The 72,089-nt window shown below is 39.7% G+C and overlaps 2 protein-coding genes and 1 long non-coding RNA gene across 5 annotated transcripts; all 3 read right to left on the bottom strand.

Annotated features, from left to right (window-relative positions):
• Nucleotides 1-1,701: 1,701 nt before the first annotated feature.
• On the bottom strand, nucleotides 1,702-3,058 carry LOC140235043 (beta-1 adrenergic receptor-like). Its single transcript, XM_072315081.1, has one exon. It carries the CDS (start codon nucleotides 2,947-2,949, stop codon nucleotides 1,702-1,704), a length of 1,248 nt encoding a protein of 415 aa, XP_072171182.1. The 5' UTR covers nucleotides 2,950-3,058.
• Nucleotides 3,059-23,791: 20,733 nt separating this feature from the next.
• On the bottom strand, nucleotides 23,792-71,680 carry LOC140235148 (uncharacterized). Of its 3 annotated transcripts, none has more exons than XR_011901675.1 (4): nucleotides 71,559-71,680; nucleotides 31,285-31,547; nucleotides 30,576-30,716; nucleotides 23,792-24,834 (listed from the first exon to the last, which is right to left on the bottom strand). It is a non-coding gene; the product is annotated as an uncharacterized lncRNA (long non-coding RNA). The 3 variants fall into 3 exon arrangements; XR_011901677.1 differs by lacking the exon at nucleotides 71,559-71,680 and adding an exon at nucleotides 70,147-70,339; XR_011901676.1 differs by lacking the exon at nucleotides 71,559-71,680 and adding an exon at nucleotides 58,616-58,747.
• On the bottom strand, nucleotides 28,537-29,598 carry LOC140234878 (monocarboxylate transporter 7-like). Its single transcript, XM_072314924.1, has one exon. It carries the CDS (start codon nucleotides 29,596-29,598, stop codon nucleotides 28,537-28,539), a length of 1,062 nt encoding a protein of 353 aa, XP_072171025.1.
• Nucleotides 71,681-72,089: the final 409 nt, after the last annotated feature.

Raw genomic sequence — 72,089 nt, 5'->3', positions numbered from 1 at the left:
TATGTCGGTAACGAGTCAAGGGAATGTGTACATTTTTCAAAAGATGAAATTTTGTGAAATTCTCTTTATATTTTCCTATATTGTTGTACGCAAGTGACATCATACACTGCAGTAGTCTTCTCATCCAGCGGTGACTGCACAAAAACTTCAAAAATTCATAACTTTTGAACGGATTGTCCGATTTTCCACAAACTTTCAATGATGTGTTCTATTAATATTGCTATATTCTCTCAATCCTTATGTTAATGAAGGTGAACTTGTCCTTTAAGCGAAACTCCCTAACATGACTACCTGTATAAACCCAGACAGGGACGTGAAGAAGACCAGAAATAATGGTTACTATTTATACGTTCGCCAGTGCCTGGATATGCGTTCCCTATAAGGTGGGCCTCTCTCAAACGAAGATAAAATGGGGCTACTCCACGTATTATGGGTGAAGAAACTGTATTAAAGAATAGCCCTATGTGTGTCATCACGACGCACGTTGTGCCCATACAGATAAATAATCCCATGACAATGGACCCTCGTAATTTGGTCTGGAGATATAGCCCGGATGATTGTCCTAAACTTATTGTCGAGAGGAAAGAGGCGTTCTATCGAAGTCACAACTGAGCAAGCTCGCAACCTGCTTGAATTGACTGATTAAAACTTTAGTGTGAGGAGTACTGCGGAAAATCTCCCCGATAGCGTAACCTGAGCAGTATGAGAAACAGATGATTGTACTTTGTCTCACAAGAGTATCGAGTCAATGATAACATTCTAGAATAACATGACAGCACACTGAGAGCTTTGAGGACGTCTGTAGTTTTATTGTATTCATTAGGTGATTAAACTTTTTGGCTAGTATGTGTACATTAGCTTGCAGGGCTCACATTTTGAAGCTATGTAATTGAGGTTCAACACTCGAATATAAGTATAGTGCTATACATCGTGAGGACATTGAAAAGGTGATAGCACGGTGCAGTCAGTGTCGTTTTGTACTCATCTTCGACTGGATAGAATCACCCAACTTTCTTGATTTTTGTGTCATTAACTGAAATATTACAAACATCTTAGGGAATTGCACTAAGTAAAACTCCCATTATAAATGGAAGACTATCAATACAGCTATAGCTTAAATGATATGTTGCCAAGACAACGAGTACGTTGGTGATCAGTTGGCCGATGAGTAATATGTCCCAAAGACACTGAGTACGCCAAACGGGAACAGTTTTTTCCAAGCATCCCTAATTTAGTGAATGACTTCTCGTTCCTATTTACGCCCTTATATCACCGAACCCACTCTGTCACATCGAGCTTTGCAGGTTAATGAATCGGACAAGCATCGCCTGTTTTAAAGATATTTGCTCAAATTCGTATTTGCATTCTAAAGAAACATGGCGCCACAGCTCTGCTAAATGTTCATCGCAAATGAAAATCTAGCAACGCAGCAATCATAATATGGGAAGCTGACAATATTCGAGCTGTTTTTTGATCGAAGTTGTTGAAGGGGAAAGACATCAAAATACGAGTTACAATAATAACAATAACAGTCTATATATTATATTCCATAGTGCCTATCAGTAAGTATTAACAGATAATTTGTGTTAAATAATACTACAGTGCGCAGTGACAGTACACTGACAGTCAAGTAAAAGCACCAAGGTCCCGCCTGTCATAAATTAGTACTCTGTATCATGTAAATGCAGGTGCTACCTGCATTTACAACTGTTCTGGCACCTTTTCACAATATTCTGAGATGTCGGACACTGTCTGGCCGCTGTTCGCACTTTCTCTGGAGAGGCGACGCGGCCGGTGTAATCTGGCATCCAGTTGCCGGGCATTGCAGGTACGCGCCGGAGAGGGTGACACAGTAGCACCCATGGACAGCTCGGATTCCACCTGTGCCCTGACACAAACTTTGCAGAAAGCGGGAAGGACGAAACGGAGCGTTCTCTTGAAGGCGTCACGGAAGTGTTTGTTGGTGATGCCGTAGATGAAAGGGTTGCAGGCCGAGTTCAACATGGCAAACCACGTGGATACAACGTAGACGTCATCGGGAAGAAGGTTATCCACTTTAAATCCTATGAATAGCATAGTAACACTGTGCGGTAACCAACACAACAGGAATGTTCCTATAACAATGAGCAACGTCGTCGCAGCTTTTGTGTCTTTTCGCAGTTGTTTGGCGCGGCTTGTAAGTGCCGCCATTTTCGAACGTTGCGCAATATTTACACCCGAGCCATTGCCTTGTCCGTTTAGCGCATCTGTGCTTGCAGTCAAGCGATTTTCTTTCAGCTGGGCGTTGATTTGCTTACGATGTGCAGAAGCTATTCGAAATATGTTCGCATAGCAGTAAGTCATAACAATTATCGGCAGGACAATATTAACCACTACTACAGCTAGCGTGTAGGAGACGGGAGTCGACCAATCTGCAGTGCACATATATTCAGTTGAAATGAAAATATATCGGGACCACCCGATAACTGGACATATGCTGAAAAGCGTCGATTGAACCCAAATCCATGTCAGAATGGCAGCTATCCTTCGTTTTGACATTCGATCCGAGTAGCGGAACGGGGACACGATACAGAAAAAGCGATCCACGGATATTGCGCCAAGTGTGTTGATACTCACAGTACATACTATCGTCGTGAATGCTCCGATGACGTTGCAAGCAACGTTTCCGAATATCCATCTTCCATGAGCACAACTGGCCAAGATTGTGGGCATACAGATCATCGCGTTAAGGAGGTCTGCAATGGCAAGATTGGCGATGAAAGCCGCCGTTTTGCTGTGCAGGCTCTTCTCTCTCCAGATTGCAACAAGCACCAGTGAGTTTCCACAGACACTAGTTAAAATGATTGCTGCCATAGAGACAGTACCACAAATAATCTCAACCAGCGATCTGTCTTCAACGAGATTGTCTGTAGTGAAATTCTCTGCCGAATAAACCTGCGAATAGCTCATAGTTATGGTGCGAGACGTACACAGCAGCTGCGCGTAAATTGATTCCGGAAGTGAGCCAAAGTTTTTACTCACTATGGAGTTATACCGTTGGGGAACACGTCTGCGCTTGGTTTCTCTTTAGTGTCATAGATTTCCAGCAACCCACACGATGTTGATTGAGTCATTTGGGTGAGTGGCTCGCCACAATGATGCACCGACCAAGTTCAGAGATCGTTTGGAATGGCACCAACAAATCGTGACGCCTGGCTAACGAACGCGCAGTGAGATCGCACACGCACGCAACTTGGTTGATTACTGAAATGGAAAGAGGCCGGCTACCTCATCAAGATTGCGTCGTCCATCCCACCTAATAATTGTAGACGCTACATCTAGCGGGTCACCCTGTCACAAAATAATTTGTCGATTTAACAAGCAGCTATGTGGTCAATGTGTTCGTGGCGCAATCCTTTTCGGATTAATCTTCCCCCAAGCTTATTTGGTTCTATATTTCTGGAGCAATTATAGCACGTCTCATGGGGCGTACTGGCTGGTTCATGTTTCTTCCGACTTCATTACAAAAGCAATAAGCGTTACTCAGCAAGCATGATGAATAAATCTTCTCAAGTAGGCCACTCTCAGAAGCAGGACTGCTATTGCTTGCAAACACTATCCGGGATAGTTCGGACGGGTCAGATCAGGCGAGAAGATCATGAGATGAGCTCCGATTAATTAAGTCCGCGGTGTAACTTCCTCCCAGCAGCACATGGACCCTTTCGAGGGGCAAAGTCATTAAGTCTCAATTAGATCCTGTTGGATATTTCATCGAAAGACAAAAACGAAATATATGTACACATTTATCCTACAAGTGTATGAGCCCATCATACCGAATACACATTAACGCTCCCATGTCTCGCACATCTTCGTGTGCTGTCCGATGAAAAGTGACTTATTGAAGGACAGAGGAATCCACAAGTCGTATCATAATACCAGTCGTGTTCTCAGAAAGGCTCTGAAGTAAAGGATGACGTTTTAAGGCATTCCTTTGATTCATTCAGGCGCGAAAATATATTGAGGTGGGTTGCTGACTTACCCTCTCGTCACACGTGATGTTGCCATGCGCTGTCGTCTGGGACTGAAAAGAATATAACCCGTCCTCGCTCTCTGCGTGCGCTCGACTTGGTTATCGATTACCAGAGTGGCGACGCAGAAAGTGCTCAGTACCGCGGTTAGCTGGTCGTAGAGCTGCATATCACGGTATTTCTACCATTCCATTTCGCGAGCGATTAATGCAAGCTCTGTCAATCTCCCATAAGTGATTTGGTGACAAATTGGTGGGTATCACGGGAAAAAAAAATCACCTTCCCAAGTTGCAAGCGCTTGAACCGTGCTAATGGCATTCACACATCATTATGACCCCCATTATTACCCATCGGTAGCCAAAACATCATGGTGCTTGGTGCTACTTTTAGCGCCATAATGGTGGTAGGGCAAAACATGTAAGTCTCTCTCGATCGCGGCTAAAGGATTTGACAGGAACGCAAGAGTAGATGTATTAGCTCCTTTCTGGCACTAAACTTCCTTTGCTTTGAGCATTCAATATTGTCCCTAAACAAATGATTGGCCGGTATATGCAAGAAATTAAAATTCCTGCTCTACATCTCTCTCTCCCCTTTTTTGTTTGTTTGTTTCTTTATTTCTTTCTGCCTTTGATCTCTCTCCCTCTTTATTTTGAAATCAGTACATAGCGTTTTGAGATGTAACGGAAAGAAGTCGCCTTTGGGTTATTGATATCCCACTCTACTCCAGAAAAACATTTTGGCTCTGTAGCGGCAATATTGCTAATGCGATTTCAGGAAGTTTGGATAGCACAGTTGATATAAATTTCAATTCAATACTCTGTTCTTCAAAAACGTATCATAGTGAAGGCAAGGTCCGGTTCAAATGCGCATGTATAAGTGAGTAATTACATCAACCGCTTTTCCTTTACTGAAACAAAATACACACACATGCACAAACACACACACACACACACACACACACACACACACATATATATATATATATATAAATTAGTAACACAATTCTTTCTGTTCTCGGTAAGTATTGCAAAGACATAAGAATCATACAGACAAACAAACATTCGACATACATGTAATCGATTACAACCGAAAATAGTTTTCAGCTCTTTCAAACGACGTATAATAGTATGCATTTATCCCATTTACGAACACGTCTATTTATACATAAATCGAGCCAGCGGGATACCGTGCTAATTGGTCAGCAAGATTTATAAATGATAAACCGCCAAGATATCAAAAATGTCTGCAAACAGTCAAAGCTGGTGAGACGTGCATAAATCAAACACACACCAAAATGATCCATTACGAACTGTTTTGTAGGTTCTGTTAATTGCATAGACAGAGTGTAAATGGAATTATCACCGCGCGTTATTGAGCCACGAAATAATCTGAATATATGGCTTTGGCGTTAGGACGCCCTTAGCGTTATTAACGACTTGACTTCAGTCAGTTATGGTTCATGAATCTAAATGTATTGATTGGCAGTGATTTGATGGAAAGGTACCCATATGCATCTGACGCTATAGAACTGATGATGGGGGGGGGGGGGTGGGAGAGGGTAATGTCACTTCTGACGTGTAGGACGGCAAGCCGATTAACAACTCGTTCAACTATAAAACTTCTGCTACCAAGCTTCACTGCAGAAGTTTTTATTTTTCACAATGCACTCTGTAACAAAAGATCTGGTGACGCACTAACGAAACTGCGTCAGTCAAAAAGTGATTGTACTTGTGTATAGGATACCCGGGTATATTTTCCATTAGTTGTGCTCTGTGATGTAATAGGACTGTAATTAATCGTCCACGCCACATAATCATCCTTCCAGATGAAGACTACCTCACCATTCTGATTGGTTACGTGATTTTCCTCAGTGCAATATCCTGCGACAGCAGCCAGTTGTCTTGCCCGTACCTTGCAGACAACGATGATGTTCCCCATTGATACGTCTTATTTTTATCGCAAACCATGTCCAATAGATATCATTTTAGATGCAAATTTTATTTTATGCTGTTTACTCACATCCCATCATGTTCTTGTGCCAATGTAGGTGCAGGATAAAATCTTATATTATCAGGTTTGTTTCAATGACTATTCCAGAAGTTTTTCATATTTTTTTTTCAGTCATATCCCTTTTGATAATATAGTTTTTGCGGTAATCGATCTTCTTTCAAATATTTTAGTGTTTTCTTTTTGCTTCACGTCCATGTTATTAAAGAATCTATACCTAAAAAGTACAATTCGATATGCTGTTTGTCGAGTTCAAGATAGCTATAGTGAATTGAAGCTAGGGCGGAATCAAACCAACGGAATTATGGCAAAGTTTTATTGGATATGAAATGTTGAATGATTCACATGCATTTGCTGAACTCGAAATACTAGTCGCAGTCATATTAGAATAAAACTAGATAAGATGATTATTTTACGAATCTCTTCTTGGTTTCACATAATTATTACAAACGTCATGATTTTTGTGACTGTATATTTCGAAGGTTCGTGAGTATATAAGCACCTTTTTTATTTTCATTTTCGGATTAACGAACCTTCGGAATACCGAATCTTTTATTTTTTAATTATTTGATAAACATTTGGAATATCGAATTTTATTTCATTTTCGGAGCAACGAACCTTTGGAGTAACTCCACAAACGTCTAGGTATACAGAATTTGTGTGTTTCGGAATAAGGAACTTTCTTTCATATTCTGATTAACAAAGCCTTCGGAATAACGAACATCACTAGATTTTTGCATTAACGTGCCATGTCAACATGTTGCAAATAAAATCACACATACACTATAACATTATTTTGATAAAGGGGATTAAACTTTCGTATCAAGTCTAGATGTCATCTATTGTATCCGAAGAAAACAATAGTTTTTGATTCGCAATCTCATTTGCATAATGTATGTGATTGCGAGACCACTTTTTTTCTTAAAAAAACTTGGGAAACTTCTACCACTCTGTTTTGTCTTACCCTGACACTGCCTGATATGAATTAAAGTGGGCAGGTTATCATTATTCTACCCCACGAAGTACAAATTATGTTATGAAAACAACCAAACAAACATACACATCACACTTGTGACATGTTTAGATAGAATTCAAAACCACTTATATACCTTTGCTTATTTACATGTAGGCCTTATATATATGCGTGTGTCTCACATTGAAATGTTTTCTTGTCAGTATTTTGTCGCTATTTTACCATTCTGCACAACCTTGTGGCATCAAAGGAACCGACTTCTATTTGACAGGGAAATAAGTTCTTTAGAGAGGTTCCCTCTGTGATAAAATACTCATCCCTTTCGCAAAGGGTTGATTGCAGACTCCGAGCTATACCGTGCCATTGTTGTTCAGTCTTAATTCCGTGGAATGCTTTACAGTATAACTCTCTTTGACCATTCTGTATACCCACTGCCTGTGACGATTCCAATACACGTTTGTTTGTTTCCTCTCTCAGTCTCTCTCTCCTCCCTCCTCCCCCTATGTTTCTCTGATGAGCTGAGACGAATTTAGTTGCATCGCTTTCGAGCGCAATTGAATGGTTCAATTCTTCGAGGTTGTAATCTACGCATTTTCAGCATCAGTATAACATCAACCTTAGAATTATGCAGCACTTTAATACTGTAATCTGCGTCCTTTGTAACGCAAAGGTCGTTGCTGTGGTGATGTTACCATCACTGAATATTTAAATGCCGATACTATTAGGCCTACTACTACCACCACCACCACCACTACTATACTTCTACAACTGCTGCTGCTGCTGCTGCTGCTAATACTACTACTACTACTACTACTACTGCTGCTGCTGCTGCTACTTCCACTACTGCTACTACTACTACTACTACTACTATTCTATCACTGACCACCACTAATTCGACAGCACGTATTAGCTTCAGCCTATATGCCATTTCGGGTTCCATAAACGAAGTTGCACCTCCAAACCTGTCTATCTTGCATGGCTGTCCTCAGTCCATGCTATCAAGGCCTGTGTCTTTCTCCAGTACATGGATGAAAGTGGCTCAACTTCTTCCTCTTACAATGGCGATAGAACATTAATTCAACATGTCATATCCGCAAGAAATGTTTAAAACTGAAGGACCATTAACGCACATGGTATCCGCATTTCTATCTTGTTTTATTTTTTCTGTGAATGGCGAGACATGTGATGTTGTTATGTTTTTGGTGTGGTTTTTTTTTTTTTCAGTTTCAGTTTCGGTCTGTTTTTGCCGGAGTGGCGTGAACGTGACTAGCTATTACTGAAGTCTATCTCCGACATGCATTTGAGCCAAAACAACACGAGAAACAGAAAAATGGTGATTACAACTTCATTAATTAATTATTCGCTGTTCTATGTATTTTTTGAGGGTCCCAAATCATGCAAGCAATATGCTTTTTAGTGGGACCATCCATTTCCATTCCCATCCTTAATATGCTTGTAGTATATGCATATGTATATAAATTATATTAAAAAAAAATACAATTGTGTTTTCTTCATTGTTTACTCATTTTCACATGTATTTTGTCAATTTACGTTTTTGCAATTATTGCAAATATTTTCTGCTTATACATTGTATATGATTTCTCTGTTTATTTCATTTCATGAAAATAAATTTGAAATTTTGAGCCCAATTAATAGGAATGTCGAAAGCAAAAGAAAAAAAAAACAGTTGGAAGCTTGTCTTCTGAATCACCATGGTAACATCAGTTTTGGTACGCTGGGTTTCAACTGTCGCGCGATCTGCTACGCACGCACTGCAATGGTAAACATGATGATGACAATTGTTGCAATAGCATGCTACTCTTATTATCAACGTGTAAGCCGTCATCGTTATAAATAATCTCTTCTCTACAGGAGTATAAACGTAGCGAGGTGACTGTTATACCCAGGGGCTGTGGAGCCGGGAAATGTGCAAGCGCCGGGAAAATGTGCAAATTTCATCAACGGGAAATGTGCGATCACGTCGTTCTCCCGGGCCCAAAACAAAACAAAAAAAAAAATACTGTAGTAGAATGGTTGTAGGAGTTGAATGATTATGTTGCTACTATTTTTTTTTGTTCAGATCAGAATCATCCAAGGTATCATAATTTCTGTTCTCAATATGATAATCTGAGCTCTCATACACACACTTACTGTATCGCACTTGCTTGATATGATGATGAACACCAGCTACACTGCGGTCAAAAGTGTCAGTGTCAGTGTCAGTGTCATTGTTCTATCTGACTCTCCATTGAGCATGATAAATCCTGGGTCTAGGTCTGGCCCTGCATCGAGCATGGAGAAACCGGATCTATAGGTTTCCATTCTGAAAGTACACATTATGTAGGTTAACTCAGTGGTAAGAATTTCCCCGTGATGGAAAATGTACAATAGTTAAAAGGGAATGGTTATACCCAGCAAAAAACAAAAGACACAGCGTTTTAGCGAAAGCGTCACTACAAGTTTAATTAAGTTCATTCTTTATTTCTGCATGCATTCAATCATCAATACGGTCTAACAAAAATAAACAATTTGTCGGCATAACCATATGAATTGTGTTATGCATCCATAAACACGATTGTAGGTTGTACAGCCGTGATATAGGTAACATGATGAGGAAAGATATAAAATGTCATATTGAAGGTATAGGATTACACTATAGCAAATGAAACACTCCGAATACAGTTTTAGACGCTACGACCACACAAAAATGATGGCGAGTCACTTTGACGGTTTTTCAATTAGCTTCTCTAAAGTCATTGCCCCGAGAAATTACCTCCGAGAAGACAGTCTCAGTAAAAGGAATCCGGCATTTGGTTCCACCTACACTGAGTGTGGTGTTTGAATCCACTCCGTAGTGTCCCTTAATTGGTATCGTCATTTCGGAGAAAAGTCAATGTCTTGTAATCAATGAATTATCCTTCGTAGAGGAGGTTGATTGAGGCTTGTCGACAACGATTGTGAATGACGAATAAAAAAGAGAAGAAGCCCATCCAAATAACTCACATTGTAGGTCAAGGAGAAGGACCGGGGCATGATATACTTACATCGTTTGTGTAATTCACTTCTCTGTGATCAATCTATACAGTGCTGCATACATTACGTTTACCGCGATGAGTAATTCCGTCATCTGATGGGAGTCCGGTAATGTAAGGAATACTGCACTGAGATGCTTTGGTCATTTGGGCAATCTGATGACTGCCATGACCATTCTTTGACCTGTTTTATTGCCCAGATCGAGGCCGAAAGCCTACCGCCGTCACAGATCCCATCCGATGTACGTCTCCTAGCTGTCCAATATATCAAGCATTATATAAAATTATATGCAGATTTGATAAGGTAACAATAAAATAAGCCTTACAAACCTTACACTACTAGTGTCCTCCGTAAGAATCCTTCCTAAATGTTTCTTTTTCTTTGACCTGAAATCAAACTTATATTCTTCTCATCAATTTTATTGTTTCAATGACCTATATAGCAGTAAAGATAAAAGAAAAGAAATGCTTTACTATGTTTTTGCGAGCATTGACCAGTTGTAGACCGTTTTATATATAATTAATTTGTATTTCCGCTCATTTGAATACTTTTTTTTAAAAATCAAAATCACACATGATTTCATTCAGTTCCGTTGCCAAATCGCTCGTTAGATACTGTTGTGTTCATTCAAATCCGTTTCTGGGTCTCCAGTTTTCACGCATGCGTGTCATCAATTTTCGCACGCTTGCCAAAAAATTTGTCATCCGAATTTCCGGTAATTCTGTCTTTGGATCAATTCTGTCTTGGAGATATTCAAATTAAGGAGATGTGTATTCAAATTCGTACAAGCGGGATATAACAGTTTCGAAAATACTTCCGTTTTTTTTTTTTTTTTTTTAAATCAGCGATATTTATTGCATGTTTTGTTGTTTACACCCTTCATCCTTACCTCTGGACCTGTTTGCCAAATACGGCAACCATGCATGCACTTTTACATACAACTTCATGCAGTTAGATTTTCAAATCGTCAGTGGTTCATTGTGTATATAACTGTGATACTTCATGACTAAAATTGAGGACATAACAGAGATAAGAAAAAATTGAGGATAGATGTTTATCTATAAAGCAAATGTACTCATAAACCAAATTACAACACAAGTTCTGAACACACGTGAACAATTCACATGTCTGTGTGAACAGTATGGACATAGCATATTATACATACTCCGTGCATATAGACAAGGGCGCCGGAAGCGGGGGGGGGGGGGGGGGCAGGGGTGGCACTTACCCCCCCCCCCCCAACAAAATGTTGGGGGGGGGGGGGCAAAACGAGTTTTTGCCCCCCCCCCCAAAGTGCCCCCTGTAACAAATAATTAATCACTGATTTAAAGACCAAAATGAACAACAAAGGCATATTTCTTGTCTAAATGTTGTAATTTCATAACTGAAAATGCAAAAATCATAATACACTAACAACATACATTATTGTATCTATACACTAATAGTAACTTATGAGTAAATTTAGTGTATAGATGGTAGCCTCGTGTCCTCGAGTGTGCCCGCTGAAACATACCTTTAGTAAACCTTACATTTTTCATTTTCTTCCTTGCTTTCTAGCAGTATAAGAATATGTTTTTATTGTTCGAACGATGCGATAACGTTTAAGCTTTTAATGAGTACATTTCAGATAAATTGCAAAGTGAAAGTGGCTCGCTCGTTCTGCCCGTACTTATAGTGAAATGAAAAGTTTTCATAAGTTATTATCATAGTCCTTCGCAGTGATTTCTTTTACTATTCTTTTACTCAGAAATTTAATCCAAAATGCTCTATAAAAGCGACTTTTATAATCTGTTTTTACGAAAAGTCCCTACCGTGGGAGGGGGTATCCCCCTCCCACACCCTCCCCCGCTCGGTCGCTTCGCTCCCTCGACGAGGATCTCACACCATCACATAATATACCCCCGTATGTTAAGATCGATCACGCTCCTTCCAACTGATTTTTTTTTCAATATGTTAATTCCCTATAGAAAATTTGGGAGGGGGTATCCCCTCTCCCACACACACCATCCCCTCCCCCCCCCCTCGTCGCTCCGCTCTCTCGCCGAGGATCTCACACCATCACATTATTATGTACTCCCGTATGTAATAATCATAGTCCTTCGCACTGATTTTTTTCACTATGTTTAATTCCTTAGAAATTTGCTTTTAAATGGTCTATAAACGCGACTTTTGTACCCTGTTTTACAAAAGCTCCCTACAGTGGGGGGGGGGGGGGGATCCCCCTTTCCACCCCCCCCCCCCGGCTCACTCGCTTCGCTTCCGCGCCGAGGATCTCACATTGTCACAATGTGCCCTCGTTGAGATTTTGCCCCCCCCCCCCCCCAAAAAAAAAACAAACACAACAACAACAACAACAAAAACACAAAAAACAAACAAACAAACAAACAAACAAACCAGAAGTGTTCCGGCGCGCTTGCATATAGATGTACTGTAGTCGGGATTCAAAATGAACATATTTCACCAGAATGTTGCTCTTGAATAAACAAAAAGTAAGCTTTATGCATTTTGCGATATAAGTAAATGCATTTACGCTGGGCAACGTGGACTACTACTAACGAATAAGCAATTCATGCATTTTTGTATGCACAATGACGAAACTGGATGTCATTTCCAGCTCCAAGAGCATTATACCTGGGACGAATTCAATAATTGCTACGTGACGTAATTGAATTGACAACTGCGGAAATAGATTGACCATCCGCGAATTAGTGTGCCTGAAACTAAATTGATTGCAAATTTTCATTAAAAAAACAAAAAGTCGGGACGAAATCTAATTTTACAGTAGATGAATTGGAATGAAAAATGTGTTAAAATGGGCGGGAAATCGAATATTCGAATTCGTGGATTTTTTTTTTCTCTACAGCCTCGTAACGAACAGTATTTTTCTCGAACCTGCTCTTTCCAATGAAGATTCTTAAGCAGGAATTTACATAACATCAGTCAGTTGTTTCTTATGTAGGTCAATAAGCCTGCGACAAGCCTTCTTCTTCTTCTTCTTCTTCTTCTTCTTGTCGAGACAATATTTTGTGAAAGCATGCATAAAATTTGCATACATTTAGACAGACGGACAGACAGACGGTCCGTTGGAAAAGTTGTGAAGAGGTGATACAATCACCTCAACTAATTTGCATAAGTGTTTGCTTTGCTGTCTAAATCACTATCCATGAAAAGATGTGAAATATATTTAAAAAAAAATGCCAAATTTTTGGCAATGTAGGCCCTTATTGTCCTTTTCATCATTTTTCTTTTTATAAAACTTCCACGATTCTGTTGTTTTTATTTTGCTCTGGTAATTGAAGCCAAATGGACCATGCACGGAAGGTGGGCATTTCTTTGCGACAAAGCGCAATTATACGCCATCGCGTATACGCAGCACACATTAACATACACTTACACACTACACACGCAGGCTCATGTTCACAGGCACGCCCGGGCATACCAAACCAGCGATATCATCATGGACAATCAATCGAATTGGGTTCGACTATTTGTAGAGCGCCATTATAATAAAAAAGACAAATATGCTAAATGTGGCAATATCTCGATCAGACATGGAAAAGTTACTCACACTCTACACACTCTGATAGCGAAAAGATATGACCGAGACTTGGTCCTAGCCAATGCCGATATTTCTCTTTGTTAATAGAATGAGTCGAGGGAGAACATAAAGTATATTTAATGCGTTCGGCAAGAAAACGCCAACGCCGCCTGCGTAGAAATATTTGTTGTCATGCCAACATAGCAAAGAACATGTTTCTGTCTCTCTTCATATTGACATTTCGTTGCAAGCTTCTGTCATATAAATCAGGCAAACATACGAGCAGCGTTGTTTCGGATGATAATCCTAAAAAAAAAAAAAGGTATCATTAGTTACCAAGCTTATCATCTTTGGTGTCGGTACTGCAAGAGTGTTCCTGCTATTATAATGACCCTATACAACCACTGCAGGTACTTAATGTTCAGCTTGATCACATCCTAAGTGTCTGTAAGGGTATTTGCGCCAGACAGAATTCGAACTCGGAATTTGCATCATAAGAGTTATGAAGGGCCTCACCCACTCCGACATTGTGCTTCGTTTTTTTCTAAAACACTCTGCTGCAAAAGTACTATATTTATTAACCAGCTAACCTACCATGCAAGCAAGCAACCAAAGAAACAAGCGAACGAATCATGTTGCACAAAGTGTGTAGTGTTCTCTTGCAGGCTCTCAAAGTTAATCGTTTACATGATAATGCTAAAGGATGGCATTGGGGAAATCTGAGAATTAAATATCTGTCGGTCCTATGACGAGAAACAAACATCTCATTTGACATTCCCCGTCTTTCGTGAAGCAGTTTGATTCTTCGTATGCCGTCATGGGTGCCTTAACGTCACTTCCGTGGTCTATCGAATACTGCTTGAGTAAGACAATTTAATGGTTGTAGTCATAATCGTTACATGGAGTAGCGATTTCATAAACAACGATGATCTTCATGTTTGCACATAATTTATGCATTATTCGGCAATGATGAATTGAGACAAACTTGGTTTCAACACGAACATCTTTGTAATACACCATGCTGTGCTTTACAAAATCATTTAAAAATCAAGCTCGTACAAGAGATACGGTCAGGCACGCCGAAACCTTCTCTCTTCGATAAAACACTCAATATTGTGCTTAAAAAAAAAAAAAAAAAACAAAAAAAAAAAAAAACGCGTGTTGATTCATCACTATAGAGGTTTTTGATTTGTTTTTCTCTTTGTAATGATGTGTTTGATTATTGTCCCTTCATTCATTCATTCATCTCTGATTCTATCTCAATTTTTTTTTCACCTGCCCCCCCCCAAAAAAAAAAAAAATCCAAAAGCGAACTTTGTTAAAGCTTACAAACTTGAATGAAATACAGATATTAAAATGTACTCAGAAGGATAAAGATGAGAATAATCTTGTTCGAAAGCACAACTTTTTGTCGTTTGCTGAGTAAACAGTCCGTGACTTCGACGATGTTTTAAATGCTACTTCCATGACAGGCATCTTCATACGGCTTTTGATACTCCGCGTGAACGCCAATGTGGTATCGATGGCGGGAGGTTTCATCGCTGGAGTGGCCATGACGTCATCTGCCTTCGTTTATGACGTCGTTCCACTGGGAATCCTGTTCATTTGCGCAGGCTGGCATAAATAAGATGCTGAATTAGTGATATTGAAAATTATTGAAGTTCAAGCTGTTTATTTGTGTGTATGTGTTATGTTCCTTCAGTTGAAAATAAGAGAGGGTTGTAAGGTATTATTGTTCAGAGACAGTCAAGAAATTTGCTTTGATATGTACAAGTCTACTCCACCTGCATACCTTGAAATATATTGAAATGCATGTTCGCATAGTATACATTTAGTGATATGTATTTCTTTAAGTGCTCTTGTTAATATTTGGATGTGAAGATTGTTGAATTTGTTGCAATGCTTTCACTATTTTGTACAAGAGAAGAGATAAAACAAACTGAAACTGAAATTGAAACTGATCTAAGAATGCGAGTTATAGTTGCGCGCCATAAAACCTGATTGATGTGGTCGTCCTTATGTAATTAGGCTAGGTGTTGTGTTGCTTGAAGGCTAGGTGTGTTATGAATACTGTCTTTAAAAGCTGGAAAAAAAAAACCACACAAAACTTACACGACACTTGTCTCTGGAACTCACATTCTACAGAGTTCTTATGAAAATTGTAATATGGCTCTGGAATGATCGCTTATGAAAGCAGAGCCATCCCTGTTGACTGCGCGCAACATATGCGATGTGCTTGGTTTCTTATTAAATTCCCTCACGACTTTCTTCCGTTATTTGACCAAAGTATCGGCCAGAGTATGGTCCTCATTCCAGCTCTTCACTGCCTCCACCGGCACTACGGCGTCCAGTTCCCATTCGCCTGCTCGGTTGCATTCGTCGGCTCGCTTGTCGGCATTCTCGTCATGCCCATCATGACGGCATTTCTCCTGGAAGCCTTTTCACTAAAGGGCGCCCTCCTTATCATGGGTGGACTCAATCTGAACATGTTCCCCATTGGACTCGTTTTGAAGCTGCCGAGGAAAAACACGAGGCAGACATCAGGAGCGAGCTCCGACCATGAGACTGTTCATAAAAGCTTGCTGAATGATCAACGCGTCGTCCATTGTGATGATGGAAAAAGCACGTCCTTTAAGGATGAGAGCCTTCACCACAGGAGAGATGAAATGCATTTAGATCGCCTTCCTGAAAAGCTGGATTTACATGGAAACCTCGACAGGCATACAAACTCAGTTGATGTCGAAAGCTGCAATGACAAACCCATGATCGATAAAAAAAGCTGCATCCCGCACATCAGGGAAACGACAACCTGTGTCCCGCAGTTCCGTTGCCTTGAAGACAGAGCTGGCACAATGCAATGGGCCTGGATGAAGGAGCTCCTTGGTAAACTGAAACTGTTCTTCGCGTTTGTGCTCCCATGCGACGCTCTTGGTTCGTTCGTTCTCATCAGTTGGATGTTATTTGTGGTGCCGTACGCAGTGTCCGTTGGCATTGAGGAGTCAAGAGCCGTGTACATGGCAACCACCGGGGGTATTGGGGGTGTAGTGGCCAGAATTCTTACCTCCCTGGTGCTCCGGCTACGCCCAACATGGAGCCCTTACTGCTACCTGACGATGGCATCGTTAGTGACAGTGACGTTATTTTTGCAGCCAGTTAGTACATCGTATGGACATTTAATCGGGTGTTCTCTGCTAATTGGTATTGGAGCCTACGGTTCCATTGGTTTATGCGAGCCAAGGGTATCTCTGGTTGTTGAACCCGGCGTCGTTTCTACGGCAATATCCATCATGTACGTCGGCAAAGGGCTCAGCGGGGTCATGACCTCCTTCGTCTCAGGTACACGGTCAAAATTAATGGTCACATTACTTTATGATCCACGACAAGAGTTTATGTCGTGGACAGAAATATGGCGTACAGTAAACAATATTAATAGGGCTTTGAAGTTGTACTAGGTCAACTGGGCAATCACAGTGGAGACCCAGTGCTGTAAACGCAGCATATTGCTATACCTGTACACATTTTGCAAATATTGGTGAGTACCCTATAATGAAGATTATAAATGCTGTTTAGGTTTTGTTTGTTTATCTATCTTATTCGTGCGTCTTCTTCTTTCTTTCTTTTTTTCTTCAAAAATGTCAAGTATTTATCACGTAAAGGATTCAAAAAATGTTAAGTATTTATCATACGAAGGATATGTTGTATTACCAAAATCTGCAACCTGGGTCAGTCTTTCAAAAATGCAGACAGCGAGATGAACTACGATGACAAATACGAACCACACATGTCACGCATTTTGGTTCTGCATGATATCAAGCACATTTCAGTGATTGTTTTTTCGACAATGTTATGTTGTGCCAGTAATTACAACAACTTTTACCAGCTAAGGCTTGACGTAAAGGTAGAGTGGGAAAGAGATTGAGTCTTTCTTCATACCGTTTCATCTCTCTGTGCCTCTCCCGCCTCAACGTTTCTCGAACTTTTGTCCAAGATCATAGCCTGCCATTCATTGTTTTACTTCCCCTTTTCTCTCCTTTTCTCGTTTCTTCGTGTATCGATATCTTCTTGGCATGATTTCATCCTTTTGCTCAAATCTGTTACGCTGCTTTTCTTTGACATCGCAATTAACACTGCGTCCTCTATACGCTCACACATGGCACGCTGTAGCTGAAAATTCTTCAACTCACCTCTGTTATAGAGGTTATACAATTTGTTATCCGAAAGTAATAACAATGATGATGATGATGATAATAATAATAATAATAATAATAGTAATAATAATAACAATAATGACAGCAATAATGATGATGATGATGTTAATAAAGTAATTACGATACAATGTATTCATATTCGGCCAGTTGTCTAGTACAACTATTCCGAGGAGCATTGTAAAGGAAAGGTGAAAGAAAATACAATATATGCAACAGACAACTACAAACTTGTGTCACTGAGCTATGTACTGTATTTGTTTTTCTGTGAAAAGTGAAGTAAGGTTAGTTATTCTGAAGGTTCTTCAATCCGAAAACGAATAGAAATAAGGTTCGTCTTTCCAAAGGTTGGTCGGTACCCACTTTCTTTTCATTTCCGGATTAACGAACCTTTCTATTCATAATAGGCCTATCAGACGAGCTTTGTTTCGTCTTAACGAACTTTCGGAACAACAAACCTTCTAAATAACGTCACAACAATATTCGGATTTACGAACCGTATTTCAATTTTGGATCATCGAATTAGTATTATTTTCATATTGCCATTTGTTCATCCCCTGGTCACAACCATTCGATAGAATGTTTGACAAGCATTCTTCGTTCATAAAGTACGTCACTGTAGGCATGGTAGGGATCATTAATGAGTACGTCACTGTAGGCATGGTAGGGATCATTAATGACAGTTTTATTCTCAGGATCGTCATGTAACAAATGCCGAGTTTGTTCGCAAACGCGGTTTTAACTCCATTTTTGTTTATTTGAGATATTTGTGATTAAAGCTGCAACAAAACAAAGAAAATAAAGAAAATAAGAAACATGAGATGTTTTAATCATAACTTCAAGAAATATTCATCTTATTTACAAGTAAGATGTCACTTGAAAGGTTTTTATTTTGCTTTATCTGATGATCGACTTACTTTAGAATGTTTAAAGATAGCGCTTATAACCTCTTTTGCAATCAAACACTAGTCTTAACGTACATGCTGACTACAACATTACTGAACTCTCGACGTGTTTGTTTCTCACCCCTCAAGGTCTGATTTATGACGTCATTGGTTCTTTTCGGACGGTATACTATATCTTGGCATGCGTTCAGGCTACCGCCATGGTCTTCGTGGTCGCTCTTATCGTAGTAAGAAGGCGAAGTGTTTCAGTGGGGAAGCAGTACTAGTAACTCGCTCATAGCTTACCAACTTACCCAGAAATCAGATGGGCTAATAAACTGACCTACACCCAACACGAGAGGGCGGCGCGCTCTTTTCTCTGAAGGCGACATAAACTGACAAAATGAAAACAAAGACACAAACAAATAATACAGTCTATTTCTTATTTTTTGATGTAAACGATTTACTAGTCATATTCTTATAATATACATCTAAAGGTATGAAATGTGTCATTGTCTGTATAATCAATACGTGTTCGTGTGCCTACTGGTGAGGGGAGGGCCCGTTTAAAGATCATCGAACTCTGCAGAATTCGTTACATTGCCATTTGGAAGGAACAAAATGCAAAACAGCAGCAAATGGCGCAGAAAAGACGCTTGGTAGAAGGCGTCACGCAACAACTCAAGATCTAACGAAGATAATACTGTATATGAACGGAGCAGGCCTAATGTTAAATGCAATTACTATAATGTAATACTTGCTCTGTGACTGTTGTATCACTTACTATTATACGAGAATAATGTATAGAACACGGGTAAGATTTGTGGCCGTTTAGAAACCAGAAGAACGGTAATTGGATGGTAACAGGTGATTTTGTCTAATTGTCTAAGTTCTTGGACCTCTCCGCTACGTACCCCTTCATACTTTGTGATTTTAATGTAAATAATACCTCTCATAACACCGGATCCAACCCCACCACATAGGAAACAAAACCAAACTCATCGGTTTCATTAATATGAGCAGACGCTGTAGAGTTTTCTCGACAAATATCCTGGCGGATTCTGCGTAATGATTACTATATCTAATTAGTGGTTTGTATGGTAAAAAAAAATGCTGTGAAAGAACCGGACATTTACAACTAAGTGCTCTAAAAAGGGTATGTTCTAGGACAGTTCGTGCTTCTACAAAGTTTCAGAAAACAAAAACAAAAACAAACTCTGGTATGGTAAGGGGTGTTTTTGTATCAGGCCTACTTATTTTTACACTCCTGTGTGTAATATGCGTTCAAAGATGTGAATTAGATGCATGGATACGTTACAGAATTTCTGTAAACCTGTGCTTGGTCGAGAACTTAAAGTGAACACCGCATTTTGATGACGTGAATCATTCTAACGTTTTAATATTCGCAATATCAATAAAGAATCATGTATCATTTCTATTTTATTTGGTAATTTCGCAAGCATTGCCGCTGATAAGATTTGCATAGGTGTTTTTCTCAACCACCATGCACTTTTTTTAATGTGGGCTCTTATCATTACATATTGTTGGTTGTGTGTGTGTGTGTGTGTGTGCGTGCATGTGTGTGTATGAACCTCTGAGAATGATGAAAGCTAGTGAGTATAGCTGTCAGAGAACTACATGTAGTTTAATTTCCACCTGTTAGGATGGAAGTACAATGGAATAACCAGAATAAAATGCTGAGAACTACTGGCAGGCGTTAATTCACTCAAATATGAAAAAGAGAAAGCGATAAAGAATTCAAATGCTTTGTCTATACCTTGCATTCTTACAGCAAATCACAAAAAGAAAAGTGGTGATTACAAGTTGTCGTTGACTCAGTGGCTTTCTAGCTTCAACGTCTTTAACTATTTAAATGACATGACTGGAATGAGTTCACCTCGTGGAGCTCAATTTGCTGCCTCAATGAGTGTGACGATGGTGTTGGTGCAACGTCGTACGTATCGAGTCCCAGTCACAATCAACATGGACGAGTCGCTCTCTTGACGGACGCCACCACCACGATGTCCCCTCGGTGGTACATGAATCGACAGCTCAATGTATAGATTTGTGGAATATGTTGTGGCCCTCGATCGGAGAAACGAATACTCTGAAATACCCCAAACCAAGTACACTGAACAAGGATGATGACATAGAGGCTCATTTTTTTTTTTCAGAAATGTAGCAATGAAATTCCGCATACGATACGCTTTGCGTAACAATTTCAATTGTGTAGAATTTATTTCCGCTTTCTTCTGTTGTTCTGCTTCCTTGAACCCCCACTCATGCACTCTTGTGGTGAAACTACCATGTCATCATCCTTGTTCACTGTGATTTGTTCTAAATTTTGAAAACATTCTTATTCCTCATCCCAGTTACCATAAATTCTGAAATTGTGTACAGAGTATACATACACTCTTAAAACTGACCCGGATTTTTTTAGAGTGTATAACCAATTTATAGTTGTTCAGATGTAAGTCACAAAATCATCCGGAGTTCTCCTTTTTTTAAAGGGGGCAAGTATTGCTGAATGTAGCAAGAAGGTTCCACATGTGTGTAGGTGTATGCAAATAAATGTCTGTGTATACACAACACTCAACCACACGCACTACTTCATACCAGTAATGAAATTCCTCCATTCAGTGTTTTGTTTCAATTAATTTGATAATGCATCTATGTTTTGATTTTTCAACGTTTATCGCTTAACACCTATTAGCCCCTTGAAAGATAAAATAATACACTTTTTCCGCAAAGCAGTCATGGAATCTTATCACAATCCAGTTATTTTCAATATCAGCAAAACAACAACAACAACAAGAACAACAGAAAAACATACAAATAAAAACAAAAACGAAATGGATATTTGATACACAAATAAAGTGTAATCGCCATTCTCTTACTACACACTAAGTCATGCCATTCAGAGGAGAACCAAACATTAACGAAATCAAGACCCAGCTTTAGCAAGTAGTTCTCATTCCATACTTCCAGATATTGATTTGGGATGATGTTGATGTGACATTAATAAAGGTGGCGTTATCTTTACATAATCATGTATAATGACAATGATAATGATAATGATGATGATATACATATAATAATAATAATGATGATGATGATGATAATAATAATAATAATGATAATAACTAGAAATGTCGCTACAGCGACTGGTTATACCCCCGCCAAACAACATTTCATAAGCTTTGGTCAAAACAACATTTCATAAGCTTTGGTCAAAAAACTGAGGAAGTAGTTAAATCCGCAAGATCTTTCCTTGATCTTCTGCCATTAATATGCCGTTACCATGGCAACGTACTTGCGGGTACTGTCGAAAAATGCGTCTTGCACATCTACAACCAAAGGCACACATCTGTACCAAGTTTCATGGAAATTGGTCAAAAACTGAGAAAGTAGTTTGCAACACAAAATTTTCCATCATTTTGGCTCATAATATGTGAGCGTGTTACCATGGCAACATACTTTTTGTAACTATCAAGAAATGTGTCATGCTGACCTATATCCTAAGACAAACATTCAATATGAATTCCATGAGAATTGGAAGAACACTGATGAAGCAGTTTTGCCATGAAGCATTTTGCCCTATATTTTACCAATAACATGCCGTTACCATGGCAACGCACTTTTTGCCACTGCGGAAATATGTGTCTTGCACATTAACATATTCAGATGAACATCTGTACCTAATTTCATAAAAATTGATCAAAAACTGTGGGAGGAGTTCGCGACGCAAGATTTGTACCCATTTTTGCCCATAATATGCCGTTACCATGGCAACGTACTTTTGGGTACTGTCAAAAAATACGTCTTGCACATCTACAACCCATGGCACACATCTGTGCCAAGTTTTATGGGAATCGGTTGAAAACTGAGGAAGTAGTTCGCGACGCAAGATTTGCAACGGACCGACCGCCCGACCGACCGCCCGACCGACCGACCGACCGCCCGACCGACCGCCCGACCGACCGCCCGACCGCCCGACCGTCCGCTGATTCCTATATACCCCCTTCAAACTTCGTTTGGCGGGGGTATAATAATAATAATAATAATAATAATGATATAACAATAATATGTTAATGAATTATATCTAGAATGATGACGACAGTAGTAACAATCCATGACATGACTTACAGGGTTTGCTGTCAGGAATGCGAAAATCACAGTAACTGGAAAATGTCTAAAGCACGTGGCAAAAAAGTATATAAGTATAAAAAGTATGAAAGTATTGATTCGCAGTTATTAGTTTTGAGAAGCAATATTTCTGATTTGTCATCAGTGTAATCACTAATTGCTTACAATTATAAGTACTCAATCATGCATATCAAAAAGACTTTAAATTAAATTTACATAATAATACAATTCTGGGACCATGTTTCAAACATGTGACATTATAACTTTTGGCATCACAAGGTTCCATTATGGAGTACACATAATATACAAATCTTGTCTGATGCACTGCTTGCAAAATTAACAAAGAAAACTGAAATGGTATATAGCTCTGTAGTAATGGCGTGCGTATCATTGAGAATGTTACAAAATTAGAATGGTACACGTCATCAAAATCTGTGCTCATTTATAAGTTCTCAACTAAGCACAGGATGACCAAATTTTTACACAGCATGTCCCCCTATAAAAGACACATTTGAACACACATTACACATAGAAATGTAAAGATAATCAAACACATACAAAAACATTACCTTGCCATACGAATGATAACTAAATATTACGCCGGATCCGCCAGGATATTTGTCGAAAAAACTCGACAGCCACAGCAGTGGCGGATCCAGGATGGGGAGCACGGGGCGCGCGCCGCCCCCCCCCCCCCTTCATTTTTGTTAAATCAAAAGAAGTACAAAGAAAAACAATGGGGGGGGGGGCGTGCGCCCCCTTTACGGAATTCCTGGATTCGCCCCTGCACAGTTCGTATCTATAAGATCGTTCGGATGACCCCCCCCCCCTCCCCTTCCTAGTGATAGCTAGGGGTTGAATCCAGTGAGAAGTACATGTATAAAGTTTGAAGAAGGATCAGGGGGTAACGGAGAGGTTCAGGAGTTTAGACAAAGAGTCAGTTTGAAGTTATTCATGTGCAAATGGGTACAAAAAAAAATCAATGACCTCTTTTTTTCCCCTCAGTTGGTTAGGCCCTTCACTTGTTTCCAAGTGACATTTATGCATGTCAAGCTTGCATGCACGACAAAATTAACTACAATGTATATGACCAAAATCGTCCGTCAATTCACACTTGGGAAAGCGTCCATTTCATTATTTTGTATTGAATGCATTAACAATCCCCTTCTATTGTTATTGCCAAAGACGACCTTTGCCGTCAGAATGATGGTTGTGCTGGGTAGCACCATTTAGAAGGATTTCTTAGATAATCATTACATTCCAGATGCTTATCTCAGGGAATTTAAAAACCAAATCGTGCCCCGTTTGTACGTATGACTTATTCTGTTCAGGCGTAAAGTGGCATCCCGAACTGGCCCATTTGAAAAGAATACAAGTTACCTACCAGTGTTTGTCAATTCCTCCTTTTTTCTACACTGCCATAAATCTTACAAAATTGTAGGTTTCTATGGTTACAAAGCGAATAGGAATAGCATTTAATATTACTCCGTTCATATTCGTCGACAGTGCTGGAGTTAGGCTAGACGCCTTCTGCTGAGCGTCTTTCCTGCGTCATTTGCGTCTTCTGCTCAGTTTTGCATTTCGTTTGTTGATTCATTCCTAAAGCTACATTCCTTCTAAATGGCATCAACGAATTCTAAAGAGTTGAATGGTTATTAACCCCTTACGTCACCCAGCACAGGCGCACATATTTACACAGATCATAATATATTTCAAAATATTAATACTATAAAGGGTAAGATGTATGGCTAGAAAATCGTACACATCAGAAAATCACAAACAAACCATTATGTTTGTTTGGTGGTGTCTTAGTTTGCTGTTTCCGTCTAAGGATCGCGACGCCCTGTCGGGTTGGGTGTAGGTCAGTTTATTGGCCCATAATGATTCTCGGGTAGGCTGTGAGCGAGTTACTGCTTCCCCACTGAAACACTTCGCCTTCTTACTACGATAAGAGCGACCACGAAGACCATGGCGGTAGCCTGAACGCATGCCAAGATATAGTATACCGTCCGAAAAGAACCAGTGACGTCATAAATCAGACCTTGAGGGGTGAGAAACAAACACGTCGAGAGTTCAGTGATGTTGTAATAAAAAGGAGGTAAGCGCTATCTTTAAATATTCTAAAGCAAGTCAATAATCAGACAGGACAAAATCAAAACCTTTCTAGTGATACCTAACTTGTTTCGTAATAGGAACATTTTTGAAGATATGATTAAACATCCCATAATTTTTTTCTAATCATTCTTTTTGTGTGTTCTTAACCAGCTTTAATCGCGAATTTCTCAAATTCACAAGAATGGAGTTACACTCGTTTTGCGATCAAACGCGTCATTTGTTACATGATGCACTGAGAATGAAACTATCACTAATGACAGTGATAATTTCAGTTCAGTTCAGTTCAAATTTATTTCATATTTCCACTTTCTCAATGATGAGATTACCAAATTATTGACAATAAAACAGGATTACAAAATATATACAATCATGTCTTTTGATTGAAGAAGAAGAAAAAAATATACTTGACACAAATGTACATGGTCATATCATATGAAGATGTCACAAGTAAGTATCAGAAATATGATGGAGCCTACATAAAAGCTTTAACGCTTGTAAAACTGTAGGTTCCCGAATTCATAGGCATATAATTATACGGGGAACGGATATGTTTGTCTTGACCAACTAAAATTATACCAGTACAAAAATCGATAAAGAATAAACTAATGAACCACATAGATATCGCACAACCAGACTGTATACGGATCTCGCGGTGTTTGAAAAAGAATGCTATATATTAAAAGTTGTATCGGTATCATTAAATAACTTAAATAACTTGGTGCTTCGGACAAGGACAAAAAACTGGGAGTATAAAATAAGTTGCTAAAAACGTGGTAGTGTGTATCCACTAAATAATAACTGAAGGTGAATAAAGATAAGGAAGAAGTAATATCTTGAAGTAATAGATTAACATAATGACAGTGATCATTGAAGATGAAAGCTTGGCAAACCTTCTATCTAATGATTATGACCGAGCCGAGGGAAGGACAATGGCAAAATTAAACAAGGCCTGCACCAAGCGCTGTCTTGCCTATATTTATTCATATCGCAATTTGTGGTTTTAGTGTTTATTTGTTTTTTCAATTTAAGTTTATTGACCTTTTTACCTTTGACCTTGTCCAACTACATAGATATTCAAACTGACCGGCATTTTAGGTAATGCATATTTGGCGTGAGTTTTGTGGTTTATAGCTCAAAGTTGCGGAAAGCTGAGAGCACACAGTATTCGGTGCTTATCAGGAAAAGTTCATTTATATCTTGACCGTTGACCTTGTCGGGAAAACTTGACCGGCATCTGTAAATGATGTACCTGTGATGTCAATTATGAAGATATAGCTAAACGCTTTGGAAAGTAATTAAGAATACACCATAATACCATGTGTTCAGCGCTTATCAGGTAAAGTTCGTTGACCTTTGTCTAAAATCGCTATAATATTCGAACCAGACCGGCATATTCAGGTGATGTAGACCTGTGGTCTGAGTTTCGTGGTCATAGCTTAAACATGTGGAAAGTTATGTAAGTACACCACAACATTGACGTTCTGACCTTTGATCTCGTCGAACTTCCCCCATATTCAAACGTGACCGACATCTTTAGGTTATTTGCCTGTAGTGTGAGCTTGATGGTCAAATCTTTGGAAAGTTATTGAGAATACACCAAAATTCGTTTTTGACGACGGCTACGGCGTGAAGTTATGCTTATGTCTCGCGTCTGCTACGCACGCAAGACAACAATGCCTTTGCCGAGTGATGTTCTTAGTCAAAAAAAAAAAAAAAAAAAAAAAAAAAAAAACAAGGTTCGTTGTTCCAAAAGTTCTTTTTTTCCCTGAAACACATAGGATAACTATACAAAATTTTTTATTTATCCACAATGGAAATAGGGATCGTTTATCCGAACATTTTGTGGATCTATTCCGAAGGTTGCGGATCATTAATTCGAAAACGAAAATAAGGTTCGTATTTACTAACGTTCGTTATTTAAAAATTGAAATAAGGTCTGTTGTTCCGAAGGTTCTTTAATTAGAAAATGAAATAAGGTTCGGTAATTACAAAACAACAACAACAACAACAACAACAACAACAACAGCAACAAAGAGATGCGTACCAACAAATCTCCGGAATTACGAACCTTATGTCGTTTTCGGATTAGAGAACATTTGGAATAACGTTTTTTTTCATTTATTCATTATTCATCAATTATTATTCTGTCTCATTGATTGCTCTATCTTTAACTTTTTAATCCTGCAATTTTCATATTTCATCAAAGTTAGTATCCAGCAATTCTTGGACTGACTATCGTCCTTTCTCCCTGTCCATACTGCAAATCTGGAATGAAAACACGCTGCATTGGCTCATTATTAAACTTCACTCTTAAAACATCCGAGTCAGAAATGACCCGGAACTGCAAAGGGTCCGTTGGTGTCATACACCGTTCGGGTCAAAAATGACTTGGAATTTGGTCATGAAGACCCCAAATGGGGTCACCCTTACCCAATTCATGACTCTGAATGGGTCATATCTGACCCCATTCCTTGTCATTTCTGACCCGGAACGGTGTGTGACCCCAACGGACCCAGTTCCTGGTCAGCTCTGACTCGGATGTTTTAAGAGTGTTGTACTTGTTTAATTTAAGTTTATATTATGTTACATGCATTATGTTATCTTACCAATGTTTCATCTACCATGTAGATACCTTGTGAAATCATTTGTTATTAAGCCTCGGGCAACAATGAATGATTCAATTGGATGACATAAATATATCAATAAATTAATCGTCTCGAAAAAAACAAACAAAACAAAACAAAACAGACCTTCGGAATAACGAACCTTATTTCGTTTTTGGATGAAAGAACCTTCGGAATAGTTAGAGGGGTGGTACAGTATTGGTGGAGATGAGAATTGGGCTTTTAACCTTTTGCGAGATACCAAGAAAACACTTGTGAAATAGTACAGAGCATACCATTTTAAGAGGAATTCAAAGTCTATTTGATGAAAATCGGTTTTGGAATTGCTGAGAATTAAAAAAAAACCCAAAACAAAGTAAAACAAAGTGATCGTAATAAAAGGTGGGTCCCACACTTTATTAGAATCGCTCTGTTTTGGATATCTCAGCCATTTCAAAACCAATTTTCATCAGATAAACGTTGAATTCCTCATGGGATTACATGCTCACTCATATTTCGTAAGAGGTTTCTCATTATCTCACCAAAAAATGTTAGATACCTGGAATAAGGTCTCAACCAAAACTATACGATCCCTTTAACCTTCGGCATAAAGAAACTTCGGAAAAACGAACATCATTTTCTTTTTGGAATAACGATTATTATTAATCAAACCTCTGAATAACAAACTGTAACCTCTATGCCAGAGGTGAGATGAAGAATTTTTTTTTTTTGCTACAGTGTGACATGGATGAGCAAATAGACGACGCAGTGATGAGGATGTGAAAGATAAGAGTAATAGAATCGAGTAAAAGGATGAAATCATGCCGAAAAAATATCGATACACGAAGAGACGAGAAAAAGAGAGAAAAGGGAAAGTAAAACAATAAATGACAGGTTATGATCTTGGTCTCCATAGGTGATCCCCCTGCGGACACAATACCTTCAACATGTTCAAAGCTCTATTAATATTGTTGACTTCGTCATATTTCTGCCCACGATATAACATCTTGTCACGAATCATGAAGTCATGTGACCATTAACTTTGACCGTGTACCTGAGACGAAGGAGGTCATGACCCCGCTGAGCCCTTTGCCGACGTACATGATGGATATTGCCGTAGAAACGACGCCGGGTTCAACAACCAGAGATAGCATTGGTTCGCATAAGCCAATGGAACCGTAGGCTCCAATACCAATTAGCAGGGAACACCCGATTAAATGTCCATACGATGCACTAACTGGCTGCAAAAATAACGTCACTGTCACTAACGATGCCATCGTCAGGTAGCAGTAAGGGCTCCATGTTGGGCGTAGCCGGAGCACCAGGGAGGTAAGAATTCTGGCCACTACACCCCCAATACCCCCGGTGGTTGCCATGTAAACGGCTCTTGACTCCTCAATGCCAACGGACACTGCGTACGGCACCACAAATAACATCCAACTGATGAACACGAACGAACCAAGAGCGTCGCATGGGAGCACAAACGCGAAGAACAGTTTAAGTTTAACAAGGAGCTCCTTCATCCAAGCCAATTGCATTGTCGTGCCAACTCTGTCTTCAAGGCAACGAAATTGCGGGACACTGGTTGTCGTTTCCCTGGTGTGAGGGATGCAGCTTTTGTCATAGATCATGGGTTTGTCATTGCAGCTTTCCACGTCAACTGAGTTTGTTTGCCTGTCGAGGTTTCCATGTAAATCAAGCTTTTTGGAATGGCGATCTAAATGCGCTTCATCTTTCCTATGATGAAGACTCTCTTCCTTAAAGGACGTGCTTTTTCCACGATGGATGACGGGTTGATCATTCAGCAAGCTTTCATGAACAATCTCGTGGTTAGAGCTCGCTCCTGATGTCTGCCTCGGGTTTTTCCTCGGCAGCTTCAAAACGAGTCCAATGGGAAACATGTTCAGATTGAGTCCACCCATGATAAGGAGGGCGCCCTTTAGTGAAAAGGCTTCCAGGAGAAATTCAATCATGATGGGCATGACGAGAATGCCGACAAGCGAGCCGACGAATGCAACTGAGCAGGCGAATGGGAACTGGACGCCGTAGTGTCGGTGGAGGCAGTGAAGAGCTGGAATGAGGACCATACTCTAGCCGATACCTTGGTCAAATAACCGAAGAAAGTCGTTGGTGAATATAAACAAGAAACAAAACAAATCGACTACTGAACGCAGCCATGGCAGGGGTAGTTCTGCCTTCAGAGGCAGTCATTCTAGAGCCATATCGTGGATTTTGACCCATGGCCTTGTAGGGTGACCTTAAATCAATATTTCACTTTCCGTTAAAAAAGAATCATTAAAAAAATATACATCTTACAATAATCACAATGCATGCATAGCCCTGCTCAGCAATGTCACCATGACATTGCTTGTTTTCAGATGCCGGTCCAGATCTTTAAAAACAAACAAATAAACAAACAAACAAACAAACTAGCAAAAAATAATGGAAAACAGAATTACAATGTCACATTACAAAAGCTAATGGAATACTACTTAATTATACTCAAAAGAACACTTAAAAACAAAACGTACATAGTCTTTCCTTATGTATCTCTATCGTTGTTAGATTTGCTGTCAGAGAGTGCCGTCCCCGCCCTTATCAAAAGTTTCTGTTGTCTGTTGTCACGAACCAACAAAATCTAAACTGTTACTTGGGTATGTTTAATCGGATTGGTGAGATCTGGACTGTGCAGACGAACTATCGGAAACGAAAAGAAATTAGAACATCTAGGAATGAATATCACGAACGTCCTAGTTCATAATCATGGAACGGGATTTACCCAGATTTAGTACAATTTCACATTTATATGCGCAGGTCAAGAGGACTGTTCAGTCCTTACCAAGGTACGATATTCTTTTTGTGTTAATGGTGTCTTGAAATGAAAGTTTTCATCAGAACCTCAGATTGCGAATTGCGAAGACAAGCGCCGTCTAAATCCGAGTGTTTTTCAGCTTTTAAAGGCAATATTCAAAACGCACCAAGCAAACCACAAGATGGCGACCACAACTGTCATCTTTTCTGGTACTCCATTATTTATAGCTCACATTCTCATATCGATACCAACCTACACAAATAAACAGGACTCCCAGTGGAACGACGCCATAAACGAAGGCAGATGACGTCATGGCCACTCCAGCAATGAAACCTCCTGCCATCGATACTTTTTTGGCGTCCACACGGAGTATCAGAAGTCGTATGAAGATGCCTGTCATGGAAAGTAGCATTAAAAACATCATCAAAATCGGGGACTGTGCTTACCGAGCAAAGGAAAAGGTGTGTTTTCAATAAATATCACCTCATCTGAGTAAAGTAAAGGTCCTATGTATATTTCAAGTTTGTAGATTTAAACAAAGTTCTTTTTTTTAATCATATTTCTTTGTACTTGAATAGCAGTCTTCGGTTTGTAGTGTTTTTTTTTTCATGATTTTTCCCCCTTGTGAAGACGTGCTGACGAGTGATCGGTGTGAATCAGTTTCTTAACTGCTCTTCAGGATTAACCATGCTTTTTATCTCTGGACTGAATTTGAAGTTTTGTCTCAATGCATAAATTTCTGCACAGGATCAGACGAGTGTACAAAAATTTAAATCCCTAAGCAAGTGATTTGCATTCAACGATGTCTGTTGAAAGTGAGATAACGAATTAGGAGGTCTCTAAAAAACAGTTTGTCGGAATTCATCATCGATGATTAATGCATACAAGCAGAAGATCATCCCTGTTTATAAAATGAATACTACAGGAAATAGTGATGAGTACAACCATTGAATTGGCTTACTAGAGCAGTATTCGATAGACCACGGAAGTGATGTTAAGGCACCCATAACGGCGTACGAAGAATCAAGCTGCTTCACAAAAGACGGGATCATAACCCCAAGCGACTTCAGCATTCCGGCCTCGAGAAATAAGAAAGAAAATACCGCCACCAGCACAACGTGGCGCCACGGATCACGTGGCTTCTTGGCGTCGTCAGCCATTGGTAGAATTTGTGTCACCAAACCGACGTCTTCTGCCTCCGGTATAACTTCGTGTTGCGGTGCCCTGAAAGTATTAAGTAGAAAATCTGACAAACTTGGGCCAACCGGAGATTATCGAGTCAGCGAATCGAAATATTTCCTTCACTACAGACATTACAAGATTCGAGTTGGATTCAGTGACGTTTGGTATGATTAACCCTTTGAGTTTACGGTTTGTTTGTTTTTCTTTATTGTATACTATCTGACACCATGAAATACTTAGTGTGTTATTACTGTTATCTACTGCTAACTACGTTTACCAGCAAGCTGAGTTTATAGCTTAGTGTTTGAAGACAAACTATCAAGATATCAAAGTGTTAAGATACTCCCTATCTCATTTCACCTTGAATTTGTCAATACCCGAGCAGCGCTACTTCTTCCCTGGAAAATCTGTTTGTCTTTAATCAGCGCAGCCTTTTTCTTTTTGGACTTCCAAATCTAAAAAAAAAAGGGGGGGGGGCCGAAGGGGGAGGTCGCATTGAAGTTATGCGATCTAATGCACACTTTGAGTGAAATGTTACGAAAATGTTTAACAAAAAATAGTAAGAAAAGTATGTGTTCAGATAATATTTGAAAGAGTAAATCGTCATATCTGTTCCGTCTTGCTTCACGTTTGCATCTGCACTGTGTACAAACTCTATGAAGGTGCCCCAAGCAGAAGACATGGTGTTGGTAGAGGGTTGTATCAACGGAATCGATCACTCGTTGCTCGCTTTTAGTACAATATATTGGAAAGTGTTTTAAACTATTGTACCGAGTCTGTAGAGGTGCACCGATTTGGGGAATGGTGTGTGAGGGTATCTCCTTCCCACTCTGCAATTTAACGATCTTGTGTGCACATTTTGTCTGATGTTTTGTCGACAAGTCAGGAGCTTCAAAACATAGACGCTTGTATACTAATCGGCAGGTATTGCACGAGGGACTCCGAACTTCCTATTTCGTGTTTTTTTGGTGCCCCAACACTTCTGTGCATTAAGTTTGTACTTAGACCTAATTTTTAAAGGTTTCTGCTGCATTGAAATTTCTGGCCTTCCTAACAACACACGCGTATAAATGACTGAAGTTTTAATCTGTTTCGAGGCCTTGAATTGTTTGTATTGTCTCGGAGGCAGCCTCTTAATCGTGAACAGATGAACAGTTTGATCCCTGGAGTGTTTCTGGAAATGTATCAGTCAGACTACAAGGCCCGCATTCACAAAGGTGTTACAATCTTTGTCCATGATTTAAACACTGGCGTAGATTTGGACCGGGGATTTGGGAGGCGGAAAAAAAAAATGCGTGTATACTGTATGCATGCACATGAAGCGGGTCTCCTTTGCAACCTTTCATCAAATAAGATATTTTTTTGAATATTTCACTCAAAATGTGCACCAGATCGTTGAATTTCAATTCAAAATATGCAAAATCTCTCGTGCTTGGGAGGGGGTATCCCCCTCCCAAACCCTCCCCCTCTGTGCCTCTTTCCCTAGCTTAGTACACTTTTTAGATTTACACAAAAAAAAATATGAATAATTCTGAGTGCACAAGACTTATCACTTATATTCCCAAAACTCAAGGTTCCCTCATGTATAAGGGGAATTTCCCCTTTTAATCGACCCTTTCCTCCCTCAGCCCCCCCCCCCCATCAGTTTTTTTTTTTTTTTTTGTGATTTCCCAAATGTTGATTCCATCAATTATGCGTATACGAGATATCTCAATTTCAACCTTAAAAAAGGCAAAAGCTCCATCGGAAGGGAAGGGTGGAGATAACACTCGCCCACGCCTTCTCCCCGCTCGCCCCGCCCTCCCCCCCCCCCCTTCCGCCATGCATAGAAGTAGACTCTGGCTATATCGCTTTATTTCAATTCTAAAAACGCAAAAGCTCCGCGAGCGGGAGGGGGAATCCCCCTTCCCCTAAGCTCTACCTCACTAGACTTTATACATACACACAGATGGTGCACATTCGGAATAAGAGCTAAATTCCGTGATTTTAACACTTCGATGAAAACGCAAAATCACCTTCGTGTGGGAGGGGATATGCCCCTATCTACACCCTCGTGTGCATGCTTTTTCTGTTTGATTGCTGAACTGCAGACAGCGTTCATGATATTCAGTGTTAACAAGAATTAATACAAGAAGATTATTTAAATGATATACCATTTTATAGGCAAATTGTTTAATAATAATCTACACTAAAATATACTGCAACCTTAAACAAGTGGGACTGTTTCAACTCGTTAAAACACGCAAAAACATGCATCAGATTGCACCATTTGCAACATCAAAATGCAAAAAGTTCTCACCGTGGGAGGGGGGACACCCCCCTCCCACACCCTCCCCCTTCGCTGGCTCCGCTCGCTCGGGTTCAGTCGCGTTCATGATATTCAGTGAAAAGAATTAACACAAGAAGTGTATTTAAATTGTACCATATTATAGGCAAATTGTTCAATGATAATCTACATCAAAATATACTGCTACCTTAAACAAGTGGGACTGTTTCTCGTCGATAAAACGCGCAAAAACATGCATCAAATTGCACCATTTACAACATCAAAATGCAAAAAGTTCTTACCGTGGGAGGGGGGACACCCCCCTCCCACACCCTCCCCTCCCCCCTCGCTCGCTCCGCTCGCTCGGGTTCAGTCGCGTTCATGATATTCAGTGAAAAGAATGAACACAAGAAGTGTATTTAAATTGTACCATTTTATAGGCAAATTGATCAATGATAATCTACATCAAAATATACTGCTACCTTAAACAAGTGGGACTGTTTCTCGTCGATAAAACGCGCAAAAACATGCATCAAATTGCACCATTTACAACATCAAAATGCAAAAAGTTCTCACCGTGGGAGGGGGGACATCCCCCTCCCACACCCTCCCCTCCCCCCTCGCTCGCTCCGCTCGCTCGGGTTCAGTCGCGTTCATGATATTCAGTGAAAAGAATTAACACAAGAAGTGTATTTAAATTGTACCATTTTATAGGCAAATTGTTCAATAATAATCTACAGTGTACATCAAAATATACTGCTACCTTAAACAAGTGGGACTGTTTCTCGTCGATAAAACGCGCAAAAACATGCATCAAATTGCACCACTTACAACATCAAAATGCAAAAAGTTCTTACCGTGGGAGGGGGGACACCCCCCTCCCACACCCTCCCCCCTCGCTCGCTCCGCTCGCTCGGGTTCAGTCGCGTTCATGATATTCAGTGAAAAGAATTAATATAAGAAGTGTGTTTATATTACACCATTTTATAGGCAAATTGTTCAATAATAATCTACACTAAAATATACTGCTACCTTAAACAAGTGGGACTGTTTCACGTCGATAAAACGAGCAAAAACATGTATCAAATTGCACCATTTGCAACATCAAAATGCAAAAAGTTCTTACCGTGGGAGGGGGAACACCCCCCTCCCACACCCTCCCCTCCCCCCTCGCTCGTTCCGCTCGCTCGGGTTCAGTCGCGTTCATGATATTCAGTGAAAAGAATTAATACAAGAAGTGTATTTAAATCATACCATTTTATAGGCAAATCTTATTGTTCAATGATAATCTACATCAAAATATACTGCTACCTTAAACAAGTGGGACTGTTTCTCGTCGATAAAACTCGCAAAAACATGCATCAAATTGCACCATTTACAACATCAAAATGCAAAAAGTTCTTACCGTGGGAGGGGGGACACCCCCCTCCCACACCCTCCCCTCCCCCCTCGCTCGCTCCGCTCGCTCGGGTTCAGTCGCGTTCATGATATTCAGTGAAAAGAATTAACACAAGAAGTGTATTTAAATTGTACCATTTTATAGGCAAATTGATCAATGATAATCTACATCAAAATATACTGCTACCTTAAACAAGTGGGACTGTTTCTCGTCGATAAAATGCGCAAAAACATGCATCAAATTGCACCATTTGCAACATCAAAATGCAAAAAGTTCTTACCGTGGGAGGGGGGACATCCCTCTCCCACACCCTCCCCTCCCCCCTCGCTCGCTCCGCTTGCTCGGGTTCAGTCGCGTTCATGATATTCAGTGAAAAGAATTAACACAAGAAGTGTATATAAATTGTACCATTTTATAGGCAAATTGTTCAATAATAATCTACATCAAAATATACTGCTACCTTAAACAAGTGGGACTGTTTCTCGTCGATAAAACGCGCAAAAACATGCATCAAATTGCACCATTTACAACATCAAAATGCAAAAAGTTCTTACCGTGGGAGGGGGACACCCCCCTCCCACACCCTCCCCCCTCGCTCGCTCCGCTCGCTCGGGTTCAGTCGCGTTCATGATATTCAGTGAAAAGAATTAATATAAGAAGTGTGTTTAAATTGTACCATTTTATAGGCAAATTGTTCAATAATAATCTACACTAAAATATACTGCTACCTTAAACAAGTGGGACTGTTTTACGTCGATAAACGAGCAAAAACATGTATCAAATTGCACCATTTGCAACATCAAAATGCAAAAAGTTCTTACCGTGGGAGGGGGAACATTCCCCTACCACACCCTCCCCTCCCCCCTCGCTCGCTCCGCTCGCTCGGGTTCAGTCGCGTTCATGATATTCAGTGAAAAGAATTATTACAAGAAGTGTATTTAAATTATACCATTTTATAGGCAAATTGTTCAATAATAATCTACATCAAAATATACTGCTACCTTAAACAAGTGGGACTGTTTCACGTCGATAAAACGCGCAAAAACATGCATCAAATTGCACCATTTACAACATCAAAATGCAAAAATTTCTTACCGTGGGAGGGGGGAAACCCCCCTCCCACACCCTCCCCCCCCCCCTCGCTCGCTCCGCTCGCTCGGGCTCGGTCGCTTCGCTCCCTCGCAGACTAACCGCCCCCCCCATAAGATCAAATCCTGGCTACGCCGTTGGATTTAAAAGATGGACAAAGACCTTACTTTGGTATGGGGCGCCAAGTGTCGCATGGCCCATTTCGTCGACGAAATGACTATTTCGTTAACGAAATGTTCATTTCGTTACGAAATGTCCACGTTTTATACCATGGACAAGAATTGTACCACCTTCGTGAATTCGGGCCCAAAAGTTTTCACCCAACACGTGTATAGAGCAAAAAGGTGGTCAAACATTTCAATTTATTTATTTTTTTTTTAATTGGACCCTAATTATGAATTATGCCTGCTTTTGCTTTAGTATCGAATTATGTTATTACCCACGCCGATGAAAATCGGCAGGGGTTTATGTAAAGGGTTCCGTATGTTTGTCTGTTTGTTTAGTGTTTGTTTGTTTGTTTGTGTACAAGATAACAAGAGAACGGGTTAACGGATTTGCACGAAATGTTCAGGGAATGTTTGGATAATGACAGGAAAGAATCAATTAGATTTTGGCGATAATTGGTTGACCCTTGCAAATTCTGTGTGACCTTGAAGTTTTGACCCCATGGTATAGTGATCACTCCGAACATTTCCCGTTTCTTTCTTTGCGATTTACCGCTACCATACGAAAACATAACTCCAAACGATCCGACTTCGCTGCTCAAATTAATGTTCGTAAGATTTCCGAAATTTACGTTTGAGAGACTGTCCTTCTGGATTTATGAAAGTTCGCTCTCCGTCGTCACAAACTGGCCCGTATTTGGTGATTTTTTCAAATTAACATTGCGCCAGTAAATAAGGAGAAACATCAGACGATCTTGGTATATGATGTTCAAGAGTTTAATGGCCGTGACCGAGTCAACAGTACGGTACAGGTACACACGTCGGGTGTAACACGTTGCTATTGCATGCACAACACATGGAAACTGATCAGAGTATGGAAAGCCACTTGATACAACATAACTATAATTATAATCATAATGGCGTGATCCCTTTCTTCTTTCCTCTCATTACTTAAATGATGATACTTAGTACCATGTACCAAATCTACTCAAAACTATTGTTTCTGAAACAGCCTTGATCAACAACACGGTGTCAGGTTATACAAGAGCAAAACAACAATTATACGCACTGTCCTTCACACCACATAGGGCTTAATTTTGAATAATGTAACATATATAAACAAAACAACTATCAACATCCTTCTCAATGAATAACTTATGGCTGTTAGACGACTATTATCTATAGTGGCCTACTCTAAAAATAGATGTTGGTCACATATCCAAAACAAAAACAATCTGCACCATAACATTAGACCAATTTAGATCGATTATGCAACTACACATTGTAGTACCATAAATACACTATCACAGACACATTACAAAATCAGGCCTACCTTACTCACACAGTATTTAGCTCATATAACATCGCTCAGAACACGATTAACATGCTGAAACTATTCTGATCAAAACACCTCCATTAATCATAAATCACTCTTTACCAACATCAAAGTAACTACCACATTTATAAGTGCTTTAGCACACAGAGTAACTCATAAATAGATTACACTAAACCTCAAACTTTAACAGAGTAAAATCAATAGCAAAATATTGAAAATGGTACTTTGCACAGCAAGCAATGGAAGTACACTGTACATACCTACCTACCTCAATACGTACCCCTATAACGAATACTCAAGGAACACTTCCATCACGCCTTATGGAAAACATACATGTGTAACTACCTACCTTACTACATACACTGTACATCTATCATTAATACTCAACACTTACATCACACCTCACTCCTATTTTCCTCCTTGAGTCAAACGTACAAGTAAACTTACAATGGACCAGCTTCGCAATAAGAGGAATAACGTGTATTAAAACAGCAAAAATTACTAGTACCGTTGTTACAACAATTAGTGCGTATAAGATACTGGCAAAAGGGCCACAAACATACACTGTAAGTGGATACATGGGAGAAGTGTGAAAAAAAAATCCCAAGAAACCTATAGTCCAAGACTATAATGAACAATAAATACAACCACATTTAGTACAGAAGTCCACAAAACAAAACATTATCCGATACACACTAAGGCTAACTTCGAGAGTGTGACATCTATAAAAATAAAAATTGTCCTGAAGTATGGATGTACAAGCAAACTACATTGTCTGTGATACACCAAAAAAAAATGACATGTATTATCATTCATGAAACTGTGTGTTATGGATATCTGTATAGAATATTACGAAAGGTGGACGGAGGGTCAGGCCTAGAGAATGGGTACATGTACCTGCCCCTCAAAAAGGATGCGTTTGTAAGCGAAGTATGAATATACAGTAGTATCAAGTACGCATATTATGAAAATGATTGGCAGGTATAAGAAGCAATAATCCGGCATACAATATAAAAACTGTGCCTAAAGATGACACCACTTACAAATTACACTGTACATAAAAAATGCGACGAGATATAATGAAAATTCAAGGCATACAGGCACCACTATGGGAGAAGCTAGTATACAACTTAAAGTCATTTTGCTCCAGAAATAAAATACAGCCTACATCACGATATGAATTAACCAGCAGTGAGTACCAACAGGTAACCTAGTACGAATTAAAAACCAGGACATACATGTACACTGTAAAAGACTTCATCACACAGTAGAAAGAGGAGAAGGTGCGGTCCCTTCCGGAAAACAAAATATGCGTACAGCTGTATGTCACATCTGAAGGAAAAATACATGTACTCCCTTTTGACTTGACACTTGGGCAAATATGGAAGTAATGGCAGGTATTGGACTCTTCAATACACACAACATGCAGACAGAAAAAGAAATGTAACGAAGTTTAATGTTCATAAGTAACTATTGACATCGAGCTGTAATAAGACAATAATAAAGCACTTGAAACATATAACGTGACATACAGTGTATTCCCTTCATCTGTTAAAAAAGGGATAATCATAAATTTTGAGAAGAAATGGCACACTTGTGACAACAATGAACACAATATAATTAACATAACCTTAATGCCACTTTGAGAAACAAAATATCCTGCAATGCAGAGGATATGAAGTAATAGTCTACCAACACGGACATATCAGAATTACATTGTATGTCTACTAACCATAGTTTAAGGGAAAGTAAGAAACAAAACTACATAAAGAATTATACACTGCTTAAAGCAGTAGAACATGACAAGGGGGTAAGAAACCCTAATTAAGTCCTTCAACCTGGAGTTACTGGGGACAAGGGAGGGTGGGACGGCACTGCGGGGTCAGTAAAGGCTGGGGGTACTGGGGGATGCGCGATCCAAGGCAGAGGGGAGCAGTTGACGTCCACGGTTAACCAGTCGGTGATGTCACTGGTAGGAGCTTGGTGAACAGGATGGCACTTGGTGGTCATCATCCAGCTGGCAAGATGCAGAGCACCATCAAGGGGGCGAAGGGAAGGACCTCCTTCAACAGGGATTGAAGGCAGGCGGTGGCCAAAGGTCCAGGGGAATGAACTCCAGGTTGGGCTAGCGTCAAAGCAGGCGGGGCCAGCACTATCCAAGGACAGGTGGAGGCCCAGGGTGTCATCATCGGCATTGGGGGTTCGTGACTGGTCAGCAGCAAGGACAGAAACCGCAGTCTGACTGGTTGATGGACACACGTCTGGTGATGGAGTACGGCAATCCAGCTGGTGGACAGGATCACGAAGCTCTCCAGCAACAACCAGGGCTGACAGCTGGTCACTCCGGTCAAGGACAGACTGACACTGGTAGCTAAATGCTGCCATGTCACGATTGGCGTTGTGATGTAGCGGAGGCGAGACAGCCACACCATCACTGTTGTGGGGAACACCTGGCGTCTCTCCATCAGAGCTGATGATGGGCCACTTCTGATGATCATCAGGAGGGGTGATGTACTCGGGATACAAGGAGGGAAATGTCTCGCCAGCACTGGGAAGACCAACACTCTCAGGAGATGGGTGGAGTCCCATCAGTGTATGACCTATGGGATTCTTAGAGCGAGGCTCAGCAATGATCTCAGGGGTACCAGAACTACACTCTATACACGCAGGGGGATCAGAGCTAGGCTCAGTGATAGAAGTACAGTGCACTCCCGTTACAACGAACACGGTTATAACGAAATTTCGCTATAACGAAGTAAATCTTCTGGTCCCAAAATTAACACCATTAAAGTCTATGGTACAAAATTCGCTTATAACGAACACGGTTATAGCGAAATTTCCGTTACAACGAAGTCTTTTCCGAGCGCCACAGACAAAGAAAAACAAAAGAAATGAGCTCCGTTATAACGAAATGCGAATTGCTTTCGAAAATACGTAGCGGAACAAGCATTTATCCGTCTCTGCATGGGTGAACGCTTCACACCACTGTGTGTTCGCTCCTTGTGTCACGCACAGTTTCTGAGGGGAACTTGCGTTTATTATTGTAATACAGTTATCCCTTCACATTTCACATAGCTTTCCAGTGTATGATGAGTATTCAGCAAACATAATATGATATATATATATATACGTGGTTCCTTGTTTTCGTTATATATTGTATTTGTTCGGTTATAACGAAATTTCGTTATAACGAAAGAAAACTGCCGGTCCCGAGCATTTCGTTATAACGGGAGTGCACTGTATCACAAGTGGGATCAATGACTGGGGGTTTACATGTAGTGTGTGTACACTCATCTAAAGAGGACCGAGAGCTGTCTACTGAGACTAGGGAGCCCATACTATGTTCACTAGAAGAGGGAGCAGCACCAGTTCCACGGGAGTCACACACAGAGCTATGCTCAGTAACCATGGCAACACCACTGACCTCGGTACAGGGAAAAGCAGAGCTGGGCTCAGTGACAGGAGTAGCAGTGGGACAGTCAACCTCAGATCCACTACATGAAGTGGTCAAAATACCAGAGGACTTACTCGTATGTGTAATGGGGAAATCATCGAACCAATCATCCTTATCAGCATGGTCAAAGCTAAGATTGTCACCTAGATACTCTTTAGTCTGGGTACTAATGCCACATTCATCTTCCCTCTCATTCTCAGGAAAGCATTCACATTTAGCAGACTGACGTATTTCAGACTGACCACCGGTGTCACTTTCTTCCTCCCTCTCATTCTCCAGAAGCCACATACAATCATCATCGGGCTGATCCCCAACACATTCATCATGTTGTGTCTCATACTCTTTGCACTTCTGTGCAGACACCGTAGGCTTACTAATCTGATTGCCGTCATGTTCAGACTCGATCGACTCAGACACATGTGAACGCTCATACTCACATGCACCAGCACATGTTGCAGTCTTATTAATCTGCACAGGGATATCACACTGCCCATAAACTGTATGTTCAGATGTAGACTCACATACACACTCACACTCTGTCTCCGTCTTCACTACATCGACATCATCACTCGTCGCTGTGTGCACAGGCATATCAACACAACCTACGGTTACCGTTGAATCAGTGTATGTGAACACAACCTCGTCCCAAAACATGATCTGGCGTTTCAAGGGCCTAATGGACAAATCGTTGTGTTCCATGAATGGAGCACCTGCTGCGACCGCAGCATTCATATACCCATCCTCAACCACAAAGCCGTCAAACCACATCTCATAACCACTAGCACTGTGGACCAGTCGGAAAGAAGTGAGACCTACAATGCATGATGGGAGGGTAAACGATTCATCACAATCAATGTAGTCGTCATAGCCAAAATCGTCAACGACGATCTCCAAACCACACGCTTCAGCAGTCGATTCACTCACTAAATTAATGGGAGAACCAGAATGCAATTCAACCTGTAAAATCTCTTCATAACCTCCCCGAAGGGTAGCAGGGAAATGAGGGACCTTATCGTCAGGCTTGCGTGTCGCCTCGAAGTCCGAAGCGGCATTGCCAACCGGGCGCCAGGGCTGGGCTTTCTCCACCTCAGGCTTCGCGGAGGCAGCAGCGCAACGCCGCTCGCGCTCGGATGCCGTGCCGCTACGAGTGGGCTCGGCCACAGCCGCGCATCGCTGCGTCGACGATGCTGCGGGCATTGCAGTGCGTAGAGCTGCGGCAACTCAATAAACTCGAACTCTAGTGTCTTTAACCTCGATTGTCACACCAAATTATTTGGTGAGCGTCTGACCCCTATTGATTGGGCTGGATTCACCTTAATCTAGGATCCTGGTAGCGTCTATTGATGATTCATGGATTCGAATCAGCGCTGTCACCACGCCAGTAAATAAGGAGAAACATCAGACGATCTTGGTATATGATGTTCAAGAGTTTAATGGCCGTGACCGAGTCAACAGTACGGTACAGGTACACACAAACACGTTGCTATTGCATGCACAACACATGGAAACTGATCAGAGTATGGAAAGCCACTTGATACAACATAACTATAATTATAATCATAATGGCGTTGATTCGTTTTTTCGAATCATGGAACAACGTAGAAAAAATGACAGGCTAATTATGATGTACAAAATACATGTACACAATAATCTTACTCCTCTTTCAGCACAGGATTATATTATTAAACAGGCTACTCAGTTGACGAGAGCCTCGCAACCACCACACTCCTACCAGGTACCATACTCGAGAAATGAATCGGAATTCCCTGTCGTCAGAAATTGTTTCAGCGCCATCTGTGGGATCATTTCGAAACCGTCTAACGGTTGATCAATGATCACAGTGGCTAGTTATTTTCGTCAAATTTTATATGTGCTTGTAAATTAAAATCTGTAAATAAATTGTATTATAATGTAAATAGCACAGTCTGCAAGAATCTTCAGTCTATTGAAGGAGGCGGACTTAATCGGAAGAAGAAGAAGAAGAAGAAGAAAAATTTTGCTCGGTCCCAGTCACACTGCACGATATGCGCGCTCAATGTCAATGCGTGTTCAAGGCCGCTGAAAATGCATCGCGCTCTACCCTGTTGGCACAAAATTGCATCGGGGACGTTGCGGCGCTCGTTGGTGACCGAATACTGGTGAAGTAGACATTTACATTCAACCCTTGCATTGAATAATTGCCGTCATGGAAGGGGTAATTGCCCATGCAAGAGGTACGTAAATTTTGTTTTTCTTTTGCGCTTTTGTGGATACTATAAAGATCGTACACTCATACAACCTTTGATACCATTACACTCTCGGCTTGCTATAAGCAAAATATCCCGCAAGAAAACGGCGTATTTCTCGATTTTTAGCGCTTTTCCGGCGACCCTAGACTTAATTCGCGCTCTTGGAAAATTCCGATTCTGCACTTTTGACGGTGGAATTTGGGGGCTTTTTGATGGATTTTTGGAGGAGACTAAAGGACTTTCCTGTTGTGAATGAGTGTTTCAGTATATGAAATGATGTGATTTGCGTGTGATTTGCATGTGATTTGCGTGTGATTTGCGTGTGATTTGCGTGTGATATGACTTTAGAACCAAAGATCGTACACTGGTTGTGAATGAGTGTTACAGTATGTGAAATGATGTGATTTGCATGTGATGTGACTTTAGAGATCGTACACTGAAGTATACGATCTTTGGTAGAACTCACTGGCTGGTGATAAGTGATACTGGTAAGTGACCGAATTCTGGTAGGTGACCGAATGTACAGTATGTTTACCCCGACTCTGTAGCGACGCTAAGGCGTGGGTCTGCCGCCTTTGACGGCCCCTCTAGTAAATATGGATGTAAGGAGAAGGGATTATAATTTCCGCTCTCAGACAAGTGAAAAACCTAAGCAACCGTCATCTAATAGGCCCTACGAGAAAGGAACCATCAAATCTCAGTGGTTGTGTTACTCGAAATTCAAGCACACAGGGAGCCATGCAGACCAGCGCAGCTACTTGTGGCGCCACGAGCAGCACCATGGGCGGAGCCTCGCCCGCCAACACTTCAACCACGTCCACGGCTAGCAGTGTGTCTCTGCTTGAGTCCTGCGACCAGCCGGTCGCTACAGCTGCCGCTCCTCTCATTCATGAGGGAAATAGGTAAGGACATGTTTCGCTCCTTCACGAGTCAGGTAAATACAAAACTCGACTCTGTAGTGAACGAAATAGCTTCGCTCAAGAATGACCTTGCATGCACAAAAAAGACGATTTCTGATCTGGAAACGGGTCTAACTGATGCTTCTATGATCGGCTGTGCACAGTGGAGAGGGATACCCTTCCTCAGCTGCGTATCTACATCGACAACAAAATCGAGGAATTAGATGAAAAACTTACCTTGAGCGAAATACATGACAGGAAACAGAACTTCCTTGTCTATTGCGTACCACCTAAACACAACGAAAACATTCATGAAGTTGTCACTGTTTAAGTATACTTACCAACTTCCTGAACATCTCCACAACGGAGGCCTCGTCGATAGGCCTACCCATCATCAATGCTCATCGCTTGCCTCCAGCTAATCGTGGACCCCAAGATTCTGGACACCAGCCACCGGCTCTCATCATAAGATTCGCACGCATTGCGGATAGAGACCGGCTCTTGAACGCCTACGAGCATCGCCCCCGCCAACGCCGTGACCAAGGCCAGCAACCCCTACCTCCTGATAGTGACCCGTCTCCAGCCCCGAATCCCTTCAGTCGAGTTTCCATCCGTACAGATCTTCCCCCGAAGATGAAGCGTGAGAGAGGGAGACTGGCAGCAACGGCATACAACATCAGAAAAAACAATGACCTATCGACCAGGATAAAGGTAATCGGAAACAAAGTCATCCTTCAAACCAGGAAAAGTGCACGAAATGGAGGGAACGCCGACCGTTGGACTGACTGGAAGGAATAACACGTGAGATTAGTATCGTTCAAATTTGTAATACTCTTGGATATTACAGTCTGTCTCTAATGTGAATAGATGTTATTTCCGCTTCTTACATATTTTTTTCCTATCTCATGCTCAAATTGATGATTATTTCAAACAGTACAATAAGTGCTACATGTAACTGTATATGCTTATTGCTTTTGTTTTCCTGCAGAAGTAGTTGGTGATTCTGAATGTTTGTCTCAATTACTCATTCTTTCACTTCAAATCAGTTGCCATGTAATTATGTAGCAAATTACCCTTAAACTACATAGCAAATTATAATACAAAGCCACCTTTTGTCTACAGTGACGCATCTTGTAATGCTATTGCTGTCAGTTACAAGATCGTCTGAATTATGAATTCAATTACATTGCTGTTCAAAGCCTCACTCCAATACTGTCACTAAAGTCACTGACGTGATACGTAGCAGGTCCGTCACATTCCTCCAATTTCGCATTTTGTCTGAAATCTTTATGCTCAGAGTTGTATGTATTACCCCATGCAAACAAATACTGAGTAGTTTATGTTTGCTTTTTCAAATCTGCCCATAAGTATCTAAATTTTGTGTTATGTTAACGACCTACTCTCATGCTATTAAAACTGATGTCAGTAATGTGACCAGCTAAATTTACGATTTGTATGTACATTCTGTTGTGTATTTCCCTTGAAGAGGGATACTAAAGTCACTTGGGCGACTTGCAGTATTTTTCCACATGATATACTAAAAATCTTGTACAAGTCGTATGTTTCTTTTTCACCTTTTTTTCCCCACATGATATACTAAAAATCTCGTACAAGTCGTATGTTTCTTTTTCACTTTTTTTTTTCACTCAAATGCTTTAAATAGCAATTACCGTGAACAACATTAGTGGTTGTTTATCGTTTTTATAATGCTACCAAAAGTATTCAAACAACCCTGTATTTTGCTTGGGCGACTTGCAGTATTTTTCCACATGATATACTAAAAATCTCGTACAAGTCGTATGTTTCTCTTTCACTTTTTTTCACTCAAATGCTTTAAATAGCAATTACCTTGAACAATATTAGTGGTTGTTTATTGTTTTTATAATGCTACCAAAAGTATTCAAACAACCCTGTATTTTGCTTGGGCGACTTGCAGTATTTTTCCACATGATATACTAAAAATCTCGTACAAGTCTATGTTTCTTTTTCACCTTTTTTTTTTCACTCAAATGCTTTAAATAGCAATTACCTTGAACAATATTAGTGGTTGTTTATTGTTTTTATAATGCTACCAAAAGTATTCAAACAACCCTTTATTTTGCTCTAATGACCCATTTTCATATGATCATTTTGAATCAACTGCCAACTGGCTTATCACCCAAACTGTTTAGCAAATGAATTAATAAAAGTTTATGTACTGCACATCAGTATACTGTTCTCGTAAAGTACGATTTTATGTTAGTTGAATTTCGGGCTCGTATGATTATTCCTGTTGTGAATTTTCCCGGAAAGTAAAATCATGTATTTGATGTATAGCATTTCTTGTTCTTGTCCCCAATTGCATAGGTCCTACAGAGTGCAGAGGACTCGACTATACACTCTCAATTGATATCCAATCCACCTGTGTGTATTCCTTAGATCGTTTCGTTTGCCCTATACTCATATAGGCCCGAATTCTCAAAGGTGGAATAACTTTATTACACCGCTTATTCCGCCGATTTATTACGCCTCTTATGCAAATCAGGCCCTCATGACGTAAAATGACGCGATTTCTTCCCCGGAAGCTATTGTCAAGGGTGGAATAACTTATTCCCCGGAATAACTGTTCCGCGGAATATTCCGCGGAATAGTTATTCCACCTTTGAGAATAGATTCCGGGGAATAAATCGCGTCATTTTACGTCACGAGGGCCTGATTTGCATAAGAGGCGTAATAAATCGGCGGAACAAGATAAGCGGTGTAATAAAGTTATTCCACCTTTGAGAATTCGGGCCATGATGTGTTCAACATACTCTCTTCTTATATAAGACGCTATGGAATCCAAATAAACTCTCATTCTTTGTACAGCTTTTAAGGGTCTATAAACTCCATTGAAGGTCAAGGTGTTTAGTGAAACCTGTTCCACTCCCCTACGGGTATTCACATACTATAAGATTCATTTAATAATATTCTGTGTATACATGTTTACCCCAATTTGGATTCAACTTGTCGTTATCCCAATACCTATAATGTTTTCAATTGTATTCGTTTTCACAATACCCATGGATTTTTTTAATCATATGTATTTGTTTCAACCCGAGCTAGAATAAGACCAGAGGGTCATTACGTGTACCCTCTCTTTATTCATCCCTTACACCCCCCCCCCAACCAATTGAGGGCGGTCACCTCAGCCACTTACCATAATATAGCCAGATCAGCTAATTTCAATCTCCATTTTGATCCGTCCAGCTGTACCCCCCCCCCGTTATGTAACATTGCGCTTTGCGCATGAACTGTTTTCACATTTTTTTTTTTCTTCTTTTGTAAGACATTGCCAGGTAAAACTTGGCCGAGAAGGTAGTTTGTCTGCTCTGGTTGTTCGCAAGTTCACTTACCCGTCTTTTAAAAGCTGAATTGTATGTGTGTTTAAACAGCCTTAGCGTTTTACATGTTGATTTAACAACACATGCCTATGAAATGATTGTCTATCCCACCTCCGCCCTCTTCACCCTCATCAAACACTTTTTTTTTTGCTCTTTTTTGCTCCATTTTTTTTTTAATACGTGAGCGCCTATAATTCGACTGTTTTTCCCCACCTTGTCAAACAATACAAGTTATACAATCATGTAATCAGTGCGTTTAACCTCGGGACGGTTGAATCGGGAGCGGAGATGGGACATACAGTACATCCTTTTCGGAACAATAAGGTAGTTCATGGTTAGCGCATATTCTTTGACCCCTACACTACAGACTTTCAAATAACATGGAAAGGACCTGTGACAGAGCATTTTTTGTTGAAGCATGCCACCTTTGTAATCAATGTCAATGAAACGCGTGTGCAGCTTTTGTTAAACATTATTGATGAATCACTTTCACCTGTGCGTTCTAACAAGGTGAAACACACAACTTAACATTCCAAATCCTCATTTGCCAGAGGATTCTTTTGAAAGTCAATGGCAAATACACAAACATTCTCATTTGACCTTTATTTTGCACATGCGCAAATCGCAACCGTGAACTCCCTTATAGACCGGTTTATTCATGCATCCAAATGTATGAATGACGCTAGGCGCCCTGAGACTTTGGAATGATCTGTTGTTGTTTTTGTTCCTTGTCACCTTTTGTAAGTACGGTATTCAGTTCGCATACAGCTGTTGCCCCGTCTGCCCCTGCGAGGGTTATCAGTAATACGTACATGTTCACTCATTTTAGCAGTTGTCCGACATGCGTAATGTCAGCAAATTAACTTAAACCTGTTCCACTCACGCATTGGTATTCAGACACTGAGACGCATTTAATAATATTCTAGGTACAAGGGCGTACGGGGGGGGGGGGTTGTTTTGGGTGTTCAAACACCTCCCCCCCCCCCCTTTGCCAAAAGGGGATGTTTTGGGTGTTCAAACACCCCCTTTGCCAAAAGGGGGTGTTTTGGGTGTTCAAACACCCCCTTTGCCAAAATGGGGGTGTTTGAGGTGTTCAAACACCTCCCTTGGTCAAAAGGGAGGTGTTTGAGCTATTCAACACCCCTCTTCAGCAATGTTTAGATGTTGACAAATGAAACAAAAGCTGTCTTTACCGCTTTTATTTCCGTTTTGAATTCTGCCTTTCCTTTCTTTTGTGTTCATTTTCTCTCTCTCTCTTCCTTGTTTTATCTTAATGTTTGTGTGGATGATGATACATAAGGAGTTGTCGTAATACTATACGCACTAAAGAACTCGTGTACAGTACGTGTTAATACTACGTTACTGCACCGCGCGCGAAGCTGACGCGCAAACAGTAGACATTCCCCGATCCCTGCTTTGCTTTCTGGCCGAATCGCGAAGATACATTGCGCATAATGTTCACCGTTTACCGGTATTTTATAAAATGGGTTCAAGAATGTAGCCAATAGGAAGCGCTGAAATGAGACACACCTCCTTCCTTTACTTCAGTACAACTGCACTGCCTGTAATCCTATGGTAGATTGCCGATCGTCTGTGCGCGCGGCGGCTCCTTTGATGAATTGCATGCATACGCGTACGCGCTGTCAATCCTGTAAACAACTTCTAGTTCGGGCTGCCGGCCGGCCGGCCTGTCTTCCCTTGTGTGCATAACTAGTGGCGTACGTACGTATACTGTGCTATACGTACACTTTGTACAGTACAGTAGACCAAGCGTTATGGGGCCGGACGCGTACATGGAGTCACTTTGAAGAGCAAATCCAACGATTTAGCAGGTTAATTCTCGCGCCGTTTTCAGAGTATGTTGTCTAGTAGGCCTATATGAGGAGTCTATATCAAGTCTTTAAGGTAAAGGGTGCATATTCTATGTAAAATAAGTAAGTTTTCATGCGGGTGTCCGGAAACCCAACCCCCATTATACTTATACTGTATGTGCGGGACTTCCGCGAGTGCGACGTGCGTAAAAGTTTGGGACGAACATCTTCGGACGTCTTGACCCACAAAGGTACGTGAAAAACGCTGAAAAATGATGTTAGTTTTCGAATTTTCGACCCATTTTATAAAACAAATGATGCACAGGATTATTTCGTGGCGTTAGTATAGGCGTAGCTCACTCTCGGGTATTTACAATGTAGTGCAACATGCACTCGGCTTCGCCTCGTGCATGTTTCACAATTGTAAATACCCTCGAGTGCACTACGCCTACACTAACGCACTCTATCCTGTGCATCATTTGTATAATACCGTACGCGGTATACCGTAAATTGTGTATGATGCATAATATTATGCGTGTACAATGCATGCTGCGCTGCAGCCTATCATAGGCACAATGCATGCTAAGTTAGTAGTATCAACTACCAACAGTGGCGTATCTGGGGGGGGGGGGGGGGGGGCAAGAGGGGCGCGTGAAAAAAAAACGAGAAAAAAAACCGACGAAGAAAAAGAATAAAAAGAAGAAGAAGAAGAAAAAACCCTCGCCCGGACGGGAGGAAGGAGAATGGGGGGGGGGGGGGGGGGGGAAGAAAACCAAATCAAACAAGATAAAAACAAAACATGAATTCCATGTTTTGTAACGCTGAAATATAAAAATTTTCGGCTCGCTCGCTGCGCCCGCTCGCCAAGATTTATCCCCCCCCCCCCCCAAAAAAAAAGAAGAAGAACAAAACGTAATGATGACGTGGAAATATAAAAATTTCGGCTCACTCACTCGTAGTAATTTAGAGTATTTTTCCAAGTCCTTAGTTTGTTGGCATAAAATCGTTATCTATGAAGCCGTCACTATATCTTGATTAGAATTGTAAGATTTAATAACCAAAAAATGACAAGAATTCCATGTTTTGTAAGGTGAAATACAAAAATTGTCGGCTCGCTCGCTGCGCTCGCTCGCCAAAATTTATCAGATTTTATATCACCCTAAAAAAAACCTTTTAAGTGCTCGAAAAAGCGTATCAAGTGGACTTTTTTTAAAGTCCCTACCGGGATGGGATTGGAGTTGAACATTGTTGGTATAAATCGTTATATATAAGACCGTCATTATATCTTCATTAGAATTGTCATTCGAAGATTTAATAACCAAAAATGACAAGAATTCCATGTTTTGTAAGCTGAAATACAAAAATTTTCGGCTCGCTCGCTGCACTCGCTCGCCAAAATTCTTAAATAATACATTTAAATCACCCTTAAAAGACCCCTTCTAAGTGCTTGAAAAAGCATATCATGTGGACTTTTTTAAAGTCCCTACCGGGATGGGGTTGGACACTGTTGGTATAAATCGTTATCTATAAGGCCGTCACTATATATTGATTAGAATTGTAATTCGAAGATTTAATAACCAAAAATGACAAGAATTCCATGTTATGTATAAAGCTGAAATATAAAAATTTTCGGCTCGCTCGCTGCGCTCGCTCGCCAAAATATATCAAAACTTAGGGTTGCCTATTACATTTAAATCACCCTCAAAAGACCCCTCTTAAGTGCTTCAAAAAAGCATATCATGAGGACTTCTTTAAAGTCCCTACCGGGATGGGGTTGGGGTTGAACACTTTTTCAGAAATTAGGGGCGCAATTTTCGCGCTTGCCCCGGGCGCCGTTTTCCCTAGATACGCCACTGACAGTGGCGTAACTACGGGGGGCATGGGGGGCACGTCCCCCCCCCCCCAATCCGCTGGTTTAAAAAAAGGGGAAAAAAAAGAAAAAAAAAGAAAAAAAAAACTAGGAAAAATGGTAATTCAAGGGTTAGTAAACTGCTTTTGAAATCGACATGAAAGGATGATCAAGAAAAAAAGATATTTTTCGAAGATTTCTTTTAACCATATAATTAAAGAGGTATAACATTGTTCAAAAAGCCCGTAGACGACAAAAGATTGTGATTCAGCGTGATTCCTGGCTGGCATTTTGAATACAAGCAGGATGTGCGCAGTGTACTCAGAATATCGGAATGGCAAAAAGAGTCGCCTCAATGTTGCGCAATGTGATGTTTGATAGGTTGTACACATTTGCTATCAAAGCTTGATCATTGATTTTGCAGTGTTGCTTTACATACTAGTCTATATTAAAATGCCTTGCATTGCCAATAATAAGACTAGACCTTGGCTATTTCCTAACTTTTCCATCTATTTGAAACACACACACTCACAAACACAAACAAATTAGGGGATGCTCTATATAAAGTGCAGATTTTGGACGTCCTTCTCCCGCTTGGTCACTTCGACGCCCCCTCGCTGGTCATACCTCCCCAATCATGAACATAAACCGACACCCTTGACTACCATTGGCGGATCCAGGGGGCACACCGGGCGCCCCCTCCCTCCAATGCGAAAAAAATATATACATGTAGCTACAAACGACAGTTTTTGGACGGTAAAATGTCAAAATTTTCAAGCTCGCTCGCTTCGCTCGCTCGCATTTAACCGTTATAATGCCATTCTCCGGATGTTGCTGCCAGTAATTGCCAGCAGCAGTTGCGCCCGATGAGCCCCCCCCCCCCCCGAATTTCCAAAGCGAAAAAATATAGCTACAAACGGCAGTTTTGGGACTGTAAAATGTCAAAATTTTCAAGCTCGCTCGCTTCGCTCGCTCGCATTTAATCGTTATGCAATTCTCCTGATGTTGCTATCAGTAATTGCCAGCGGTTGCGCCCGGTGCACCCCCTCCCCTTGATTTCCAAAGCGAAAAAATATAGCTAAAAACGGCAGTTTTGGGACTGTAAAGTGTCAAAATTTTCAAGCTCGCTCGCTTCGCTCGCTCGCATTTAATCGTTATGCAATTCTCCTGATGTTGCTGTCAGTAATAATATTGCCAGCAGTTGCGCCCGGTGCGCCCCCTTCCCTTAATTTCTAAAGCGAAAAAATATAGCTACAAACGGCAGTTTGGGGACTGTAAAATGTCAAAATTTTCAAGCTCGCTCGCTTCGCTCGCTCGCATTTAATCGTTATGCAATTCTCCTGATGTTGCTGTCATTAATTGCCAGCAGTTGCGCCCGGTGCGCCCCCTCCCCTTAATTTCTAAAGCAAAAAAAAAAAAATAAAAAAAAAATAAAAATATATATATATATATTATATATATATATATGTATATAACTACGAACGGCAGTTTGGGGACTGTAAAATGTCAAAATTTTCAAGCTCGCTCGCTTCGCTTGCTCGCATTTAATCGTTATGCCATTCTCCTGATGTTACTGCCAGCAACTGCCAGCAGTTGTACCCGGTGCAACCCCCTTAATTTCCAAAGGAAATATATGAAGAGTTTGTTTGCAAAAACCGATAAGTCCATATTTGCCAAATGGAGATATTTGCGATTAAAGGTCCAGAAAAATAAAGAGAATAATGAGAAAATGTTTGCTTCTTTTGACCATAACTTCAAAAATATACCATTTAGTGACCAATATATCATTTAAAATGTATTATTTTGTACTTTATGACAGAGATCGTACTTCAAAATCTTCAAAAATGGACTTATCGGTTTTTGCAAACAAACCCTTCATATATATGTATATATATATACACACATATATATATATATATATATATATATATATATATATATTATTATATATAGCTACAAACGGCACTTTGGGGACTGTAAAACGTCAAAATTTTCAACCTCGCTCGCTCCGCTCGCTCGCATTTAATTGTACAGTTATGCAATTCTGATGTTGCTTCCATTAGGTGCCCCCCAATGTCTTGACCCACGGTACGCCACTGAACACCCCCTCTAAAAAATCCTGGGTACGCCTATGTCTAGGTACATGTGTACCCCAATTTGGATTCAACTTGTCGTTATCCCACTACTCATAATGTTTTCAGTGGTATTCTTTTTGACAATGTCCATTGATTCTTTAAAAAAAACAATCATATGTATTTGCTTCAACCCGAGCAACAATACGACTAGAGGGTCATTACGTATATGTTCTCTTTACCCCCCCCCCCACCAAGCGAGGGCAGTCACCTCAGCTACTTACCAGTCCTTCAGATTAGCTACAATTTCAATCTACATTCTGATCCGACCTGTATACCCCTGTGTATATCCCTGTGTATACTCCTCCTTGTTATGTAACAGTGGACGTGAACTGTTTTCACATTTTGTTTTCTCTCATTTTTCTGCCTGTCATGTAACATGACGCGTGAACTGATCTCACATTTTTTTTCTCCCTTCTTTTGTAAGCCAATGCCGGGTGTAACTTGACCGAGAAGGTCGTTAGTCTGCCTTGGTTGCACGAAAGTTCAACCACCCAGTAAAAACTGAATTGTATGTGTGTTTAAACAGCCCTAGCATTTTCATGCTGATTCTTTCAACACATGCCTATGAAATATTTGTCTATCCCACCTTCGCCTTCTTCACCCTCCTCATCAAAACACTCTGTTTGTTTGATTTTTTTTTTTTTTTTGCTCTTTTTACACGCGAGCGCCGTTAATTCCACTGGTTTTTTTTTTCCATCTTGTCAATCATTACAAATTAAACTGTAGTTTTTATACACATGCAATCAGTGCGTTGAGCACCGGGAGGGTTGAATCGGGAGCGAGGGTGGGATATACAGTATGTATATACAGATGTTTTTTTCTTCCTATAAATCAATATATTTTTTTAGATAATATTCATAATTATTTCCTACAAACAACAAATCTGTCCAAATTCGGGAGCTATCTCTATGTCCGCTTACATGTTTTGTACTGGTCCAGTCAAAGTTCTTTTACAGACTTTGACTAATTGTGTGTACGCTTTCTACCTGTGTTGTTTATGTATATTCTATGTTCTTTTCCTGTGCTATTCATGTATTCTATGTTTTTGATTATGTTGCCAGAAATCTATGTCTATGTGAATTTGCCTACTCGCTGTACTATCTGTGAACCCGGGGTTGTTCGTGCTTCCCTTGTGCCAACATATTTAATTCCTTTACAAATTCGTCAGCTGACATGCCTTCACATACTTAATGACTCTCCTTATGGCTAATCGACTCAATGCAGCATTTGATTTCCTTGATGATGATGAACTCTAATTTGTTTAGACGCTTCCCTCCGGAATAAGTTACATTCGTCTGCTTTTTTGATAATCTTATTGCCAACACTGTTAACTCATCTTCAAAAGATATATATGATTTTGATTTTGAATATGACTTCACTCCAACTCCTTCTAAATATGTCACTGTTGATCAATTCAAAGATTTTACAAAGAGTTTTTCACAATGCACATTTTCTATGTTAAATCTTAATATAAGGAGTATTAATAAACATTTTGATGATTTACAGATATTAGATAACCAAAATAAACATATTTAACTATAATTGGTATTGTTTATAGACCCCCAAGTTCAAGTCCTAAAGATTTTTTGGATTGTATAACAAACTCATTAAAAATCCCTTTTTATTAATAAAAGTATTTTCATAATGGGTGATTTTAACATTGATTTGATTAAGAATGATGATAATACATCTCAAGAATATCTTGAAATGTTTTTGTCAGCCTCCTTTTTTGCCATTAATTTCGAAGTCAACTCGTGTTACAAATCATTCCGCCACCCTCGATAATATTTTTGCTAATTCTGTGCAGATTTTAAATTCTTCTGTAATTTTATCTGATATTACTGATCATTTTCCCATTATGTTTTGACCTTAAACCATGTAAACACTGTGTTAATAATTTTTCTTCATCCAGACGTAGAGCTATACACCAGAAAACTTGGCTAGCCTTGGTGCTAACTTAGATAGGGCTGATTGGTCTAGTGTTTATGATAATGATGATATAAAGGTTACAGCTCGTTATTCCGAAGGCTCTTTATTCCTAAGATTCGTTATTCCGAAGGTTCATTGTTCCGAATTTCATTTTCGGATTAACCAATCTTCGGAGTAAGGAACCTTCGGACTAACGCCACAAATTTTCGGATCAACGAACCCTTTTTCATTTTCGGATTAACGAACCTCGGGGTATAGGGAATTTGCGTGTTTCGGATTAACGACCCTTCGGAATAACGAACCTTCGGAATAGCGAACCTTCGGAATAACGAACAGCACCCGATATGAATGTATCGTTTGAGAATTTTTCAGGGATAAATAGATATTTAGATGAATATATTCCCAGATTAAAAGAACAGTCAGTTAATTATAAAACTTCCCATAAATTACCATGGATTACAAAATCTCTTCTTCGTTCAATAAATAGGAAAAATAGGTTATATTATAAATTCAAATGAAAAAAAAAACTGAGAAGTCAAAAATAAATACACTTCGTACAAAAATATTTTACGAAGATCATACGGTTGGAAAGGAGAAAATATCACATGATTTAGTTAGAAAAATATAAACATGATATAAAAAAATACATGGAAGGTGTTGAAGCAGGCAATGAATATATCAAAAAAGAAATCAGATCTTACAAAAATAAGACATGATAATAAAGTTTTTGAAGATCCCAATGATATAGCCAATATTTTTATATATTATATTATATCTTATTTTTCAATGATGGAGAGAATTTGGCAGAAAAAAATACCGCAGTCAAATATACATTTTTCTAAATTCTTAGGTCAATCTAATTCCAGTTCTATTTGTTTGTTCCAACAACAAAATACGAAATAATAGATATAGTTACCGCAATGAATAACAAGCGAAGTGCCGGTTATGACGATATCAGTAATTTTATTTTAAAGGGAATTATATCTTCAATTGCTGACCCACTTTCATATATTTTCAATAAATCCATATCAAGTGGTGTTTTTCCTGATTTTATGAAAATAGCTAAGATTTTCCCTTTATACAAAAAAGGAGATGATTCTGATATAAGTAATTATAAACCTATTTCTTTGCTTCATCTTTATCTAAAATATTGGAAAAATTGATATTATTTTACAAGAACAATTAATTTTCTGAATTTTCATAATGTTTTTACAAATTCTCAATTTGGGTTTCGTCAGAAACATAGCACGATTCATGCCCTTTTAAAGTTTATTGACCACGCTGCGCATACTATTGATAATCATTCTCATCTTATTGGTATCTTCCTGGACTTCTCCAAGGCATTCGATACAATTAATCATGAAATATTACTTTATAAACTGTCTCATTATGGAATACGGGGGAAGGCCTTGGAGTGGTTCAGGAGTTACCTACAAAACCGAAAACAATCCGTATCTCTGAATGAGAGCAGCTCGAGTTTAGAATTCATTAAATGTGGCGTCCCACAAAGGGTAGTTTATTAGGACCCTTACTTTTTATCATCCGTATTAATGACTTTTGCAGATCATCTGACATACTCTCATTTATAATTTTTGCTGACGATTCAAATATTTTCTTTTCCCACCAAAATTCAGATACTCTTGTACGCATCGTTAATTCCGAATTGAAAAAAGTAACTCAGTGGATAAGAGCTAATAAATTATCACTTAATCTCGAGAAAACTTATATGCTTTTTAGTAATTCTAAGATTTAGGAACAGGTATTATTTTTGATGACACTTTGTTAGAACGAGTACTAGTATCTCATATAAAATTCCTTGGTATCACAGTGGACGATAAACTTTCGTGGAGGCCACATATTACAAACATTTTGTAGAATAATTTCACGCAATATTAGTATTATTAATAGACTCAAGTTTCCATTCCAATATTCCATTGTCCTCTTTGTTGACGTTGCATTTTTCTCTAATTTTTGATACCTTATCTTAATTACGGACTCCTAGCGTGGGGTAGTGCCCATCAAAATTTACTAGATAAACTATTGTTATTACAAAAAAGGGCAATTCGTATTATTTGTGGCGTCCCGCCACGTTCCCATACAGAGCCATTATTTACTAAATAGAAGATTTTGAAAATCAAAGATTTGTATTTTTTTCAGCTTGGTCAGTTTATGTTTAATTACAACTTTATTGGCTCAGAATACATTTATATACACCGGTCCTAGATTTTGGAACTCACTATGAGCTGTGAAATTAAAAATTCCCCATCTTTGTATTCTTTTAAGCGCAAGTTGAATTTTTTGCTTTTAAATCCTCTCTGATATGCTTTTTTCTTATTAGCTATAGGTTTCGTCAACCTCAGGGCTCATCGTCCATCCACCAATCATTCAATCACTGAATTCATTATTACGTAGCCATCACAATCCTTGCACAGCTGCATGCAGCGCCAACTCCATGAAGCACATTCTCTACCATCCCCTTTCCATTTCCCTTGTTCAGCGTGTAGGCATTCTCTCATTCTCTCTTTTTCTTTCTTTCCTTCCATTCTTTTCATCTATTCTGGCAAATTGTGTCATGTTGTTGTGTTTCTTCCGTTTTGTCCCGTCCTGTCGTATATCATTGGTGTGTGACAAGTGTCTGTAAATAAGTAAAAGCTGTCTAAGGGCTAGGACAAACTTTATAGCCTACATCTGAAATAGCACATCAAAATGCCTTTTCTTCCTTGTTGAATTAGTTACGTGCTAAATACAACTATGTCTGTGCCTTAAAACTTCGATATGCTGCTCATTAACATAAAGTCATTCATTTATCACAGTGGCAATTTTCTTACGGCTCATTTTAGCCCCAAGAAGCTTTAACAATGATTCTGATGTAATGAACAGAGTATGTTATATATCAATGTTACAGCAAATTTCTCTTTGCTTTACAATGTTTTCTTCTACTGAGAATACAGGTTCATATGAAAGTATATACACAAAATAATCGTGTCTCTGTATACGACTTCCAAATATCCCAGCTTTTCACACATCCCGATCATAATAATATCGGCAGGTAAAGTTTTCTTTCATTTCGTTAAGCAGTCATGTCAAGTGAAAACATACTTTTCGTTAGTTTTTGAGGACCCGTCTTGCACCATTTCATAATTATTTGCTTGTAATATATCGAAAGAGTCTACCGATACAGAAACTTACCTCGCTGATGCGATTTGCCAGGACGATGAGTTGTTTAGGAGTATTTCGAGATTAGAAGTGTAGAACTAGAAAAAACACTCGGAGAGCGCAGACCTCTGCCACACCAACAACTCATTTCCATCCGTACACGCATGAAATTTCCCAATACAGAAACCTTTTACGTTACGCCACATTGCCCGAGCATTAGGCTGCGTTCACATAGAAGTATACTATTCGGGTATTCGGGCTCGTTTTTCGAGGGCACGCGAATAGCTTGAATCGAACGATAGGATTTCCTCACACCGGTTCACATAGGAGGGCACTATTCGAAAGTACCGAATAGCTGCGAAAAGTATAGCAAAGTGGGAATCGAACTTGTTCGATTTTCTTGCAGCGTATACCGTCTCTCGTTTATGAAATAATGACAATTTTGGTCTGGATTTGCCCTTTAGCAAAAATAAGCATGTAAACTGACATTCTGATGCAGTTTAGAAATTGTTGATAAGATTTGCTAGGATGTAGGAGGAAGAAATCCTCACTGCATGGGATGATGAGTTGACGGTGCGGGTGATGGTGTATTCGGGGCCCGAATAGCGAATACCAAATAGCGAATAGCGAATACCGAATACCGAATACTTCTATGTGAACGCAGCCTTAAAGGGAAGATAAACCCTAAGAGCAATGTGGATTGAGTGAAAGCAGCAACATTAGTAGAACGCATCAGTGAAAGTTTGAAGAAAATCGGACAATCGCTGCAAAAGTTATGAATTTTTAAAGTTTTGGTGTTGGAACCGCTGGATGAGGAGACTACTAGAAGTTATGACGTATGAGTGGACAACAATACAAAGAAGATATAAAGAAAATGCTACAAAAATCAAGTTTTCATGAAAATTACAAATTCCGTCAACTTGATACTGACATATGTTAAGGGTAGCAATTATTCCCCCTGCTTTCTGAAAGCGGTTAGTCAAGTGTTCTTTCATAATGCTAGAAAAATGAATTTTTGTTGAATTTCCTTTATATTTTCTTTGTATTGTTGTCCTCTCATATGTCATAACCTCTAGTAGTCTCCTCATCCAGCGGTTCCAACACCAAAACGTTAAAAATTCATAACTTTTGCATCGATTGTCCGATTTTCCTCAAACTTTCACTGATGTGTTCTACTAATGTTGCTGCTTTCACTCAATCCACATTGCTCTTTGGGTTTATCTTCCCTTTAAGGGAGTTTTCGCTACACGACGGGAAGACCGAGAGTACGCGGAAGCAATCAGCTGTGACAGTCACCGCACTCGGACTCTCGTTCCCATACAGCTACCCCGACACTTGCACGAATTTGGGTTTGCGCATGGTTTCATCATTGTCAGGTATCATTTCGTGCTAATGCGAGAAACATTCGTGGCAACCTGCGGGAGGATGCTGGCCAATGCCGTCAACGCGTAGAAAATTTTCGAACTGTTCAAAATTTTGCACGGCGAAATTTTTGGGCAAGTTTCGCCAACCCTTCGTGAACTATGCACAACCTATGCCCAAACTAGCCGTACCAGTACATACTAATGCGTGTCCATCGACCTCGTGGCACGCAGGTCACGACTAAATCACGACTAATTCGCAACTAGTTCACGACTAATTTGCGTATCCTTTGCGCATAAAATGCGCATACTCCCGCACAGTTTTCGCACGTCAATCGCATAGTCTATATACGCATGATATGCGCGTTAAAGGAAACCAAATAAAAACCAAAATATGAATTTGGATTGAGTAAAAAGTAGCAGTATTAGCAGATCATAATATCAGTCAAAGTTTGAGGAAAATCGGCTTTCGATTTAGAAGTCATAATTTTTCTTTTTTCAATTTTCGGTGCAGTAATTGCTGGATAAGGAGGCTACTGCAGAGTGCATGATAAAGTGTCATTTTCCATGAAATGTACACATTCAAGCGACAAGCTGCTAACATAGGTTAAGGGTAATAATTTTTCCTCTACTTTCTGAAAGAGGTAAGCCAGGTGCTCTTTCACAATGCTAAAGAAGTAAAAATATGTTGAATTTTCTTAATGTTTTCTATATATTGTTGTCCATAATGATGTCATGAACTGTAATAGTCTCCTTGTCCAGCGATGGCGGCACCGAAACTTTAATAAAAATTCATAACTTTTGAATGGAATGTCCAACTTTCCTCAAACGTTCACCGATGGAATCAATTGATATTGCTGCTTCCACTCAATCCAAATTTATATATGGGTTCTGGTTTCCTTTAAGTGATCAAGAGCAGTCATCACAATGCATCTATTAATTATCTGTTCGTATGGCACCAGCCAGCTTCTCCTCTGACAAAACCTCTGCAGTCAAAGACCATTAATTTTGTTCAAAGGCCACAGACAAGGGAAGGAAGACAGTTGGTGGGTCAAGGAATGACATTTCGGAATACACGATAATGTTGTTTGTTGAATTTATCAAATACATTGCATTAAAAGAAAAGAGGGAAAAGAGTTGGTTAAGATGTATAAACTAAGTTTGGTCGCAAATAGGCTCACATTTTATTATACCGTAGCTTTGTAAATATTCCCAATGTTTGTTCATCCTATATAATGACGCAGGGTTCGTTAATTCCGAAAATTGGATGTTCCTTATTTAGTAGGTTCATTATTTATACGAAGGCTCAAAAATCCGACGACATACGTTTCACAATTCCAATCATGAAATAAAATGACAAAGTACGGTGATGTCATAGATTTTGAAATAATGTATGATATTAAGCATTGAAAAGTGAATGAAAACACGTACACACACACACACACACACACACACAGGGGCCTATATATGGACACATACAAACATACTTGTGATAGGATCCTGCGTGTTCCCCTGGTCATGATAGGTCGGCCCCTTCCCACCCGCATATAACTACTCGACAGAAACAGTGATTATTAACAGATTATTGAAAGACCTTCGGATTTATGAACCTTTTTCATTGTCGGATTAACGAGACTTTGGAATAAGGAATATTCGGATCAACGCAACATTATTGATGAGATTTTAAGGAACGCTATTTCATGTTAGGATTACCGAACCTTCGGAATAACGAGCGTATTTCATTTTTCTTTTTTTTCAGCCTACCCATCTTCGAAATAAGTAACATCCCGGCAAACATCATCGCAACGTTACCCACCTTCGTTTCTCAGGCTTCCTGCTCTCTTTTAAGATTTGGTGTTTCTAAAAAAAAACAAAAAAACAAACAAACAAACAAACAATGAGCCCTACAGTCACTACATTAAACACTTTCTTTGCTCTGAAACAGCTTTCCGAGTATTGAACGTCTTTGATGTTGTTGAATTTCTTGTAATCATTAGATACAATCAGGTATGGAAGCAAGTTTTATGACCTAAAAGAGAAAGGACAAAAATACTCCAAGTAGTGTCGTGGCAACGAATACGAATACGTAAATAATGCGTACATGTGTCGTAAACATGACGTATCATTGAGTTTCATTGAGAACACTCATTTCTTGAACTGGGGCGGACTATTCGTAAATTCGAAATGACTGAACTCGGCCTGCGCGCCACTAAATACATGTAGCAGTTGAACCTCTCGTATCCGGACAAGTCGGGACCGGGGCTCATCCGGATAAGGGATTTGGCCGGATACGGGAGACTCAAAATGCTTTATACATGTACATACACATGTACTGATGTAGCCCATTGTAGTACCACATGTAGTAATGTGTATACCGCAACCTTTTCATTGTTACACTCATAAATAGTAACAGACCCCAAAATAGAGGTTCGTGTTTGCAAGAATGAAATCATTTTCTTTTATAAATTCTTGGGATGATTTACCTAAATAATTATTAAGAAATGTATCAAGTATATGTAATTCATGTGTGTTTGTGTAGGAGTTCTCAAGGAGTTGGGAATCCCCCTTTCCTCCCGTAATTCTTAAAAAAAGATTAAAAAATCACGGCGAGATTGCGTCCGGATAATAGAGAGATCCGGATAAAGGGAGGCCGGATAATAGAGGTTCAACTGTACCACGTACTGGCACGTCAAACAAATGCTGTGCAGTGCGCAAGCCCAAATTCGTGCAATTTAGTGTCAGAGTAGCTTATCTCAGCAACACGTTTTCCTGTTAGGACGGAGACGTGGGGATCGCAGGATCGCTGATTGGTTGACCGGCTCATTCCTGCCCAGCATTGGGACCGAACGCTACAATGCCCCAGTCACATATAAACACGGATCCCAAGGATCTACACGATGATAAGGGGAGATCTGGGATAGTCTCAACCTCGATGGGGCGTCGACGAGCGTTGATATATGACTGAACACACGATATCAACACGGCAGCTACACGGATAAGGCCGGAACAGCACGGCAACTACACGGCACTTGCACGGACCAACAAGGAAGCTACACGTCGGCCACGTGGACCATCCTAGTCTAGCGGGCGACGTATTTTTAGCCTGAATCAGTCCTTGATTGGCAGTCAATAGAGGGCGCGACGATGTGGAAGTCAAGTTGACTAAAAATACGTCTAGCAAGAAACATCCGAATAGAGGCGTGGAACCAGGCGTGGCACGACAGTTGCCAGTCTTCAATATCGAAGTTTCATTGGCTGAGCACCAATGTCAATCAAAACACATTGCAGAACCCAAAGGAATTCTAGTCTACTCTCCTAGGTATAATACATATTGTCTTTCAGTGAAAATAGAATTTCCCTGTCTCTTTCACACTATCATAGTATTTTACCATTCTTTCCCATTCATTTTAATGTGTATAACATCTTACCTTACTTCAAATAAGAGAATGATAGCAGTCAATGACCACATGCATTTGAAAATTCATGAGGGTTCTGCACATGGAAACTACTCCAAAATTACTGCCGAATGCAAACCTCTCACTGTTGTTGTAAAGTCTACGAGATATTCACTGTCATTGTCGGTTTTGAAAGTGTGATTTATGAATTTTTCCCATTGGCATTTCTTTATTCTAAAATACTTTATATTTTCATATCAAATCTATTAAGATAGTTGCTCAACATCAATTAAATCTGCTATCGAGATAGCTAATCACTATTGCCAAGCACATCTACATTAAACAGGCATTTCGTGGGTGATCACACTGTCATGGGAAAATCCGTCCGTGGTACATTTTCTGTGAAAGGAGAAAGAAAGGACCTGCGACACAAAAGAATTCCTGCAAAGCCAAAGTGCCAGGGAAATATGGTGCATTCTTTGCAATCATGAAATTGCGAGACGCCAGTCTCACAGAAGACTTGTATGTACTGATTAACATTTTCAACTCAAATGTAGATAAGGACATCTCTCCTGGCAATTCGAAATGCATGCCTATGTAGAAAATGTGAAGCTGAAAAAATGAAATAACATTAACGAGCTAACCTATGTGGATGGTGTACACACACACAGCACACACACACAATGGGCAGAAACACGATATGTTACGAAACTAGAGCACAACGCACAAAATCCATGACCACGTCAAAAGCGCCAGAAAAGACCCATGTGGCTCAAATGAAGTGTCTGGTACCATTTTCAAGAGAAACATCTCGTTTAGAAGAAACCCATGAATTGTTTATTACGTATATTATACAAATTAGTTTAGATCTGTCTGAGATAAACACTGTCTGCCTTTTATGCCAAGATTCTAGAATTGTGAATTAAGAATCATTGTGTTCCTTGATGTCCTTTCCGAAGTTGTTCGAAGGATCGTTGATCCGAAGACAAAATAGGGTTCGTAATTCCGATGATGAAGTAAACTAAGCTGTCTGTAGTGACAAAATGTGGCGATATAACAAAGTAGTAGGATATTACGCAGTGAAAATTGAACAAAAACATGGACAATTCCCCCCCCCCCCATCACACACACACATACACACACGCACACGTACTTAAAAACATACAAACACTACCGATACATACACTCACTGGCGAACCGGAATACGATCGTAATGTGTAAATTGTATTATTAATAAAAAAAAAAAAAAGATAGGTACATTTTTTCCTCTCCTCTGTATACCCATCATCAGGACAAGCCATATGTGACGAAGAAACAATAATTGCACTAAGAGGCCACTTAAAACAAAACAAAATAAAACAAAACACACACACACACACACACACACACACACACAGACACACACACATAGAAATGCCGCTATGACGACTGGTATGTTTCCGCCATGCCCATAATGCACGGTTCACCTTATAGGTTTATAGTACAATGTCTTGACGTGTGATGACAGTTTCACATAATACTTATCAGAAAAATATTAAAATGACAGGTTTGTCACAAATGTGCTGAATGCTCACTTTCGTTAAAGTAGGTTTAATTGGGTGAATGACTACATTGTCTAAAAGTGCGTGTATTTGAAGATTTGAGGATTTTTACTTAACTTTTGACCCTTTCATAAGTTAAGGGAAGAAGTGAAATTTAGTACTTTCACTATACCTTGAACCTTTTGACCTTTGACCTCATGGCAAGGTACTTCCAAAAGAATCTCATTGGGTAATACTTGCATACATTAAGTTTAAAGAAAAATTCTGCAAGCATCGCATCTAGATAAGAAGAAAATAGTGAAATTTGGAGTATTTGACCTTGACCTTTGATCCATGACCCATGCATTCCCTATATAATCACTGCCAGTCAGTGCATGCATATGTACTAAGTTCCATGAAGATATTTTGAACTATTTGTGAGATATGTGAGATTTGTGAGATAGTAACACTTATTTGATTTGATCTTTCTTCGTTTTAATCGGATCCCCCATTTATAGTATGGTCTAAAAAATATCTGTACTTATGATTCCCCTAATCTGATTTTATCACGGGACCTGCGGCTCTATACAAGCTTGCTTTCCCGCAGGCCCCATCATATTTTTCGCATTATATTCTCAGTTTAACTCGCATATTCATATTGTATTGCCAGAACGACAATGGTTCATCCGTTTACAGCATGTGGCTTTTCCGACCCCTAACCTGCACTAGAGAAGAATTTGCTATATAACTGTATAATTGTACTTTTTTATTTTGTTTTTCTCTTATGTTCCGATCATTGTTGTACCCGTGCTCCCCTTCTCAATCTTAAACTCCTTTTTAACTGGAACCTACGCTCAACGAGCTCGCTTTTAAGTAGGTTCCTTCATATTTCTTTAGCATTCATTCACAGATTCCAAACTTAACAGATCGACCACTATTATGTTTTATATATTTGCAATATTCTATGTATGTCATGTATTTCATTTAATTTTGTTATTGATGTAATTTTTCATCGAGAAATACGAAAATAAATTGAAATTGAAATTGAAATATTTATATACAGATCTTATGTATACCAAGACAAACTTTGAACATTCCGGTGAAGTTCTATTTTGTACTGTGTTCTGTATAAATTTCGTATCAATTTACTTTATATTGTGATATATGTGAGAAATATGAAAATAAATTGAAATGAATGAAATGAAATATGGAGAGAAAGTAAAATTCAACATTTTCACTTGAACTTTGACGTTTGACCTCACGACACAAAACTCTCTCTGGAGAATCTTCATTTGGTAGTTCATGTATACACAAAGTTTCAAGAAATACCTTCAGGCATTGCGTAGATATGGGGGAGATAGTGAAATTTTGGACATTTGACCTTTTTGACCTTTTGACTTTGAGCATGTGTGCCCAAAAGTTGACAGTTGATAGGCATAACGTCACTAACTCGTACATATACATGGCTGCCAAGTTTCATTAAAGGCAAAATTTACCATTTGCAGATGAAAAAATAACCTAGCATTAGTGCTTAAAATAGTTCTAGAATGTGAGTTAGGGATAGAAACAACGACAATAAAAATTTGAATCAGTAAAATCGAAGTTAAGTACAGTTAAATATACGAAACGTGAACAGTAGTTATAATAAGAATGTTTCCAGACTTTAGGAGAAATTTTCCGAAGAATAATGTTTCCCAGAATATGGCGAAATAAAGTATTGTCATACCTCCAAGGATGTACGGTTTTGAATAGGTAATAATAAGAAATAATCTCCATTCGATAAATCATTTCATCAACGCTCAGAATTGACAGTTCCCATTGGGTAGAAGGTCTTGCAAGAAGGTCTTGCAGCTTTATAGAATTTCGAGAGCAGGCCGGCCAGGATGACGAAAGCAGTTTCGCCCTTTATATTGGTGCACTAACATTTATATCAGATTTCCACTCTTCCTAATGAGCGATGGTAACAAATGACCTCGAATTAACATGAAATTTATGTTACGGATCTGACGTCTCCGTTTTCACCTTTTTCGTGTCTCATGCATTTGATTCCTCTTACCCATAACACAAGTCTCTTGGTGGAAACTTCGTGATATCGCTCATTGAGAACGTGCAATAATTAACTGGTATGCAAGTTCTTTTACTTGAGCATTGTTCTAGACCAAATCAATGTCGTAAAAGTATACTTTTGGGATCTTACCCTGTTTGAACTCAAACCCTCCACATAAGGCTGACAAAATCAGTTTTATCCAGAATATTGCTGTAATAAAGGGTCTATAGACCATATCGATATTCCGAAAATGAAATAAGGCTCATAATTCCTAAAGTTTGTTCATGGCCTGAAAATGAAATTGCGTTCGTTTTCTCGAAGGTTCGTTAATACGAAAATGAAACAAGGTCCTGTTTTCCAGTGATTCATTAATTCAACATGTAATAACAATGAAGGTTCGTTAATCCGAACACTATTTCTATTCGTGGAGAAGCTGTACTGTCGAGAAGAGGGATGGTCATCGTTTCTGTAGATTAGTTATAATGATGGAAAGAGGTGATAATGATCAAGGGTGCACGCAGTATTCTTTCAGAGGGTATCATCAGTACACGCATGCATGACCTTTTTTTTTTTTTTTTTTGGGGGGGGGGGAGCCCTAAGGTGGCCTCTTGTAATATTTGTTCTACGTCATGCATGGCCCATGATAATGATGCCATAGATGACTATGAAAGCATACGGCGGAGAGGGAGAAATTGTTCATGTTTCCATGAAAAATGCAATTTGCAAATTGTACGATTGCATTCCAGTTCGCCAGTGAGTGTATTGGGGAGTTTGTGTATTTTCCGCATTCCTCTCTCTCCCTCTCTCTCTCTCTCTGTGTTCTCGTTCAATTTTCATTGCGTAATAGGCCTATCATACCTTTTGTTATGTTCAAATTAATTCAAGTTTTATTTCATTTTTTCGAAAAGAAAAAAAAAACATTTCACTTTTTTGCTAACAGAAAATAAGGTTGCATAATCAAAACAAAGTAAATTGAGAAATATAATTGTGGAACCTTGGAGTAACAATAACATATTACAGTCTTTTGTCTCTAAAACAAGTTCACTTCATTTTCGGAATTTGAACTTTATTTCGTTGTCGAATTACCGATCCTTCGAATACTTTCGACAAAGAAAATGAAAGAACACCGTATTAATAAAATCATGTCGAGAAAGATGGGAAAAGTTTATTTCTGACAGATCTAAACAAAAATGTCTCTACGTAATCAACGATAGCTTTCCTCTAAACGAGATATTTCTGGTGAAAAAGGTGCCAAACGCTTCAGTTGAGCTACACGGATCTTGACGGGTGCTTTGGACTCACTTTCCCAACATGTCGTTTTTTGTGCATCATCCACAAATTTGTTGGTGTTCCTCAATTTAGCTTCACGTTTTTCTGCATAAGCATGCATTCCGAATGGACAAAAAGAGATGTCCTCATCTCCATAATTATTTGTGTAGAGAATGTCAATCAGCATCGACTTCCCTTCCCATCTCAGACTGGCGTCTCGTAATTACGGATTGCAAAGAATGCACTATGTTTTCCCGGGCCTTTGGCTTTGCAGGAATCCTTTTGTGTCGCAGATCTTCTCTTCTACTTATGTACCACGGACGGATTTTCCTATGACAGAGTGATCACCCACGAAATGTCTGTTTAATGTAGATGGTGCTTGTCAATAGAGATTGTTATCTTGGCGGCATACTTAATTGATATTTGTCAAATATCTTAGTAGATTTAATATGAAAATATAAAGTACTTTAAAGTGAAAAACATACCAAAACATAACAATGGGAAAATTCATAAATCACATTTTCAAAACCGACAATGACAGTGAATATCTCGTAGACTTTACAACAACAGTGAGAGGTTTGCATTCGGCAGTAATTTTGGAGTAGTTTCCATGTGCAGAACCCTCATGAATTTTCAAATGCATGTGGTCATTGACTGCTATCATTCTCTTATTTGAAGTAAGGTAAGATGTTATACACATCAAAATGAATGGGAAAGAATGGCAAAATACTATGATAGTGTGAAAGAGACAGGGAAATTCTATTTTCACTGAAAGACAATATGTATTATACCTAGGAGAGTAGACTAGAATTCCTTTGGGTTCTGCAATGTGTTTTGATTGACATTGGTGCTCAGCCAATGAAACTTCGATATTGAAGACTGGCAACTGTCGTGCCACGCCTGGTTCCACGCCTCTATTCGGAGGTTTCTTGCTAGACGTATTTTTAGTCAAGTTGACTTCCACATCGTCGCGCCCTCTATTGACTGCCAATCAAGGACTGATTCAGGCTAAAAATACGTCGCCCGCTAGACTAGGACCATCCCGGATTGCTCTGCCAACACGACAGTCCCCGAATGACGCCGGATGTTTTTGATCTCCAAAAGTTGCCGTGTTGGCCTCTCGGATATCCAAGGATGCCCAAAGCCCCACTCACATAGACATGCCGTGGAGAGATCCTTGTTAATGCCCTGGGCATCCTTGTACATCCGGGAGGTCAACACACCAACTTTTGGATCGAGGTCAAAAACATCCGGCGTCATTCGGGGACTGCTGTTGGCACGTGTCGATCCGTGTAGACGCTGCGCTCTTCCGGCCTTATCCGTGTAGCTGCCGTGTTGATACCGTGTGTACAGTCATATCAACGCTCATCCAGGCGCGGTGGAGCACCCTAATTATCTCGCAGAAATCCATCGGCAGCCGAGCCTCATTTGCATAAAGTAAACAACATGTACTCGCGTAGTTGAGAAAAAGTAAACAACTTCTCAAGCTAATAACAATTTAAGGAAACCTATTTTCGGATTAAAATTAAGTTAGTTTGAATTTGAAAACATGTCCGAATATGCACATATAACATATTAAAGGATTTGACAATGATAAAATGTAAAATTTTAGCGAAAACCTGGCGAGCAAAATTACCAAAAATATGCCTCGAAAATCATCCTAAAATTCACGAAGTGTGATTGCGGAACCAAAGCGCCATTCAAACAAAGTACACCGAAATTTATTTATCTGCTTGCATTTTAAATGTCATACCGTAATATTCCCGGCCATGGTTGTGTCGGAAAAAAACAGAAGGTGATGTCAAAAATGACACGAACGCAAAGCGTACAGGTCGGTCCCATGTATCGCGTGACAGCGTTGGATAGTTTTTTACCTCACCTATTTTTATGTGATTTTACAGCACCTGTATGGGATTTGTCCTGGCCCACTCCCTGTAGTTTTTTAGGGCTCCAAGTTTTTTATCACCTTTACCTGTTTCATGGTTAGTTGCATCTTGCCACAAGGAAAAGATTTTCACCAGAATAATCCTTGTAATTAAACGGAGGTGAGAGAAGACATCATCCCAGCACAGTAGAAGACACAAATCTGATGATCTGACGGGTCGGGGTTGAGTAGCGAGTCATTTCATTATTCCATGCTTCACTATATCACTTGACTTGCTGTTTGTACAACTCATCAGCAAACTGTACGCTGTGATTGAAACTGACAAGACTTTATTGGACAGATTGATTAAATTGGAAGTATTATGTAATCTGTTCCACATTAATAATGTTGCCAAAGTCCACTCAACAAAATAAGATATGTGGAATCTGCCACCGCAAGGGAAACAGCATGTGGCAAACTGGATCTGCCGCGCAGATAGGAAGACAATTGACTCATGTCTCATTGCATAATCATCAGCCACTTTCTAACGAAAATATGTCTTTGTGATGATAATTACTTTTCGCCATCCCTACTTATAAAAGATAGGTGGTATATAATGGTAAAGACACGGGGATGCGCGAATAGAAATTGCGCAAAAAATGATGAAATGAAAATGAAAATTACTCGACTGGCCGTGCCCGGCCACTAATCTGATATATCTATTAATATAGAATTATACTCGAAGATTATTCCATATCAGTTTTATTTGGAGGAATTAAGAGGAAAAGTGATAAAACCGGCTTTCCGGGAGGGTACAGTTTTAAACACTTTCACATGATACAGCTCTGATTTACACTTTTGCACCTATTTCTTGAAGGGATTGACCTTTGTTTAATGAGCTTTATCATAAAGTGAGATTTCGTTTCATTTAATAGATAAACAAGCAAAATATAGCCAACATTAAGTTAACGTTCAAAATGAATCTTCAGATTGCTCAGCAAGACGGCGGCATCAAACCCCGTCACCAAAGGCACAGATGCACCTGTGGAATTCTTTTGTACATCAATAGAAAAGTGACAACTATTTGAATAATTACAGCCAGTTGGAACTCCATCTCTTAAACCTCCTTGATATCATGTGATGATTGTGGCCGGAGTATGCATGCGAGCTGTTGTGGAGTGAGAGCAGCAGAATTTAAAGCAATACGGAATGGAAATCCACGGCTCTGCCAAGAATGCTTTGCTCCTTGTACTATATGTGTAACAGTAATGTCAAATATGGTCAACGGGGCCTGGAATGCGACAAATGCAAAGCATGGACACACAGTCAATGTGGAGGAGTAGACGATGATACTTAATAATATGATGATTTAGTTGACACTTCATTTAATTGGATCTGTCCCTCGTGTAAAGCTAAGAGCTTACAACCGCCGCCCTCATTAGATGGACAATCTGGGAACAAAAGTGAATGTCATAACAGAGTTAACAAGGATCACAGAGACACCAAATCTTCGCACTTACCCAACTGGTCAGATAAACCAAGGAGGTTCTAGAGAATGGAGTCACAACCGTCTTATTTCCTTTGCTAGATGTTCGATGCCGCCGCTCAAAAATATTTGAAGCATGACTGTGCCGAACAGGATCTGCCGCGCAGATACGAAGACAACTGACTCGTGTCTCATTGCATAATCACCAGCCACTTTCAAAGGAAGATATGTCGTTGTGATGGTAATTACTTTTCGCTATCCCTTCTTATAAAAGGTAGGTGGTACAGACACGAGGATACGCGAATAGAAATTGAGCAAAAAATGCTGAAATAAAGATGAAAATTACTCGACTGGGCATACCCGGGCACTAATCTGATTATATCTATCAATAAAGAATTATACTTGAAGATTATTCCATATTGGTTTCATTTGTGGAAATTAAGCGGAAAAGTGATAAAACCAGTTTTCCAGGATGGTACAGTTTAAAACATTTTCATATGATACAGCGCTGATATACACTTTTGCACAAATTTCTGGACGGGATTGACTTTTGTTTTACATGCTT

Source organism: Diadema setosum, chromosome 11, assembly GCF_964275005.1.
Source record: "Diadema setosum chromosome 11, eeDiaSeto1, whole genome shotgun sequence".
In the NCBI taxonomy this organism is placed as follows: domain Eukaryota; kingdom Metazoa; phylum Echinodermata; class Echinoidea; order Diadematoida; family Diadematidae; genus Diadema; species Diadema setosum.
This window is presented reverse-complemented; position numbering and strand designations above follow the sequence as displayed.

Coding starts and splice junctions, on each gene's coding strand:
- LOC140235043 (XM_072315081.1), bottom strand. CDS start 2,949: ATGAGCTATTCGCAGGTTTATTCGGCAGAGAATTTCACTACAGACAAT.
- LOC140234878 (XM_072314924.1), bottom strand. CDS start 29,598: ATGGTCCTCATTCCAGCTCTTCACTGCCTCCACCGACACTACGGCGTC.